Source organism: Pangasianodon hypophthalmus, chromosome 20, assembly GCF_027358585.1.
Source record: "Pangasianodon hypophthalmus isolate fPanHyp1 chromosome 20, fPanHyp1.pri, whole genome shotgun sequence".
In the NCBI taxonomy this organism is placed as follows: Eukaryota; Metazoa; Chordata; class Actinopteri; order Siluriformes; family Pangasiidae; genus Pangasianodon; species Pangasianodon hypophthalmus.
Genome location: NC_069729.1, coordinates 4,705,201 through 4,763,346, shown reverse-complemented (window position 1 = coordinate 4,763,346; position 58,146 = coordinate 4,705,201). Strand labels below are relative to the sequence as shown.

Here is a 58,146-nt window from a genome sequence, read left to right as displayed (position 1 = left end):
GCCTTAGTGCTGATGTTTGTACTCGAGGGAAAAATAAGTACATTCAAGGGTTTGAAATCAAAAAAGACATTCTTTTATGTAAAGTAAAGACAGGATTCACTGTGGACAGTGTGGTCATAGCACTGATCTATGGATAGCCAAGCTAAATCACTTGCAAAAGACTGCATAACTCTCCTGAGGGCCCGCGAGTATGCGCTTAATCAAAGGTTAGATTTCAGGATGTGGCTGAGGCACACTATTAAAATGTTACAGTCGGATACTTGGAACAAAGAGCTTGTTCCGCCAGCTTTTCCAGCAAAATTGCACTACTTCACCTGTTAAATCTTTTGTAACTACATCTCTGCTTGAGGAAAAATGTTCTGAATATCCGAATATTGTTAACCAGTGCCAAAGTTTACACCCTCTTACTTTGTAAGGGTGAACATTACATGACATGACATTTAATGTAAGTTAATGTAATGTTCCTTTATTATCACAAGTAATAAAATGGTTAAAAGGTAAACATTTTAATATCACTTTTAGAAAAAAAAAGTATAGTTCTGAATCAGATATAAATGTTCTCTTTTATTCTATTTGCATCCAAGGACATGCTTCTGTTTGTTTTAGAATATTCACTTATCGTTCTCTGTGTTTGTATTTCTTTTATTTATGAATGATGGGTTTCACTGTAACAAAGCCCCTAAACAATTTGATATTTTATACACTTCTTCAGCTTGGTGAAAGGTTATATATTTTGTTTTAGGATGTGTGATAGTCATTTTCCTAATTTTGTTGCTTCACAATTTGCTCACAACAAATTGAGAATTTGAGCCTGTTTTCATGAATTAACTGTTTTGGCTGTTTTAAGTGATTAGAAATCTTAATGAGGCACAAACATATGAATTATTTAGGGTATGTCAATGGGGACTGCAAACATTTTGAGTTTTTTGATAAAGCCAACTGCTTAGTTAGACTCTATTGCTTTAATATGTAGTATATGTTATAATAGGATATTATAATCAAGAATCTATAATCATAGAAAGAGAAACCAAGGGATATGCAAACGTTTGCACTTCAGTATAGTTACAACCTTTTTTAACTCTAAATACAAGTTTATGTTTGGCTTGTTGTGCCAGTGGGAAGTGAGGATCGTAACATAAATCAAACAGACCAGACACCAGATCTGATGCAAATGTTTTGAAAAATACAGAAAAAGAAGCTTATCATCAGGGAAGCTTACTGTTTAAACGCAACAAGCTTTGCTTTCATGTTGTTTTGTTTTGGCTTCATGTCATGTGGTTTTGTTTACATTGCCATGTGGTTGTGTTTACAGTACAATGTCCTTATGTCCTATGTTTCTGCTCTAGTCCTGTCTCCACCCCTGTCCATTCATTGCTGTGTTACCTGATTGTGTTCACCTGTACTGTGTCTTGCCCCTGGTGAGTTTGTCTATTTATTCTCTGTCATTTCTCAGTACCTTGCAAAGTCTTACCATGCATTTATTGTTACTTTATATCCATACTGAAGCTTTGAATATATACTGAAGTGCAAACGTTCTTTCTGAGTTTCGTATGTTTGTATTTCCTGGCTTTGACCTTCGTCTGTCCAATTTATTACCAATGACTCTAAAAACAATTGCCTGCTCATAAAGGAATCTCCTATAGGTATGCAGTGGTTTTATTTTTTTCACCATAGACAGGTTGTTATAAGAGTGCATTATACATTTGCCTTGGACTTAAGATTGCTAGTCTACTAGCTAGTCTATTAGCTTTGGAATAGTGCTTTAAAGTTTGAAACACCTTTTGGGAGGCTATAGGTAATACCAGAACTAGTACTCCCTCCAGGTGTGATTATTTCAGGGAGTGATCAGCGAATGCAGCCTTACAGCACAGACATGCTAAATCCAATCCCACCTTAAAAAAGACTCCAACAGAGGAGACTGTTAAATGTTTAAACACCTCCCATACACCCTTCTCAAATAAATCCAGCCTGCTTGTTTGTAAAGCAAATATCATAGCAAGGCCTTGGAGAAAGGATTTGAATGTTTGGGGCTAGTAAGCACTGCATGGAAGGTTTACACAATCAAAATGCCAATATGCACACCAGCAGTGTCTCAGTAATGGCTGTCAGCAAAGCTGGATTTGCTCCAGTTGACCTGCTTGAAAGATGGGACACAGACAGACTTGACAAAGGTGAAAGCTGTTCACTTTTTCATCTTCTGTGTGTAAAAATAAGCACTAATTTGGCTGGGCAGAGCTGGTGTCCTCCGTAGACTAATCAGGGTGAACTGTGGTGATGTGACAGCTAGAGACAGACTGCTATTAGCCGCTTTGCTGCATGGCATGCCTAAGTGACCAACATGGCCTCACCGTGACAAATTGGTAAGAGCACGCACAAGGCATCTCCTATAAAATAGGGTTTCACTGATAGCTTGAACAAATAAATAAAGAAATAACCAACCAGAAAATTAATTAATTAAACATAAACAGCTAACTAATAAATAAAAAGAAATGTGTCTGTTTAAATAAATAAATTAATGAACAAACAAACAAATAAATAAATAAATAAGGGTGATAGGTGGCTTTCTTAAATATGTATCACTCGTTAAATTTGTCTCAAATTTTTTAGAAAACGAGAAACTGCAAAGAGGAGAAAAGAAGAGAGCGTGGCGGTCCCCGTTGCGGTGCCTGACCCAGACTTGAACCGCCGCTTTGATTCAGTGCGATCTCAAAGGACACAGTGCACCACACTCGTTTCAGGCTAACAACTTCATGATGTGATAATTCTCCCTCGCAGGGTGAGAGATGTCACCTACGCAACTTTTCCCAATGACGAACGATCCTAATTCACGTCGAGTTGTTGTGCCTTGAAGAGAAACTACGACATTTCAATGAGGCCCTTCGACCCATATCGTACAGAAATAAGCCCTCAGCCTCACGGCCAAAATATACACCAGCTCACAGATAAAGGGATAATGTTCATGAGGAATAAAAACGGGTGCTCTTTCTTGCTTGTGGGCTGGCCTTCCCTTAAAGAATGCACGGTGTGAAATCCTCTGTGTGCACTTTTTAATTCTTTTCTTTGCTTGATGCAATTAAAATAAAGGACTTTGTGCATTCCCACAGGACTGAAGAAGAAAGAGAAAGAGAGGAACTTTGAAAGCTTCAAAGTACTTCAAAGCCTCGTTTTATCACTCTTTAGAGAAACGGGGCATGAAAAGACAAAAGAAACAACCAGCGATAGCTCAAAACATACAGACATGATCAGTACATGAAGCTTTTCATCATTAATTTAAAAACAGTCTACATATAATGTACACTGAGGTTCTCAAAGCTCCAGGGTGATGAAACATCTGCAAAGAGCCTGGAAACATAAACAGTTCTACTTTCTCACTTTCTCAGAAAGTCAAAGGACCAAGAACTGTGGTTATTTCATTATTTATTGAAATATAGTATATGCTGTTATATTATATTTCTCAACCCGTAATTCATTACTAATACAAGTCAATCACAGCTTTGATCAGTACTTTTATTAAGGGTGGTGTTCAGAGTTTGGTTTTGATCTTTGATTTAGAAAACTGAGTTTTGTTTTGATCTTTACTTTTGATTTTTGGGTTTGATCTTTGGTTTGGAGATTCGAATTAGGTTTTGCTCTTTGTTTTTGATATCTGAGTTTGGTTTTGATCTTTGTTTTTGAGATTTGAGTTAGGTTTTGATCTTTGCTTTTGATATCTGAGTTAGGTTTTGATCTTTGTTTTTGATATCTGAGTTTGGTTTTGATCTTTGTTTTTGAGATCTGAGTTTGGTTTGATCTTCGTTATTGAGATTTAAGTTTGGTTTGATCTTCGCTTTTGATTTTTGGTTTTGATCTTTGAGTATGGTTTTGATCTTTGAGTTTGGTTTTGATCTTTGTTTTTGATATCTGAGTTTGGTTTTGATCTTTGTTTTTGAGATTTGAGTTAGGTTTTGATCTTTGCTTTTGATATCTGAGTTAGGTTTTGATCTTTGTTTTTGATATCTGAGTTTGGTTTGATCTTCGTTATTGAGATTTAAGTTTGGTTTGATCTTCGCTTTTGATTTTTGGTTTTGATCTTTGGGTTTGATCTGTGAGTTTGGTTTTGATTTTTGTTTTTGTTCTTTCAATATGGCTTTGATCAGGGCTTTTGATCTTTGAGTTTCATTTTGATCTTTGGTTTTAATCTTTGTGTATGCTTTTTCATATTCGAGTTTGGTTTTGAGATTTGAGTTTGGTTTTGATCTTTGTTGAGGGCATATTATCAGTATGTGATTCTTACCTGCCCAAAGTATACTGCACTACGAAGTGAGTTGTCATGACGTTCAAGTACAAGTCAAACTCACCCGACTCCAGTGTCCAATAAAATTTTTTATTTTAAAATAAATGACTGCCAACTTGATCAATCAAAACTGACAACTTTTTAGCATTATGACAGCTGATACCATTTGGAATAAGCCTTTATAAATGCTTATGTAGACTCATGAGTTGGAGATTTATATAGGTCTCATGTTCTCAATTATAAATGATTTCTCAAACAGCTAAGAAGTTTTTTTCACTCAGTTTTAATGTATTATTCAAAAACAAGCTGAACAAAATTTTCTATTAGTATTTGAGGGGAAAAAAAGAAAAAACATTTTCTCCCTTATTAGAGCACTTTGACAAGAGCAGACCTCTGCTGAAATGGAAAAAAAACCAACCCTCTATAAGGAAACATTAAATAAGATTTGAAAGCTTTCAAATGATTTCCATCAAGCTTCCTAACACTCACTGAACATAGTTCATGAGAGCTAAGTGAATGCATACATTTATTGAAATCAAGTGCTTAGCCTTGGAGCTTTCTCCAATGACCATGCTCAGATAGGAGAATCACCATCAAAAAAAAGTCAGTTTAAGCTACACCTGTTTGTCTGGACAGTAAAACTGCCATCAATTCTCTAAACAAGCCCCGGGCTTTCAAATGAGAACTATAAAAGTTTGTAATGGACAACTGTTTTACAGCACCTTGGAGCTCCATAAAACTAGAAGCTGTCAAGTCCAGCAAATGTGTGAGCCAGCGGGAGGCCATAAAGACGCTGGAGGACTGGAGAGAAAAGCAAGACCAATACGTTTAATATTTTAATTCCTGCTTTCAAAAGGAAATCTATGCAATAAAGTCTCAGCAAAGCTAATTATTTGATGTCATAGCTTTGTATATATATCTGAAATAAATGCCTGTGTTGATAGAAATGCTCTTTTTAGTCTTTAATTAATGGTGTAGCAGAAGTAAAAGATATGAATGAGCACTAATTAAATTATTAATTAAAAAAAATTAATAAATCCCTTTACTTGTTTTTCTTGCTCTGTAATTCCTCTCTAACACATTTTACCTTTGAAGACACTTGAAGTCGGCGCTCATTACGTCGTTTTCGACCTCTGCGCATATGAGCTACAAACTAGGGAGAAAAAAACATGCATGTCTCCATGTGCTTCTTTTGTTAACAGCAAGCTAGCCAGCTAACTGTGATGTGTGATGTATATTTACCTCCTCCAATAAGCATACTGTATAGTAAATGCTACACATTTAACAAATTGCATGTTGATAGATCTAAAGCAAATACGTGAATATACAGTATAATTCAATTAAAGCTAAGAAGTGCAACTTTGTTTACTGCTGATGCTGTGAGCGGCCTATTTGTTTTTATGTCACTTGCTGAACTCAGAGTTGAGGAGACCATTCCAAGTTTACGAGTAGGAATTACGAGTTGAGGGGCATTTTCTTTGGTTTTTCCTAGTCGAGGTTATGCCGAGTTACAAGTTTTAGCATATTCTTAGACTCTAAACTATTTGCGCTAGCATGAGGATATGTTTTTTTAAGGAGACTACAGAGCACTTGTGTAAGGGCACTTCCACAAGTATACGGGTATTTTTGCAAGCATATTTTTTACCAAAAAAAAAATTAAATTAAAAGCATGTGTATTGAGTGAAATTCTCAAGAGAGAAGGCAAAAATGTGGAAAATCATCAACAAGGCCAAAATTTATTCTTTTAAAAAATGTTTGCCTTTTTTTTTTACCTAGAGTTTTAAATTTTCTCTACCTTGGAGGGATCTTGGTGGGTGTTTTCGAAAAGCTTCATTTTCAGTGAAACCAAATGCTGTTTTCATATGAATCGGAGACCAAAATGCAGAGAAAAAACTATCATTTGAAAAATATCCGTATACATGTGGAAGTTGCTGCGCATAAGGATGTTTGCTAAATACTGTAACTCCAAATGTATAGCTGTTAATTGTACACTAATGAGCTTTTAGCACACGTTATTTTACCACACTTAGCAAAGCATAAGGTTCTGGATGTTTGTGGGCGGAGATTTAGTTTAGGTGACTTGTATGCATTTTGTGCTAAACCCACCTGCTGAAAAATCCAACTTGCCAATATACAGGTTGGTAAACCATCTTAACAAGCTGGTAAATTATTTCCCAGCTTCCTTATTACTCGACTAAATCAATCAATACATGTGGAGTAGTTAGAGGCAGAGTGATATTTTTTTGGATGCTTTTTTTTTTCATTCATGGGAACTTGATTGTCTTGATTCTAATCACGTTCCCCTCGCTCTTCTAAATTAGTACTGATTTTTTATGAGCTCTGGATAGGAAGAAAGGATTGATACATGTCCTCCTTCTCCCATTCATTTGAAACCTTGCCTCTAGAACACACTCACCCCTTCCCCCTGCATCATTGTATTTATTTGGTCGATTAACACTTGGCCAGATGGAGTGTATTAGCTTTGACAGAGAAAGCGAGGTGCTCTTCGAAGGACAAATGAAATGAGTCACGGATCAGCCGGAGCATACCTGATGGATGGAAGAGGATGGTTATTTGCATAAGTATATTTGATAGCACTATTAAAAGTGCGGTGAGTTGGAGAGGAAATAAAGTAGGTGCTGAACTTCCTGGTGCTCTACAGTGTTGCTGTTCAATGTCTAAACTCTAAAAAAATGTCATAACAAAGATATTCCTTCATTTTGTTCATTTATAAGGCATATCACCAGCAGTAAATTAAAACAGAAACATGTATTCCTGTGTTCTGTTTTGCAAGTTGGCTTGCATTTTTCTTTGCATACCGTTCAAAAGTTTGGAATCACTCAGAAATTGCCTTGTTTTTGAAAGAAAATCACTTTTTTCAATTAAAATAACATTAAATTGATCAGAAATACAGTCTAGAGATTGTTAATGTTGTAAATGACTATTATAGCTGGAAGCATACAAAGGCCTATTTTCAGCAGCCATCACTTCCGTGTTCCAATGGCACTTTGTGTTAGCGAATCTTACGTTATCAGGTTAAAAGGCTAATTCAACATTAGAACACCCTTGTGCAATGATGTTAGCATAGCTGAGAATCACTATGCTGTTTAAGGACGCAAAAAAAACTGGCCTTCTTTGGGCTACTTGAGAATCTGGAGCAATAGCATTTATGGGTTCGATTATGGTTTCAAAATGGCCAGGAAGAAAGAGCTGTCTTTCACGTGATTGTGTTATTTTAGTATTCTATATCTAAGAATTAAAACACAATGTGGCGTGGTGTTATAGGAAATGAATCAATGATGATCAGTGATGGGGTGGTGTGATGCGGAGTTACTGTTTTCCAACACTAATATTTTTTTAGAACATCCGTGAAACTAGTTATCACTTACATTATAGCAGCTGTAAACAGAACCTCGCCTTCTCTTTAAGTTAATAAGACAAAATAACACAGCTTGACATGTTACAGAGAAAATCTTAAAGCTTAAAGTTACAGCTTTACCTTGCTGAAAAACCTTGTCAGTCTATAATGGTTTTGAGAAATGTAGACTATTCCATGTGAGAAATTGCCAAGAAACTGAAGAGATCTTGCAGAGGTGTGTATTACTCCCTTCACAGAACATCATAAACTGGCTCTAACCAGGACAGAAAGCAAAGTGGGAGGCTCCAGTGCACAACTTTGCAGGAGGATAAAAACATCAGAGTGTGTAGTTTGAGAAACAGACGCAGGTCCTCACAGGTCCTCAGCTAGCAGCTTTATTAAACAGTACCCACAAAACACCAGTGTCATCTTCAACAGTGAAGAGGCGACTCTGGGACGCTGGCCTTTTAGACAGAGTTTCAAAGAAAAAGCCATATCTCTGACTAGCCTATAAAAGGAAAATAAAATGGGCAAAAGAACACAGGCATTGGATGGAGGATGATTGGGAAAAAGTGTTCTGGACAGACGAAGCTAAGTTTGAGGTGTTTGTATCACAGAGGAGAACATTCGTGAGGTGCAGAACAAATGAAAAGATGCTGGAGGAGTGCTTGATGCCATCTGTCAAGCATGGTGGAGGACATGTGATGGTCTGGGGATGCTTTGGTGCTGGTAAAGTGGGAAATATGTACAGGGTAAAAGGAATCATAAACAAGGTAGGCTATCACTCCATTTTGCAACGCCATGCTGACGGTCTACAAGGCTGTAACAATTATTCCATCCTTGTAAATGTCTTGACTGTGTTTTCTATTCTTTTGCAATTAATTTGATGAATAAAACTGAGTTTTCATGGAAAATTATCAGTGCAAGTCCAAACTTTTGAACAGTACCATACTTTTATTACTTTTCGTGATTATCTTTGTGAAGCATCCTTGAACTTTTTTTGTCACTATGTAAATTAAATATTCATAATTCACATGTTGTACCCTTTAAAGCTTTTAAATCTTCTGGATGTACATAAGATATGCAGCGAGTGTGTGAACAATGACTCTCAGGTTGCCGCTGATGTTGCACATACACGCAAAATCATACGCCAATAAATCAGGCTGCTCTGATTTACTTCCCACTAGACTGGAAAAATCAGTGCAAGGAATATTCCTTCGTTTTTTTAATCGCTAACGTTACACATACCTATGTTACTGACATCATAAAATGTTCACGTTACAGTAGTCTTGTATTATAAATCTGGAGTTAAAAAAATGTAGAGTGATCCAGGCTTAGGGGTCACAGAAAATTCATAATGTCCATTTCTATAGTAACACTTTCCACAGGGACTTGTATCATTTCATGCTGTACATAAATAGATTAAAAAGTAAAATTGTTGCTATGGTGAAGGTTTCTGTGAGGAGACGTTTATTTGACATTTTTGGAAGGAGTCTCCAGTTTCAATGCTTTGTAACAGTCAGGCAACAAGGTAAAGCTGTAACTTTAAGCTTTTAGATTTTCTCTGTAACATGTCAAGCTGTGTTATTTTGTCTTATTAACTTCAAGAGAAGGTGAGATTCTGTTTACAGCTGCTATAATGTAAGTGATAACTAGTTTCACGGATGTTCTAAAAAACTATTAGTGTTGGAAAACAGTAACTCCGCATCACACCACCCCATCACTGATCATCATTGATTCATTTCCTATAACACCACACCAAATTGTGTTTTTTTCACACTCCACTTGTGAAAATAAATAAAACTGATTTGTGTCTATAAATTATAACTCAAAGGACAACACAGTGTATTTATAAGATGATAATATACATAACCATGGTTCTATCTCAGATACTGAATAACAGCAAGCTAAATTTATTCCACGCTAACCTCTTGTATGTTTTATTATTATTATTATTATCTTCCAAATTCTGCATTAAGTGAACAAATAGTACAAAACCAACAAATATATTAAAATCACTTGTAACACTCTAACACTTCAGCAATGTGTTATGCAGCTACAAAAAAGTCCAATTTTTTATTCGCTTTTGTCTATTTATACAAATTGCATAATTAAAAGCTAGGCGTAAGTGTCATGAGTAAATAAATGAGTACATGGCACCTGCTTGTTTTAATTGTGCCTTTTTAATTTGCTGCTGTATCTCCAGGTGACACGAGCTCTACGCCCTGCTGAAGAGAGAACACGGAAATAATTGATGGCGGCGTCATTTATTCTGATCTAATTAAAAAAAAGGCAAAGTGAATTCAAGCTGTGTTAATTGGATTTAGCTGCTGCACTGCATGTGCATATCTTTTTTTTTTATTCTTTTGAATACATTGCTTACTCTCCTCGTTATCGCTTCACTTTGAAAGCGACTTCATGGGTAACTTCTCAGGCACAGGAAGCACAATTATTTACTAAAGCGTTTCTTCGGAAAGGATTTAAAGAAAATGAAGTTGAGCAATGCAAGACAACCATTTTCTATCATGATAATTAAGCACGTCTACCTGCATGAATCTATCTATTTATCAAACTTCAGTACACTTTACCAGAAATTATACCGCAACACAGTCGAATTCTCTGATCTAATTGATCGGAAGGTGTTCATTAATTTTCTATAGCAGCAGCTTTGACAGTAGCTTTATACTAATGTACTCATTCTAATACGTTTTCGTTGCTATAGTAACAACTTATACAGGGATTTGTATGGTGGACGCTTCATATAAATGGATTAAAAACATCTCTAAGCGTTGACATGGTGACGTTTTCTGTAAGGACATGTTTGTTTATATATTTTTTGGAAGGAGTCTCCGGTGTCAGCGCTTTGTAACAGACAAATGTAAAGTCTTCAGGACAGAGGACATTGATCATGAGGACAGAGGACATCGATCATGATCATGAAAAAAACAACCTTGATACCAGAATGAACTCATTTTGCAGATGTTCCACTTCAATACATATAGCTATAAATGGATAACTAAAACTATTTAACTAATAAATTGCCATGGTATAAGAACATACTGTTAATGAAAAACAGATAATAAAACTTTGGGGTGGTAACAGTAACATATATAACTAAAATCTATAACAGCACATGCTCAAATGCTTTATTCCTCACATGTAGATTGGGAAAATTCTGGCACAGTACAAAAGTCTTCTTGAGAAAGAAGTTGTTTTGGCTAAAATACTCCATCAACTGTACACCCAAAAAGCTCCATCCATTCATCAGTCCATCCATCTATCCATCCATCCACCCACCCACCCACCCATCCATTACACATGTCCTACAGAAGCAAATTGCTATTTCTGCAATAGGAAGATAGATGAAATGGGTTAACATTCTGGCTTCACATTACATTCTGGCTCTCTGATGAGAGGAACATGTACTTGTGTTTTTTTTTAAGCTTGGTTTTAAAAGCCAAAACTCAGCAAATTGATCATAAATTTTCTTTCATACTGTATAAAGACAGCACCACCTGGGGTAAACATGTGTTGTTAAGGGCCATCTCCATGAGATGGCAGCACTCACACATTCACTCTTACTCAACTCAAACTGTTTACAACTTTCATCTGGCTGAATCTTAAAAAAAAAAAAAACATTACACCATACCTCTGACTTTTGTTGAGTGATTAAGCATACATGAGGTGATAACTATAAATACTGAACATTATTATTGTGTTAAAATATTATCCTGTACCCTGTACTCATAAAAATCTTATAAACTGAAATAAGAAACACACTTTTATTAAGAGACAGAGAAAATAGACAGAGAAATTGTGCATAATTTTGTTATTACAGTGTAATGATTTTGTGTGAAACCTGAGGTCAGGAGACAGCGCGGAGAGTATGCAGGTCTAATGACCACTATCACCCATTATTTTGAACAAAAGCCTTTATTTTTCGGATGACGTGAATGAGAATTTTCTAAATCTAGATCCACAAAGTCTGACCTGGAGCATGTGGTCAGGATTATCAGTGCATTAGTACTAATTTCATCCTATATGGTGTACGCAACATCAAAAGAGACTCAAATGTGCTTGTTTGGAAATAATATGATGAATAGACATCAAAGCAATTAGAGTACTGGGAATAAAATTCAGGTAAACCAAAAAAATTATCCAGTAAATACAAAATATACATGTGTATGTGGCATCAGAGGGGTGGTCGAGCACCGGCTGAGGACGGAGCGGAGGCAGACGGGTGGAAGTACGGTATCTAGATTAGGTCACTGGCAGGGACATCCCAAAATTGACAAGACAGCAGCAATTGCGGCCTGTCCAAGTTTCAAGACCCAGTAGGGGGTGAAGCGGTTCTTGGTGCTGGCTGGCTATTATCGTAGGTTTGTACTTAATTTTTCGGAAGTCACCAGCCTGTTGACTGGAGCACCAGATCCAGTCTAGTGGACCATATCCGGTGCCAGGAGACCTGCTATTGCATTTTGTTGCAAAACCAGCGGACTTAGCAGACCAGCGGATTGAACCATTATTGGGACCCTATACATATGCCATGGAATGAATTTACAACTGCTCCAACCAGAACAAAACAAGGCTGCTATAACACAAAAAAGTAGCTAGTAGCTAAAAGGAACAGACAGACTACCATGGCAAGCAAAAATTTAAAGAACAGGGTTACAACTGGTGCTATTTGCCCAAAGTAGCCACAGCACAAAAGAGATTCAAAAAGTGTGTAAATGTCTAAACGTGCACAGAGGTGAGGTGTGATATAATCTAGACGAGATGTACAATTTTGTAAAACTTGTTTTAGAGCAACTGTATAGAAAATATCATGGTGACATGGGATTAGCAGATCATTTCCGATATTATAGCAACTACTGAGCCACTCTTATACGTTACTTGTACCTGATTCATTTTTAGTGTTGTAGATAGTGTTGTAAAAGGTGCTTTGTTGTTGTTGACGTTGTTGTCATTGTTGTTGTTGTTGTTGTTGTACAACTAGTTTTGGAGCTACAGTTCTAATGACATTTTCTGATTATTTCCAACTGAATAATTCAACTAATGAATGAATGTTATGCATGTCATAGCTCTTATGCAGCAAGACCCTAATGTCAAACTTTTTCACACTTTCCTTGTTTGTTGCACTTTAGTGACGGTCCCTAAGTAACGATTCATCGATGCAGTTCTTCGAAGAGAGAAAACATTTAACTCTTAACTCTTTCCTGACATGCTTAAACAGGTGTTGTGGGTTCTCCTTTCAATGTCACGTTCAAATCATGTAGTTTTACAGTAGATTGGCGTGCTGTTCATGCGCTATTACCCAGAAATATCCGAATATCTGAATATTTTGAATAAAAGTAATATTTTACAGCAGTAAAAGAGACATGATGCCTCCATCTTAGTTCAAACCTCTACGCAGCCACACAACACTACTCTGGACTGTTAAAAGAAAGGTTGCATTACCTATTATAAGTTATATCATCGGGATGTAGCTGCAGCAAAGTCACTGAAATTGCATTTCACTAAAATCCATGTCAAATACACCCTCCCAAGGTTTTTCCCCTCTTTTTTTGCGTGTTTTACAGCCATATTTATTGTTGTAATTAGCTAGCTAATATCAAAATGTCACCTGCACCTGCGTTCCTGCCCATTGTCAAAACTTAAACCAATAAACACAAGCCAAATATGACTGACGTACAACTAAGCAAATCAAACGTAAATATTTAATTAATCAGGTTTTGATTAATTTGGGCCCCCCCTTTCACCTGCCTTATAGCTCAAATTAGCCTTTGCATGGCCATTTTGACTTCTTGTCAAACTTTGTGCGTGTGAAAACAAAAGACAACACTTGTGGTCGAGACCAAGACCATGTTTAGCAAGACCAATGACTGAGACAATTCCAAGTACAAGTCAATACAGAAAACATGCAGAGTCCAGAGACTGGACTCAATTCCTCCAGCCCTATAGCACGTAATACACAACTTACAAATGTAACACTGTGATCAAGGTTAAAACAAAGATAAATTAGAGGCGAAAAGGAAAATATTTAGCAACTGCACATTCATTTATGAAGGTGGCTGCCCTCATGAATCTCATATTGTGCACTGGGACCATATGGAATGAAGCTTTACCATCTAGGAGTTAAATAAATAAGAGTAAAGAAAATATATGACTTTATTTTAACCATATGTCTGATTCCTACAATTGATGTGCCATTTATTTCTCACATTTTAGTCCCACAACCGTCACTTAACCCTGTTACCCTTACAAACTCACCCCTATATAAGTTTTAAAATTTTGGTATATTTGCTATTTCTATGCTAGAAATCATTGTTAATTGTTAATAATATTGTTAATCATAGTTAAGCATTGTGCGTTGCTCAAGCTCTGGAACATCCAACAAATACTGCAAAGCCCTGGTCCATGTGCCCAAAGTCTTTCTGCAGCAATGAGACTTGAACAAATATACCAAAGAGACAAGTAAATAAAACTGACCATATTAATCTAAAAAGTCAGACTGTCATCACCCTGGGCCAGTCACCTAGATAGTATCTTGTGAAGCCCAAATCCCAAAAGAATTGAACTATTCCCTTTTTGATCCAGCTTTGGTGCCAATCAAAACCTCTAGAGGAGAGTCTTCAAGTCAAATCAAGTAACTTCACTGTCATTTCAACTATATAGAGCTAGTACAGTACACAGTGAAACGAAACAACGTTCCTCCAGGACCAGGGTACCACATAAAACAACACAGAACTACATGAGACTACACATTTACTACATAAAGTGCACGTACAATCATGTGCAAACAGCACAAGACAGTACAATAACTAAAAAACAGGACAATAGGCACAGTAAGAGATAGTGCAGCGCTGACCAGTACACAGTTCTAGTGTGATAGTGTCAGATATAACCGGTAGTGCAAAAGAATACCAATATAATAAAAATGCTGTGATGTAAACATACCATACTATGATATAGTATTCAGCAGATAAACTTATACCATATATGGCCATTCAGAGTCCTCCACGAGTCTCCCTAGTGCCCTGCTAATCACGGATGAGTGCAGACACCAAACCCCAGTGACTTTAGATCACCGGCAGTCACCTCGAGGCCACTCCACTATGCACACTCCCTAAGGCGTCATTTTCTGTCACTAGCAATTAGCATAATCTTCACAGGCTAGGTCCTTAAGGGAACAAGAGAGGAGTAAACTAGCAACAGGTGGCTCACAAGGGTCGGATTGGCTGTGCAGTTCTTTTTTCCTCTCCCTTTCCCTTTTTTTTTTATTTTAAATCTTGTATAAACAGTGCAATACAGGCTGCCCTGCTGGGGCGACAGAACCCTCCTACCAAGTTGGAACCGTTCCCTAATAGTCGTGATGTTGCTGCAAATATCCACCCGCTGGAATCCCCTGCTGCTGACAAGGTGCCAGGGGGCAGAGAGAAGAATCTATTCTCCTTTCGGTTCCCCCTTCCCTCCCTCCCTTATCTGATCTGTTCGTCCCAGAGCAGCGCAGGAATACACAAGGGAAAATCTGGGAGCTGGAGACCCAGCCAAGGAGCACCTGATCCAGGCGGCGAGCTCAGCATGGGGGCTTCTCATGGAAAGAAAGTAAGTGAGCGTGTGACTTAACGTAGTCTGTTTATGTAGTTGTTAATGGAAGAAGTTAGTCTGCTAACCATGGCCTGTATGCATGCATGACATGTAAACACACAAGGCAACCGATGTTTATGTAAGGATTATAAAAACGTATTGCATTTTAAATATAAACGCATCATTAAATAGCCAAGTGTTTACTATAAATGCAAATGTCTAATGTTTTAACATTAATAAGATCTACTACTCCTACTGTAATAATAATAATAATAATAATAATATGATACAAATTAAAATGAACATAAAAAATTAATGCATCATTAAATAGCCAAGAGTTTATTATAAATGTAATATAATATTAACAAGATCTACTACTACTACTACTACTTCTATAATAATAATAATAATAATAATAATAATGATAATAAAGGACTTTTTGGTGCAATACTTTATTTAATCAGTGCTTTTGATTTTTTTTAATTACTTTAAATAGTAAAGTAATTTATTATCAGTCACTATTTCTCCATATTCGACTCATCAGTTCCACACATGCACATTTGATAAAAGTGAATTTTTGTTATTGGATTGGAAATGCCCACCATGTCTATCAGAGTCCACAAATATTTGAGCAATGAGGAGGGCTGAGTGTGTAAGCAGGGTGTGACGTGCTCAGAGCATGATTCAGAGCTGAGGGCTGCATGTGACAGTTGACAGCTGCTATTGAGAGGGCTACTGAAGGATTATGGGACGTCTAAGCGGCTTCTTGTTACCTGGAAGAATTAGATCACGTTTGATTTTCCAGTTAGTATTGGCCAAAAATGCTTGTTCCATAGGTAGACAAAATAAATCTAGATCATTATCAGTATATCAGTTGAACACTTCTTGCTGTGAGACTCTCAGACTGTTGTTTTGCATTCTTAAAATCAGTCATGACTCAACAAGTGAATTTTGCTAGTAAAAGAACAATAGCAGTACTGATATCCTCTTACACATTCCTCCGGGATCGAGGCTGTTCCAGGCCACTGCAAATGAGGCATCTTGTAAAAAAAAAAAAAAAAAATCACTCACTCTGGGGGACAGCAGGACTGCCCAAGTGTATTTGGATATAGTGATATACAGATTAAATCATTTTAGTAAATCTGTAATGTACTGTAGCTGTCAAGCCTTTAAACCAAGGGTATTCAACTAAAATTTTTAAGTCCAGCAACATCCAATTCCTAGCTTACAAAGATCCAGATTAGCAACTAACATGACTGAATGGTGACAGCACCTAACATATAATGATATTAAATAGAGCATATAAAGAGGAAGTGTAAGATTTCAAAGCATGTTTATAGAGAAAGAAAGGGAATGTCTATTTGAACTAAGGTGTATTGAAACACTGGGAAAAATAGATACATACTTCATGAAACACTTCAGAAATGCACCATGTGTTGGCTGTTGATATAATGATTGCCATCAAATGCCAGAATGCATCACCCAAGGAAGCAATTTATAAAACATGTTTTTAAAAATGGGATTGATGGAGAGCCAATGACTGAGGTCATGTATGTTCTTAGTGAAGATAAGCCTGATAAGCCTGATTTCTTCTTTACTGCAACTGTAAAGAAACTGTGATATGAAAGAATGCAATTTTGTCATCTTTATAAAGTAAAAATTAAACTGACTCAAAACCATAATCAGCTTAGACAACAGATGCACTTCCAATGATATGATTAAAAAAAATATTAGGGTTTTTACTTTTTACTTGAACCCTGCATCATGATACAGACTTAATCATGTCATACACCTGTTATACCTGATGTCATATGCTATCATGGCTCATGGGACTTAGATATCTTGATGTCACATTAAAACTCTGTCTTGGTGCCGAACTGGGTTTTAATGTGTCTGAGTCAAGTTATGAGTTGTTCACTAAGTGTTGAGTCCAGAGTCCTAAGCCATAGAGTCAAGTCCCAACCTGTAGCATCAAGGCCAGAACCCCAAGCCACAAGAGTACAAGTTGAGTCCAGACTCCCAAGCTGTGGAGTCCAAATCAAGTCCCAACCCATAGAGTCCAAGTCAAGTCCAGAGTCCCAAAGAATAGATTTTTTATACACTTTTCTGGTCACAACCTTCAGAATGTCAAAGCATGCAATCTTATTGGATCTCTGCGCACATGTATACTGTATGTACATGCATATGCCGGTTCCACCGTGAGAACAAATTCTTTAACGCTGCAGCACAACGGGCTTATTAGAGCAACAAATAGTCATTGAATTAAAAAAATACACATTAAAGAGTTTTGTGGGAAACACTTAGCGGTCAGTAAACAAGATACTCTCATGTGATGGATCATCTGACATGTCAGTCAGACTGCCTCTTCTTGTGAAAGTAGGCAGTTCTTAGCCACATGAACCACAGTTATTAATGAAACATACCAGACTTCCTAGCAAAACTAGTGGTCTGGCTTGTAAAACTAGTTACCCTAATAATTAACTAGCAATCTGAACCATAACCTCAACTTGTCCTATTATCTAGCCAGTGTTACCACACTAACTTGCATTAACTTGTTAAAATGTGCTTAAGCCAACCATGAAATTAGAAAATTAAAGACTCAGTTCACAAGTCTGAGACTTGAGTTCCCATATCTAACTTCTACTACTGCAGAAATTACCATTCTGTGTGCAAAACTATTCAAATGTTTTTAGGATAGCTGTTTGTAGCCATTCAGATTGTGGGAGTGCAAGGTTTTCACTGATATGACAGACTGAGACAGAAAGAGTGATTTAATAGGCATCTAAGCAGCAGAAATAGAAGCAAGCATGCATATGAGAGACACAAATAGTGAAAGAACTTTAAAAAAGAAGTTAGTGAGTGAGTGAGTGAGTGAGTGATAGAGAGAGGCGAGAGGGAAAGAGAGCATGAGTAGTGCTACAGAGCTGAAATGTCAGTACTGTAATTTCATCTGTGTGCCAGCTTCCGGGCAGCTTGGCATGAGTTGAATAACTCAGCTACCCCTCACAGTGCTGGCACCCACCCCCACTCTCTGTGCCTCAATTACAGAGTCCAGAATAACAGCACAACAAACTATTCAACTATTCAGGAAAACTTTTCCATTTTCCAGCCATCTCTAAAAAGTAAGCGCTGAATCATCCATGTTTTGTTTGCAGGTACCATTCTACCATCAATAGAAGCTATAATGATCACTTATGTTTGTTTATATTTGTTTATGAATTTCAAGCCATCACCCGTTTCATGCATGAACTTGGGAGCATTTATAAACTGCACATTCATTAAATGTATATGTATACATAGTGTATAGCTTTCAAACAAAGTGTAACAGGTTTTCTGCTAGTAAGCCTGGTATATCCAAGTTGAGTTCAGAGACCCAAGCCATACAGTCCAAGTTGAGTTCACAGACCCAAGCCATTATTTCCAAGCTGAGTTCAGAGACCCAAGCCATACCGTCCAAGCTGAGTTCAGAGACCCAAGCCATACAGTCCAGGTTGAGTTCACAGACCCAAGCCATTAATTCCAAGTTGAATTCAGAGAGCCAAGCCATAGAATCCAAGTTGAGTTCAGAGACCCAAGCCATAGAATCCAAGTTGAGTTCAGAGACCCAAGCCATTAATTCCAAGGTGAGTTCAGAGACCCAAGCCATACATCCCAAGTTGAAATCAAAATATCTACCCAGAGAGTTTGAGCCCCAAGCTATAGAGTCTGGGTCGAGTCCAGCATCCCAAGTCATAGAGTCTGGATGAATTCCAGATTACCAAGACAGAGAGTTTGTGTCGAGTCCAGAGTATCACACCTTAGGGTCCTAGTTGAGTCCCGAGTCCCAAGACATAGAGTCTGGGTTGAGTACAGAGTACCAAGCCAGAAAGTTCAGGATGAGTGCAAGCTGGAGAGTTGGATTGAAACTAAACTCTGCAGGAACCTTTAGCTCTAGAACAACATTTCTCCTCTGTTTCTATTGTTTCAGGAACTGCATGCTGCACTTTAACCCAAACTTTAAGCAGCCTTTATTAACATTTATTTGGCTAATTCATTTATCCAAAGTGGATTACAAGTCAGACAGAATCCAATCCAAGTTCAGACCTGAGTAGTTACTGGCAGTGGCAGGGTGTACACTCACAATATTTTTGGTCACTAGCACAGTGAGCTGCTATTGAGCTACCAGTACTGGATGAGTAGAAATACCTATTCTTAAGTCAGTGTAAAATTGTAATGGTTGGATGATTAAATTGTTGGTGCAGTGATAAAAATGGTAGCATGTGACTGCCCTTCTATATTTAACATCAACTCAAAGCCTCCTGCACTCCAGATCAAGTGCACTGAAGCAGATTAGGCCAATCAAAATCCTTTCCAAACGATCCAAGCTAAAAAAAAATTACCTTTAACCCTAAAGGAACAAATGTTTACACTCCAAACTCTTAGAAAGAAGATAGAATTGCCACAGCCTTTTGCTGTCAGTTTACTCGAGTACTGAATATTGACTGATACGATTTATAGTAAGTCCTGTGTAAGCAAGAGTAACACAGTAAATTTGGTTGTTTCTTTCATTCCCAATATATTATTACACCTTTAGGTCTATTTTCATCACTTACCACTTACATAATCTGACAGTAAAGCTGGAAATCTGAGTCCACTAATGTGAACTTTTTCATTTCATACGTTATGAATATTTTACCAAGCTGAAATGTATTATTCAAAAATGCATGATTTAAAACTGAGCAAAAAATCCATTATTGTTTGATCAACCCTCATGAAATTTAAACATATCTGATTATCCAGTCTGAACATTAGTTGGAATATTGCTTCAGGATCCACTACCAAATCATTATTATTTAATCTTTTTTTTTTCTTCAAAAATGAATACTCAGTTATACATAATATTCAATAATACATTACTTAAAAGTGAGGTGTATTCATTGGTCTGGTTGCTTTTATATATATTTTATTAATATATTTTAACATCTTATTCATTTTACTTCATTTTTTTTTCCTTGTAAAAGCATTTCAACTGATGTAAAACCACATCTTTTCTGCAAATGGTTACAAATTTTAGTAGTCTCCTAAAATAGTGTTAAATGTTTCACTAAATAAACTTTGCTAAATTTATAATTTTGCTCTGTTCTATAAACAAATGTCATGAACTGAAAGACTTTTTTTTAATTACACCACAGTTAATGTGGTGTCAATCATTGCCAAATTGTTGTGTATAAGAGGAAAAAAATACTTCAGGATGTGTTGTTATTGGCAAAATAATTAACTTAGGGATGGTAATAGTAGCTCCGCTTCACATCAGGCCACATCACACAACCCTGTCATTGGTTATTTTTCTGTAACAGCACGCCCCCAAGTGTTTTATCACTTAATTATCCGACTCAGTGGATCATATTTATTGTAGGACATTCATGGAAGGTTAGGTAGCACCAGAGGCCTCCAGAAACGAAAAACATGTTATAACCTACTATAACCTGTTGGCACAATACCACTTTTTCTTCTCTGACACCGATAGTAAAACCTTGAGTATCAGCCAAACTCGAGACCCATTTGATATTTTTCTTCAAACATGACTATGCTTTAAAATTAGATTTTTTTTACTGGATCACTTATTAAACAGGAGAAAAAATATATAGATAAAAACATAACTTAGACAAAAACGAAGCTAATAAAATTAATACTAACAAAAAATACAATCAAGTCTCTTTATATGTAAAACTTTCCAGATCGAATACAGTTCTTTTCCAAATCCAGTCTTTTCTATTTTTTCCCCACCATATTTTTTTTTTTTTTTTTGCTAAAATCAGCCCAGTACAGACACTAGGTATCAGATCAGTGTGATCCCTATAACCTAGATAAATTATTGAACTTTTTCACTGAGCAAAGGGATCACTGCAATGACATATTAGGAAGAGTGGCAAAAGATTAGAAGTAAAAACGGTTTTTAAGATTAGAAATGTAAATATTCTAGCCCTGCATTGTATCCCTGTTAAAATGTAGTAACAGTAATCGAGTAGTATGCCTATGAGTCCAGTATAGGCTACTCATTGCAGCTATGAGGAAATGCATCATGAAAGATATACATATCATTTTATACAACAATTGGCTGGAAAGTGTTGGTTAATTTTCTACAACAACAGCTCTGACAGTATTTCCAGTTGCAAGGCAAATCACATGTTTACATTAATGCGAACTTTCTACTATGTCATCATTTCAACAATATAATCCTTGCCAAATTGCTGTAAGTGGAATAAACCACTCTGGGACATGGATGTGCTGGGACGTTGGTGTAACAGTAACTCTACCTGTCCACGTGTTTTGTTCCTTACTTACAATCCACTTAGATATAAGGGTCAGGTCCTGAAATCAGCAGGCAATCTAAACAGTTGCTCATGTTCAGCAGGAGCCTGAACATGCTGGCAAATTAACACACATTGATATTTACATAACAGTAGATAAGTGGCTTCAATATCTAGATAGGATTTTGTATTTAAACAGAGCTTTCTTCTAACTTACGGATCTCTGATGAATTCCTATACAAGACCATCATCAGAGATGTATTCACTGTTTCGTGTTGTTTAAACAAAGCATCTCTAATGAAAAATGCATTAACTATAATAGCAGCTGCTATCATTATCATGGTGTATACACAAAGACTAAAAGGATCGTTAAGAACCTTTTCATTCCGTCCAACAAAGCACTGCATTCTTCTGTTCTGTTATTTACAAAACGCAAGATTTCATTCAATTTTTTTGGTCGAACGCCTGATGTATTGTACACTGTATTTCAGAGACATGCATTTTTTTGAACAAACAAATACAAGCAGAGTTTAGAGAGCTCTGAACCAAACTTTAGAGAGCTAAATAACTTTAGAGAGCTATGATCAAGAATACACACGTCTAATATACTGTAGGTTTTAACACACTGGAGAATCCTTTACATTTTTTTTTCCCTGTCACCCTCACACACACTGCTACGAGCCAGCTGTACCCAACTAACACAGATGGTGTGTTATATCACCCACAAACACTTACACGCACGTGCACACATACAAACAATGGCAGTGTCATGAAAGCTTTTGAATAACAATACTGTATAATGATATACGAGCCTGATTGGTTAGAAGGTGTTGATTAATTTTCGACAACAGATGCTCTGAAAGTACTTCCTTCTGCAAGATTGTCACAGGTTTATTGCAATGCATTTGTTCTAATGCGTTATCATTTCACATTAAATGTAACTAAAAATGGATAAATAGCACATGACCTTCTTTAATAAATGAAAAATGTACATTTTTGGCAAATTGCTATGGTATAAGAATAAAACACCTCAGACATGCTGAGTATTTTTCTATAACATCGTGTTTTATTCATCACTAAACAGACATCTGAGCACTTACTAAAGGGCATAAAATAAAATGACAGTTAAATTAGTTAACAGTTAAAGGACAAAAGATACATCATGCGGTCTGGCAAATACAGTACTTCACATTCCTGCATATCATAGAGCAAAAATGATCATTAGTACAGCAGAAGGCAAGATTGTCCAAGATATTATGATTTTAAAGCATCCATCTTTGCTTTGCTTTGCTTTGCAAGGCATCATTTCTTCATTTCCTTTTTCTGTGATTTAGAAAAACCCAGCACTAATAATCGAAAGAATCAGATGCACAAATGTCGACTCAGAAAACAAGAAATGAACTTTGACAGCAGGGAGTGTATAACAGATAATACTGCACACTTACTATAAGCTTACTATAAACTTATTTTAACCCAACCATGATTCCTGATAATGACTAATTTAAGCCAAATATGTGGCATGAAAAGAAAAAAACTGAATCTTGCTTTACCCCTATTTGTTCCTTTACTTCTATTAACTTTTGTAATTCGCATTGAACAAATCTTCTGCCATTATCAGCTTGTCCCCTTTGTTTTGTAATGTAGCATTAGAGCAAACCACAAGGGGGCAGAGTTGGCCTAGGTAGCAAGGGAGCATCTCAGGACCAGCATGAACTGCTAAACTTCATGATATTCAAACCACGCCCTTAATGGTACTGTGTGGAAGTGCAGGATATGGACATATTTTTAGTAACTGAATCTCATAAATGAGTAGAAATACAAAAGAACAAGGTTCTATAGAAAATCCTTAAAAGGTTTGGTTCTGTAGAGTCCCCTTAGTCCACTTGTCTACTAAGCACCCTCTGAATACTTCACTTTCTTAATTTCTGCTTTTTTTTTAACGTCACTGCATCTTACTACAAACATGCATGAGATCACTTTGTATTTTACGAGTCAAGATCTGAAACGTGTAAATGTATAGTCCAAAATCCAGCACCAAGCCATGTTGTTCCCATAAACTTCACACTGGTCTGTATTAAACATACTCATACGACAGCGCAGGTGAATTCTTGAAACTGATTGGTCAGAAGGTGTGGATTAATTTTTTATAACAGTAGTCCCAGTTGTAACATATATTAATGCACTTGTTCTAATACGTTATTGTTTCTATAGTAACAGCTCATACACAGGACTTTTTTGACACTGATAGTTACTGAAAGTTATGTTAGTGAACTCGGTCCTTCGTGTGTTATTCCTTATTTACGGTACGATTTGAAATTTTCATGGTGTGAAAACCTTGTCTAAAAATATCACACCTTTACAATATCACTGTATAAACTGACCAGCTTCTTGGAAAGATATTTTTGTGAATGTCTTTTTCATACAATCAGTACAATACACTGTCAGCATTTATTACGTTGTTGTTGTTATTAGCTGAACGACATAGTAGCTGAGAGGAACTAGTGCCGCATTGTGGATCTCTGCTTATGCCAAAAATAAATAGTTGTTTCATTTAGTTCTGCTCAGTACCGTCCTGTTATTCTGTGCTTTGATAGCCACTATGTATGATTAAATTAGGAACGAGCTAGGAGTGGCAGCAGAGATAGGAATTTAACGTGTTTACAACAGAAGTGCGATACACGGCCAGTGCTGTCACGTGTAGTATGATTTGGCGAGAGTCCAGACGGAGGACGGAGATTGTGAAATCTAAATAAATACGTAGACAGTAAAGGATGGAAATGTATTTTGAAAAAGTCAACAATCGGTGAGGTAACCATCTAATCATACACCATGACTAACTATGACAACTCTAATGCTAACGCTGGTGGCAGCACAAAAGTCAACCATTAGTGGTTCTTTATACACAAACATACACCTACACACACATGCCCAAATCCACACATCTGCACATGAACTTCCTGCCTATACAAGAGCACACACACAACCCTCATTTGATGTCATGGCCTCAAGAGGTGCAGGAAAGTTACCACTTCTTTCATCTCATCAGGAGAGATCATTACCGACTCTGTCCTTCCTCTCCTGACCGAGACATTCCCCCACAGACAAGCTTTAAAACTCATTACACCCACCAGGGGACTGGGGGACTGTCTGCATCTGCTAGGGTGAGAGTCCTACCTTTCTATTTCATTAGAGCCTTGATATTTATATAGTGATCTTAGGATGGTCTAACTTGGTGAGGAACTAGGAATCCAATGCAGACATGAGTTATCGAACAGCTCTCTGCATGTATCATACATATCATCATTGCACTATATTCAGTACAGTTCAGGTTCAGGTGTGCTGCCCTAAACCACTGATCCATGCTTGTGTTCTCTGTTTGGATCCGTGAGTAATTAGCCAGCAGCGTTCTCCGCCTTTGCATGGCCTCTGCTAATTGTACATGTTGTCTGAGAAACCTGAGAACCTTCAGCTTGTGACCAGAGCGCTGGAGCATGGCTGAAATCTATAAAAAGCCTTTTTGTTTGCTACTTATTAGCAGGATGCAGTGTCGCCTGCGAATGCTGGTTTCCGAACAGAGTAAATAAAACATGGCCAAGATCACACAGGGACAGGAGAGGAAAGGTCAGGTGGCCACAGCATCTTGTAACTGGACCCTGGATGGTGGGCTGTAGCGTCTAGGTTGCCTTGAGGAACAATGAGGTGTTCTAGCTGCCGTCATGCTTCACTGTTTTTGGAGATGTGAGATTGCTTTGGCCGTGGTTTTCATTCTGCAGCTTCTGATAGCAGAGAGCAGCTTTGATTTCATATGAGCAGTGAGATCAAATGCTGTTTCCATATATATATAGATATATAGATATGAACAAATATCATGCTGATGTGATTCTATATTTCACCTCCCTCAAATGAGATATGACTGTATTCACACTTTCTGTTTTTTCCTCAACCTTCAAGCACACGATTTTTAAAGTAATCCTATGGAACCTGACAGCAAGCCTGACAGAATGCAGGTGCTTTTAAAAAGCACTGCCATCGGCAATTTTTTATTTACAGCTGACAAGAAATTCAGAAAAGCATAGGGTCACATAAAGCACTTTTTTATACTTTATGTCCAATCAAGTCACAGCAGGTGGGCTAATAAAAAACTATGATGTGTAGGAGTGACGGGCAGGATGCAAGTTTGTAAACTCAGCATGTACTTTATTATAAGGTCAAAGAACAGACAGGAAGCATCAAAAAATATCCAGGAGTGAAAAAACAAGGAAAAACCAGGCACCATGGAACACGGAAATTTGGAAAACAGCTCTGACTTAATGTCACTAATGCATGATAAGCCTTCACGAAGAGACAAAGAAACAGCAGAGTGTACATAGAGAGACTAGCTAACACAGAACAGGTGAACACAATCAGGTAACACACCAATGACAAGCCTAGAGCAGAAACAAAGGCACATGTAAATATAAACAAAAGCACATGTTGTGAACTGAAAACAAACAGAAAGAGGGGGAATTTGTGATGAAAACAAACATAGAACACAAATTTCCGGTGAAAAAATTAGCCTTGCTTCATATAAGAAGGTTTATGACACGTTGAATCAAAAATATGTCAAAGTATAACTAAAATTTACACCTATTTTTGGGACGTTCACTTGTACATGACATGACATCCCACTTTAACTGTTGCTGCATGCCATCAAGTCGCACAAGCAGCTTGAATTCTCCTTATTTAAATGCCTGTAAACTAATCCAAATCTAATCTAGATAGCAAGCTTTTATAACTATCTAAATTGAGCTTTTATATAGTATGTGTTTCTTAAAATAATGTGTTATCTAGCAGGGTCATGGTTAAGGTGTGTATATGTGTGTGTGTGTGTGTCACATAAGCCATTTTCATATCAGCACAAAAGGCCAGCATTTTTTTCTGAGGGGAAAAAAAACACCTAATGTGAAAGCAGTGTAGCATTGAAAAGTACATCATCAAAGCTGGCGGCGATATTTAAGTGCAATTTCAACTATTATGACTTACTGTTTCCATCTCTGCTCACTTCTTTGATGGAAGGCCTGCACCTAGACAACACATCTCGTACACTCTGCACCTACTGATATGTTTCCAAATGTAAATTATCTTCACTATGCCATACCATAATATTCCACACCATATTTAGCCATGCTGTAAATGTGGATTTATACTGTAAAGCCAATTACGGGATGCAAACCTAGCATACGGTGCATGCTCCAGCTCTAATTGAATCAGAGAAAATCAATCGGCTGTCGTTTTGCATCTGTCAGAGCGTACAGTAAATCTTCATTTGCACTGTGACAGCCTCGGCTCCTCTCAATTGAGCTACGCTTAGCTCTTCTAAATACAGATCGACTCTTGTTGCCTGTAAGCTCATTGAAATTCGACTGCCTGGTTATTAGAGCAGGCCTTGGATCTTACACCCTCGTAGCTAGCCTCCAATGCTCATAATGCTGCTCAAAGCCTTGAAAAAACATGCAAATCCTCTTTAAACACAAGAAAATGGAGTATGTTTCAATATAATGTGTTTGTTCATTTGAGAATCAGGGCCTGTTTAGAGGAAATAGGTTTTATTTGCCTGTTATATTTTGCAGGTGGTAAATATTTGCCAGGGACTCCAGTGTGATTATTGCTGTTTGAATAGGATGTACTTGCGTCAGGAAAAGAAAAAAAAAATGCTTGTGCTAATACTGAATTGTCATATCACTATAATTGCCTATTATAGCAGATTACAACATTATATTTAAAAACAGTGTGCTCAGTTCCTCAATTGGTGCAATTGGCTTGTCACATAATTGTCACATTTTCATAGAAAATCATTTGGTAAACATAAATCTGGGATTGTCTTTGACAAGAAGGAATTCACCCTTCACTATCCAGAAGCCAAGAAGAAGAAGCCAAGATGGACTTTCCAGGCATGGGTCTACAAGGTGCATAGCTCTCTATGCAGCTTGCTACCTCACTTTTGCAGCCTCATCAATACCTCTCATTTTGCATCATTGTATTATTATTTTTCATTTTTAAATACTCTCTTGCTTTTATATTACATCATACTGCACTTGAGAGCAAAAAAATTATTGATATTGTTCTTCAGTCCACATTTTCTATCTGTAGGCTTAATGGCAGGGGCTTGTGTTTAAAGATGGTGGTCTAGATAATATTGAAAAAAAAAAACATGTCTCAGGCACTACTACTAAGAAAAAAAATAAAAAATCTGGCAACCTTGGGGGCATGAATGACACACAGTGATCTGCATAATCTGAATGGACTTAAGCAGCTGCGTAAACCAATTCTGAATATGAGTAACTTTCCCAGCTTAAATAATGATGTAATCTTTAGACTTAAGTCACTCTGAATACAAGCTTAGGTTTGTTATCTTTCACTGGATGGCCACTGGTGTATGTCATTCTACATTTTAAATACTGTAAGTAAGAAAAGCAGAAATATGCTTATAACTACACATGACTACAGCATAAGAAAACCTGGGAAAATCACACACCAGCCACTCATCCTCCACTCAGCCACCCTTTCGCCATCTCATGGAACTCCTTCAAGATCTGCCACTACATGTAATATTACATGGGTGTTTTCATTCTAATATTTACTTCTAGCACACAACAACTGACTTCTATTACTTGCTAGAAGGCTTTATTCTAATATTACAATGTTGTAAACATGTCAGTGTCCTGATACGCCGCACCCCCAAACTTCTAGCTGTACTTTACAGAGAGCAAAGGAAGTAATCCAAGACAGTAGATGCCTTGTGTAGCAGAGGCACCAAGCATGAGCAGGTCTCCCATAGCAACCACTAAGCAGCACCAACAATATCCATTCACGCTGCCCATCTAAAGGAGTGTGTTCTGGGCTCCAGCTAAGGCCCTGAGGCCTTGAGCTTTATACTGCAAGAATTCCTGAGAAAAAGAGAGGCAGGGGGTGTTAGAGAAGGAGGAGAACATGCTTTGCATGCTTTGTTTGCTGGAATTCAAGACCAAACCTCAGTCTGAGGTAGCTTTTCCACTCACGGAGCTCTAAAAGTTACTATATTGTGATGAAAGTTATTAAGGTCACAGGATGGTCCGGAAATGAGAATATGAACTTATATGAGTATTATTTTGGTAAACTTTACAGATTTATAGATAGAATTTCTATGCACATGCTTTCCTTTTGTAACTGCCACCAACCTCTTCTGTATCCTTCAGGCAGAAACCAGGAGGGATGTAAACATAAACAAAGCACAAATGAAGTGCAGCTTCATTCAGCATATTAGCATGTCACATACTTTACAACATTAAAAGTGTGAATTACACACAAATATGCCTAGAAAATTCACTTGGTAGATCATGATTCAAAATTGTACTACAAATCCAGTCAGCTTGCCTTACTACTAGTAGACATGCAACAACCTGAATGAGTGAAAACCATCCTATTCACTTTGATATGTAAGGAAAAAATCACAAAATAATCCACCCAGAAGTTGATTATGGTCTAATATCAACATGTTCCAAAGTGTTTTCCTCTTATACCAAAGCAAATAAGCGATCCTAAGAATGATTTATTTATTAAAGAACTTTTTTCTGTTTATAGTTACATTTAATGTCCATGAAACAGGTTAGTTCCTGTTATCACTTATGTTAGAGCAGCTATAAACCTCACATCGTTCCCTCACTTTCACTCTTTTCTGTATTTGAATCTCAGAAATCTGTTTTAATCTGTTCACGTGGAGTGTCCACCATACTCCATGTGCAAGTTGTTACTATACAAATTATAACATAGTAGAACGAGGTCACTACTGTCAGAGCTGCTGTTACAAATTAATCAGCACCTTCTGACCAATCAGAATCAAGCATTCAGAAAGCAATGTGGTATAAAGTGTTGCTACAAAGTATGCTAACTTTTAGGTCTGACCTAGCAACAACTACGGTGTACTGGTGATCTGAGATTACAAACCACTTTTCAGAACTGGTCTTGTAACATCATGTTTCATATCTTCCACACATTTCAGGTCTTTGAAAATCAGTATCCACACAGGGAGCAACACACTGAGGCTTTAGTGGTGAAATGAGTCAACCGAGCATCTCTTTAATAAAATACCAGCTCCACCTTGGGGATCTATGATTTGTGGCTACACAGATTCATCACTTATTGGCTGAAAAATTTACTGTTCTACAGGGAACCTCTAACAGAGCCATAATGTCATGTAATGCCTTGATGTCATGTAATCTTTTCATTACAAATTGAGGATTAAAGTCTTGCACAATGACAGAGTACTGTGGAAGGGCAGCAAGATCCTATTATGGAGGTATTATGTAACAGTTAATTGAATTGAAGCATAAGAGAGGACCATTAAGTCCTAATGTAACAGCTGGTATCTATATATAAAGCCTGTGGTTATGGATAGGAGATATGTGAAGCTGTAGATCAAAGTGGGTATGTACCGATAATCAGTTACACAATATAGTATGATATTTTTCACACAGTATTGTTATTATGGTCCGTATGGCATATGAGAGAAGGTGCACATAGGTGAAATGTGCTGTGAGAGCGGGTAGGATATAATTTGCGTAAACTGATCATATGTTTTATTGTGGGCAATCCAAAAACCATCAAACTAAAATAATCTAGAATCATAAACAGAAGAAAAAGCAAGTCAAAACCAAGAAACGTGAAACAGAGAAGCAAGGAAAAACACAGGTTATACTTAAACATAGACTTAAACTAAAAAAGTATGATAAGACCTTTCAATGAAACACAAAAATTAAGGGATAAACACAGAACAGGTGCTCACATTAGGATAACAAACCAACGCAAGGACAGAAGCAGAGGCAGGACTAGAAACAAAACAAAGGCACGTAGCAAACTATAAACAAAAGCACATGTTCAACTAACAAGGGCAAGCAACACTTTCCACACTTGAAAATACACCACGCCCTCAGAGGGTGAATTTGTGACAATATGTACTAGGCAGCATGTCGGGGTAGAATTTGTGCCCCAGAGGTAAAGACTGTCACATACAAAAGAACCATGAGGACAAATGTTCACTTAAATATGATGATAATATTGTAAAGCGAAATGAAAGGTTTGACAATTACCGTGTGAGATGAACAGTTAAATATTGGCACACTGTCTTTTCAAAAAAAATCTTTGAAAGTTGAGGTTATAAAGCATGTTTGCAAGGCAAGGCATGTTTGAAAGGCAAACTGAATCCTGGGGAACTATTCAATTTTCTATTAAAATCTTCAACAGGAGCTAACGTGAACTTTTTAAAGAGTGTGATTTGACCAGAGTCTGCCTCTCTGTCTGTCTGTCTGTCTCTTTCTCTCTCTCTCTCTCTCTCTCTCTCCATCAGAAGGCATATAACATCGAGCAGCAGAGTGTGAAAAGTGAAAAGCACATGAATGGCAAGGGTAAGTCTGCACTCGTGTTTCTTCCAGAACAATGATAGCTCTGCGATGCAGTATACGTTGGGCCCACTGAACCACAATTCTCTGCTATCACAGCCTCTTTGCATGCAGGTTTCAGAGAACTGCCTGCCTTACATAAATAGCTACATACTGTAAGTACAAAAACATTTAGTTTTATGTTAAAAAAAATTAGCAGCTCAAACTCCTAGCGGGTCCAGATGTCCATGTTTTAAGTAGTTACTGATTAATATACTTTAAAAATAATAACTAGACTTTAAATACTCATATATTTGGACTGTAAGTATTCCTGCATAAGTTTAATATGGTTTAGTCTCACCACAGTGTTATAAAGTTCTTAGATAATCCCGTTCCACTGGAAATCTCATTATTTATGGTCAGTAGAATTTGGATTTTATACTAAATAATGCATTATGAGTAAACAAACAAACAAACAAATCAATAAGAAGGGAGAGTAACATGCCTATTAAGAAATCCAGATTCCAGAATCAATATTCAGATTTTGTACTCCTACAACAGAACACATTTGCATACTAGAACGTGATTGGCTCATGGGTGTTATGATGTAACAACTCAGATGTTTCCCATCTTTAGCTGCTCCTTGTTCCTTGAAAGAATGCAACAAAACTGTGATAATTGTTGGACAAAGTATAGGGTGATTATTAGTACAGCTTCAACCCTGATCCCATGAAATATTTTAACAAATTCGAACAAATGAGAGCAATGTGGTTGGACTTCAGTCGATGTCGTACAAATGACATCATAAGACAAGATACAAACACTATGTCTGTCTCCTAAACGTATCCTATGTAACTTTTCATATTAATTAAGATATGTGAATTGATATTTAAGTGTAAAAGCATGTTTATAGGTTCAGAGCATGCATTTAAAGCTTCATCCATAAATTCCTAAATCTTACATAATCTCTACAGCCAGCATAAGACAATTGCATGTGTACTGCATGTGCAAGTGTTTATGAGTGTGTGTGTGTGTGTGTGTGTGTGTGTGTGTGTAATGATGGAACGCTGATGGCCAACATAAGATTTCAGGGAGAAAGTCAGGGAGACAGTTTCAATCCTTCAGTAATCCCTTTCTGTATGAGACCCCACCGAGAAAGGAGGCTGAAAATAAAAGACTCGAGAGTGAGAAAGAGAGAGTCGGGGGAGTGAAAGAGTGTTTTGCTGTGTGAGTAAAAGGAGAGGGAGGGCCCTGGCTGTGGAATGCCCAGCGAGTCATGTGACTATTTACATCTGAGAGGAAACAGAAGAGAGGCACGAGTGTGTGAGCAGCGCAGGAGAAACGGCCCGTGCACGCCCACATACGCACTCACACGCAGACATGTAGGCTCTCCAAGCACCCCACACACACGCACACACACACACACCCACACCCACACATACACACGCGGGAAACAGAAACATAAGGATGGATCAGAAATTAGGAGCCGGTGTGTATCCCGACAGTCCGCCTAGCAGACCCAGAGATGTGCTGGTCAAATCAGGTAAGACGATTTACTGCAAAATAACAGCTTCACTATCCAGATTTACTGCGATTATACTAAAAGGTGGCAAATTGGGCAATTTTGTTTGTGTCTGAGATATAAAAGTTTACGCTGATGTTTATTGTGTGTTGGGTCTGTCAGTGTGAGAGGACTTTATGCACAACTCCAGCAAAGCCAATTAAAGCAGATTCCTCTTAAATCACTGTGGATTATACAAAAACTTATGAGTTATTTATAAATATACATAAGTATATTTGGATCATAAGCACTCGTTCATTCAAACATTCATTCAGATGCAACTTCTTCAGAGATTTTTCTCAGAAATCTGAACGTTTATGCAGTGTTCACTTTTGCAAATGATAATTTCCCCCTGGGCACAAGCAGGAAATGAGACTAACAACAAGGGCAGGATGCTGAAGTCCGTCTATCAAATGGTCTTAAGAGTATAACAGAACACAACAATTATGAGAATGAGTTAAAGACGAAATGCCATTGAATATGAGGCAAATATTAGCCTTTGGATTTTGTTGCTGGGGCGAAGAGTGAAGGGTGAAGAGTTAATCATTAAAATCCATGTAAAAACTTCACTGAAAGGTTTACAGAGGTCATGCATGCCTTACTGGAGCTATTACACACAAACAACATGCTTCACACAAAATACATGAGAGATGAGAAGATGCGTATGCATTGACATGGAGAGATTTTTATTTAGCACTACAGTTTGTTAAAGTGTAATTTTGATGTTGGTTATCTCTTTGCATTGACATGGGACCCTCTTCCACAGTTGCTGCTTTTCAAACACCAGGGCAGTGTTTGCTTTTGAAAAAGAAGCACAAGGTCCATGTAGTCCACTTTATGTGGCAATGGGTGGCCTTAATAAACTGCACTGAGCATATTTACACAGTTATCTGGAAGTGCTGTCAGTACTGACACACCTTGCAATAACATAAACTGCTCCCTGTCATTTTAAGCCATTATAAGATTATTTATTAATTTAGGATTTAAATATAAAATTTCATATCATGAAATTTCCTAACTGCCTAAACTTTTATCACAGTTTCATTTTATTATTAAATAATCAACTACTTTTAATGGTTGAACTGATTTTCTTACTTGTACTTTATTTGGATAGTCAAATGTAGAAATTTTACGAACCATCTATAGACATTGTCATCATATTTGTAACTACCTTTAGACCACAATGCAGCAAATTCTGGATTCTTATTTAAATGAATGCACTTGATCTAATAACACAGGGACTTGTGTAGTGGACACTCCACACAAACGAATTAGAAATGTTTGCGATGAAGTTTTCTATGAGGAGATATTTATTTCACTTTTTTTTGAAGGAGTCTCCAGGGTCAGCACTTTGTAACAGTCAGAAGTAAAGCTGTAACTTTTCCAACATGGGAACATCCTCAGGGTGGAAGAGCTTTTGTTAGCATGACAATGTGTGTTTTCTTTTGTTTTATTAACGTCATGACAGAGAAGAATAAAATGCTGGTGATGAAATGACTGTTTGTAGCTGCTATAAAGTAATTGATAACAGGAACTAACTTGTTTTATGGACATTCCACAAAAAAATGCTGTGGTTTAAGAGACAAAAAACAGTCCAGGATTTGCTGTTACAGGAAAAGAATCAACTTCTTGGTTGTAACAGTAACTCCGCTTGACGTTTGGCTGTATCACATCACATCGTTGATTATTTTAATATAAAAACATGTCCTAAAGTTTTTTCTCCTTACTTCAATAATGTCATAAAATCAATCAAAAGTGTCCACAGAAACGGAATGTGAAATATTCCTCGTACTAGGGATGAGCTGATAATCTATAATTGATCTACTAAACATCAGGATCTATAAACTGGTGAGCGCAAAGTGAAAAAAAAATGGGACAATTCGATAGTCTGATGATCATCTACTAAAGTTTAACATAAATAAACTTCACCCTCCAAATGAAGTAAAATAACACAGGTTGATAGTCTATAGAGTGTGTATAGAATATCTATTAAACATCAACAATAATAAAGTGTTAACATATTGTTTAAAATGGGCTGCTAGTTGCTAGTCACGTGACATGTTTTTGATTTTCTATCCAAAGGTTCTTTACATTTGTCCAGTACACGGAACCTTAGAAGAAAGCTGTCATTATGCTAGCTTTCCAGTGGGTTGGACTTCATCAAGGAGCACAAACTTTCCAAAAAAAAAAAAATGCTGCCTTCTTTTAAATGCGGGAGTTGTAGCAATGCAGTCTTATAGCAAGAATCTTTGGTTGCTAAGCAACATAAGACACAAAGATTAGAGTATTCTATGGAGAGAATAATGACTTAAGTATAATGATTTTAACGGTTTAATACTTTATTATTTAATTACTTTGATGTGATCAGAGGTGTGTGTGTGTGTGTGTGTGTGTGTTTGTGTGTACTGAGGATTTTACAATGAGGCTCAGCCAATCAGATTTTAGAACCAAAACTACTCATTTTATACATGGCATTTTCTGTCTCAACCTATTATGTGATAAGTTGGCGACATACTTCTGTAAGCCAGTTAAAAAAGTTAATATTAATATCTATTGATTTTTTAAAATGTTTGCAATTTTTTTGCTTTTTTTTTTACTAGCTGTGGATGGTGTTGCATCTTGCTCAGATCTTTTATAATGGTAATTTCCATTCTCATGGCCTGTGCTTGGCCAAAGGTCAGCATTCGGAGTGGATTATGGGAAACGAGCCCCCCATTGCCTTTGCTGCACTCCAAAAACACACACACACACACACATACACATACACACACACACACACACACTTCCCTACCTCATCATCCCCCCTCCCTTGGGAGGATGAATTCTGGGCATCCCCATGACAACAGCCAGTTGCCAACAGCCCAGTTTGTGTACAATCGTAGGAGGAAATAAAGTGCTTGGAAAGTCTTTAAAGAACCTCCTTGTGTCAGGCAGCAGTGATAAAACTCTGTGCTAAATAATGCTAAATCACCTCTCACAGCATGAACAGCACTCACAGTAAGTGACAGTAAAAGGGCAGAACAAGTTTAACCCCGAGAAGTCTGCCTGCGCCTACGGATTGCTTTTTCCTGAATAACAGATGACTCATATTCAGACAGACAATTTTCAGCGACACACGTCTGCAGTAGCTCTAGCTCTAGAGTCATACCTGTGTTTCATAGTCACAAAGATGTGGAATTGAATTAACGTTGGTCTGTTCCTGAAAGCAGACTCTTGGAAGCAGACTTCCTTTACTGGACAGGTTAACTGACTCCCAAGGTCTTGAGGGAGGCAGCTAAATGCATTACAGCCATAAAATGGAAGGATATTAACTTTCAGAACAGATGCAGAAATCTCACTGCCTCTGCCCTGCATGACATAGATATCTAATCAATGAGGAGCTAGATCCTGCCACGAAAGAGCAGTCGATACGCTGGGAGATCCTGTGACTCCATTCTCTTCCTGTTCCTTTTTATTTCCATAACTCCATCTTTCATGCTGTCTTACATGCTGTTTTTTTCTCACACACATACTCTCAACAACTCTTACTACAAGTATCGAACTCAGCAGAGAAATACCACGTTCCATTCATGTCCCTGCGACACACACTGACTTGAAATCCAATATTTTGCCGGGCATTTCAATTGACTTGCATGCTACTATATCTAAACACCTACTCTTAACCTCTACCTCAGTAACTCTGCAGGCACTTAAATAAAACTGGCAGTTTTTGTACAAAAAGCATTTTTGTACCCACATGGTCAAAACTGTTGCATATTCCCATCATTATTGGGACCAATGAGATAAAAATATGGTCACATACACATACATACACACACCACACCAACTGGTTTTATTACCACTGGGTTGACATTAGAAGAAGTACATTCTTTTTTACATCTAGTTTTTATAACCCTCATGAAAAACCACATTCTCATTAGTCATGACCTTTAATAAAAAGGAAATGACCACGCTCTTTTACGGGAAGGTTACAAGTTTCCTGTCAGTGACCTTAGCTCTAATACTGTTACTACGACTCCATCTGGACAAATAGGTAGATGTTATTCCACGTGTTTTACAGAAAGAGTTGAATTTGGCATGCTGGGTGATCTTTTCCTGCTCTTGGAAGATTATCACAGCGGTTCTCTGTCTCATTAATTTGGTAATAGTTCAGCTAAAAATGACATTTGCATAACTCACCTGGAAAAAAAAAAAATCCATGACCAACATGTAGCCAATTAGACAGGTTTGCAGTCCAGAGTTGTCTGAAATGTAGTCAATGAATAAAGATTGCAGTCCAAAGTTTGCTTCTTTAGTTTTGCACTGGAGCTCCAAAGGCTAGTGTTGCTAACTATAGCTAGCCGGCAGGCATTGTGCAAACTACTTCAACCCAAACTGAATCATCACAGGCAACTCAAACTGTTTTGAGATGTTATGTAATTTCAATTCTTCGTCTAACCATTATGTGGTTTTCAACATTGAATCAATTTTTTTTCTCAGGACATAATGCTAGCAAGAGACATACTGTATGTCAGAGAAGGGAAGATTTTAAAACTGGAGCTCTACCTTGAGTTTTAGACATACGTACATTTGTCAGCATGACATAGTAACTATAGGCTTTCCTTCCTTGTTAGCTACCTTAGCCTTGGTCCAGTGTAAACCTGAAGAAGCTAACATAGGACACCAAACATATCTTCACTAACTGACTACATCTGAGCTGAAATGATAAAATCTATCACTAAAATCACTAAAATCTATTGAATAGATTGTTTAGGTCCTTATACGTAATTAGCTGTACTTTTATATAAATATATGTCGTAAATTATGTCATCTGATTACGTTTAGTAGTTTAGCTTTGTCCTAGTTATCCCATTCGTAGAGGCAGCAACTATGGCTTACATGCTTTCCTCAGGAATGCACAATGAGTGGTTAACTGGAACAAAACGTGACCTCACGTGACCACAGCTAAGTTCTCAGGTCATTGGGTTACTGCTACGAACAGTTTACAAATGCTGCTATATGCATCTAATATACTAACCAAACTAGAATAACAATGATAACACTGCAAAGATTCAGTACAAGCCTTTACAGGATGCAGTACTTATGAGATGTCTGTTCAGATTTTCACATCCATCATCATTCTGCGCTTTGATTTATGTGTGCTGCTCCTGCGGAATCCATTGTGCTCTGGTTTTAATATTGAATAGCTCAGATCGTCTCTGGTTCCTCCTCAAAACCCTTGCCATTGTTCAGATCTGGCCTCAGAGCATATGACACCCGATCTTTTTCCACTGTCACTCGGCTAAGGATCAATTCGCCTTTAATATCTTCCATCCATTGAGGACTGAAGGAGTCTGTGGTGCTCTGCGGCCTGTAGGGCTCTCCTTAAATGAATTATGCTTAAGTTGAGCTGAATCAATACGTATCCCTGCGGTTGAAAAGGAACCATTCAGATCCGTAAATTTATCTAGCATGGCTTATGAGGAATGGGATATATTTTTATACATTCATTTATTATCTGTAAAAGCTTATCCAATTTCAATATCCAGGAGTTGTGGTGGATCCGGAACATATCCTGGAAAATACTGAGTGCAGGGCAGGAATACGGTAAATGCACAGTGTTAGTAGAGTATTGTTTTGTTAAGTACCTTAGGACCATTTTTGGCCCTTTAGAAAGTGAGAATTGGTCCTAGAATGTATAGTATGATATGTATAGGTATAACAGAGCAAGGACCAGGTCAGGATTCTGAAGCTTGTGACCAGATAAGTGTATAAATGGTACCAGACACTCGGTGAAGCTGTAAGTTGCAGGCGTGGCATCTGAGACTGAGACTAGTCTCAGTAAGCACAAATCACCAGTAAGCACAAGTGGTAGTCTCACATCTAAATGACTTCTTCTGCTCTCAACTTAAACCACATGGCTCTTATATTATTTTAGTTTCCTTCATCTTAAAATCAACACATCAGTCTATAATAACAGGTACTGTGGTGGCATGTTAGAGCCCTGCTGTTCTTGTTTGGATGTGTAAATTGCTGGGTTCAGCAGACAGGAAATGGATCTCAGGAATTTCTTCCAGAATCCAAAGAAATATAAACAGCCAAAAAAGGCTAAAATGTTCACCTGCTACTTCTGGAAACTACTTCTCTCAATCTTTCTCATATGGAATCACTCACAGTCTATAGTTATGTTTGGAAATGCCAAAGGCCACAACCAGTGTGTTTGAATCTGACAGGTCGGGTTTTGGCAGTGTAGTGTGAACTTTTTTTTCTACCAAGACAATTATTTCAAGGTGCATGTGCAGAACATACATACTGTATACAATATATGGGCAAGACCTGCCTATGCAGCAAGATCAAAAATGAAAAGATAGTGCATAGATTAATATCTTTAAATTGATGTCTTTTATTCTCGTAGAAATGCTAGGAGTTCCACAACAGTAATTAGTAATCATGGTCTTGCACATGGTCTTGCAAATTCATAATAATTCATAATAAATGACTTAGTTCATATGAAAAGTTAGAAAGGTTAGGGTTGGGGTGGGGTTAGTTTTCATGCACACATTGGTTTCACTCAGTAAAATATTTGTACTCACATTTCACACTTATTAGTCCATTTGCAGAAACCAAACAAAAAAAGCTTTGGCTGTGTCCTGAAAATATACTCATAAATCTCTTTCATTCATTGGTCAGAAATACAGCAACACATTGCCAAGTGTGCATAGAAGTGAAGATCATGGAGAACACAAAGCTGGTGCTCAATAAATTATTCAATAACTATATAAATAACTAGTTTAAAATGTTTTGTGTTTCACATCCACCTTTTTATCAATCCAGATAGCAAGAACACATGGCTCATCTTCTAATGCCTGTCTTTTTAAGATTAAAATTTAAATTTAATCCAACAGCCTTTTTTTTAGCATGAATGGTTTGGGTTACGTTATTGCATTATGTAATTAAGTATGTAATCTCTCTCTCTCTCCCTCTCTCTCCAGCCTCAGCATATGCAGATATCCAATGGGAACAGCCTCATCAACCTGAAATAACATATAATGACCCACTGCGATGCCCACGCAGGAATATCCTCCCTGTGGCCAGCTATGCCCCTCATCCTGATTATGCACAAGGGGACGATGATCTCATCAAGCCCAAAAAGCTGATTAATCCAGTCAAAGCTTCTAAAAGCCACCAGGAGCTTCACCGAGAGCTGCTCATGAACCACAAACGGTATAAGGACACACACACATCATACATGCATATACAGTACATATTTACAACTAGTAAGGGTGTCTAAATAATAAACTCATTAAATCTTATATAAATAATTCATAGGGTATTTGTGAATGCATAGATTAATATTCATATTTATATTATATTAACACAGCTACAAAATAAAAGTATGAATATTACCTTGAAACTCTGCATATTTGAATGACAACTTTCCCTGAACAGTGCAAGTGATGAAAACCACATTCACTTTAATGGATATTTATATTGAATTATTTAGACGTTTTAGATGAAAGTCAGAGTGAGGGGGTCCATGTGGTCACTCAGTATTTCCTGAGCATGGATATGAGTCTCATAACCATACTTGTGCAAGTTTGTTTTAATCAACCCTTAGTGCAATTTGCAGACATTTTCTCACCATGCCTTCTCAGTTTCGTACCAATAGTGTAACTCTCTGACATGACAGCTTGTGATTGGAATAGGGAGAAATGACATTTTTGAAGTACTAGTTTTTGATTAAAATGGTCTAGGACTTTCTAGTTTTGTCATAGCCTTCTATGAGTGATTGTCATCAGTCACATTTGTCACCAGTTTTAGTATCCTGTTTCAATTTAATGGAAACTGATAGCAAACTATTTTTGGAGTCATACTGGCCCTGAGCAAAATGGCTTCCTGGCACAGTAAATTTGGTAATAAAAAAGGACTGTGAAAAAATAAACGAAAAAAATGTCAGTACCACAATTATTCTACTTTTTTTTTTTTTAATCAAAGTATCTCCTGCTATTAAAGTTTTCCTATTTTCAGACAACAGACATTCCTTCTAATGCTTTCAGTACTGAACATATATCTCTAGGAAAATCTGAATGTTTTATTAAATATGTAAAAATTTCAAGTCTATCACAAAAATAATGTGAAAACAGCAGCGGATGGTCTCTATAGCTGCCTCATGGAGTTACAAAGATAGGAACCTAGACATAAAGATGAAGAAAAATAAGGAAGCTCGAAACTAGACTCGAATCTAAGGGTTAAAGCTAAATGTTGCATATTGCATATATAATACTGTATCTGTAAACACTGCATGAATCAATTATTAATGTTTGCATGGCATGTCAATTTACTATATGAACAGTAACAGCTTATGAATAATCAATGTTCTTTAATGAAGACAACCTTGCACAAGTATGCTTCTTGGTTCTGTTTTCTGCATTCAAGCACTGGAACTAAACTTGTGACAGTCCACTAAAGACAGTAAAATGCTCTGTAGCACTTCAGTACAGACTGGTATTAAGGCCTAATCCTTGACTAAATGATACCAAAGTAAAGACATGATACAGAGCTGATTAAATATCTGCACAGCTCAGTAGGGGAGCCTTGTTGAAACAGTCCTGCTCCTCCTAACAGCTGTATATACAACAGCAACACCCACAGACCCAGGGGACATGTTGCTACATACTTCACTACAGCTTCCCAAAGGAATGAACTTGTTCAGAATTTACACTACTCAGTAAGCTGTGGCTAAATTCCCTTAAAAAGAACAAGATACACAAATGTTTATCTTCACGTTTTATTTGAGATCAATTTTGACGAGTCTTAGACGTTTTATAAAGGAAACAAGATGTCATATGAAGCAAAAATAGCACTCCAAAGTCTGGAAGAGGGATTCTGAGACCCAAGGAAAAGCTGTTATTTTCTCTTTTTTGTGAATAAGCGTTCTCGACACGAGCTTCACAGTTGCCTGGGAACTGTGAGCTACAACGCCTACCCCCTTCCAAGCCTTAGCACATTCACAACACAGTCGTTCTCTGTGTGGAGACAAGGACAACTAAAGCGCCTCCAAACTGGCCAACATAGGCACCTTTATCTTGCCATTCTGTCCATCTCGGACACTTTAAAGAGCAATTTAAAAGAGTCCCAGTCAGCCAGACAAGAGCAAGCACAGTGGCTCTGTTCAGCTCCTACTTTCCCACTGTTTTGTACTATTGCAATTGGGTCGGAAGCCGTTATCTAAAACGGGCCCTGCAATGCTTATGTAGCATCACTGGAACAGCACTCGGCTACCGAAGCAGTCTCTTGGGTCTTATTTGCATTCCTGAGGCACAATTTAAAGGATACTTTTTGATGCACCGCAAAAGAGTGGAAAGATTCTCTTCTTTACTGTTTTATCAGCGTGGCAGGAGTAAATGGGGATGGTACTGTGTGTAGGTGTGTGTGTATATCCATATCCATGCTGCAAGAGGCGAGGACACATAAGACAAAGCTGGCAATGAGCCACCATTGCCATTAGGCAGGTATCTGGTTGGACACTTCTGGCACCTGAAGTCATTTTGGCCCTGGAAGACTTAAGAGAGCACAGTGAGGGCACTCCACAGGGAGGGGAAAAGAAAGCGGGAGATAACAGCAACAGGATATAGTCTTTTAGCCTAAGTGGCAGAAGAATTGGGTCACTACTAAACGGTGCCCATCTCTCCTTTTGAACCCTCCGAAGATAAGCTTTTATATGGGCTGGGTCTTAAGAGCGTATGGAGACAGAAGACAAAAACAGTGACAATGAAGCAGGGAATGCAGAGGACGGAGACAGAATAGAGCTCACTTTGTCAACAACTCGTCTTTTAGTTATACTCATGTTACTTGCTTTGGGAATAGAGTAATTTGTATCATTCATGATAACTGGGACGGGCAAAATTACATCAAAATGGTCCCCATGGATAAGGTTTGAGCTTCCCAAAACAGTTTTATCACCAAGTCTTTCTCTTTCACCTAAATAATGTAACTGCTACTGTAACTTGTGATTTGAAAATACACCAACACATTTTGAAAAGTAGACATGATGCTAGTAATGACACTGTAATGTTAGCATTCATGGTGAATGATTTTTAACACTAATGCTAAAGTTTCCATTAGAAAATACACCAATTTAGTGCACAGCCTGCACTAAATTGTGAAGGATCAGTCAATTATACTTTCTGGTGTTTGTTTTTTCAACTCAAATCTGTACTGCAAATCTACTGTTACATTCTTCTGTTAGATAAAGCTTGCACAGCTACAAGATCATCGTAGCCTGCTAACTAGCTTCCTTTTCTATAGCTAGCATCATACTTGCCAGCTAGAGAAAATTGTGCTCAATGTGGGACATTATTAATCATGTAAAATGTCATTTTTAATCATATTCACAGAAAGATTTCTTACGAACAACCCGAATGTCATATTCACCATTTTGGAAGTCAAAATTTTCTGATACAGTTTGCAAGTTGTAACAATGCTAGTGTCTCTCAATATGACAGAGCCAACCCATGAGAGATTGATTAGCAGTCAATGCTAAGTGTTACTACAGTGTAATTTTGGTCACACAAAGTCTTCTTCTAAAAATGTAGCAACATATCTGAGGAAAATATTGCTGCCCCCATACAATATCTTCTTTCCACCATCATTCTGCCTACACTCTTTGAATTAATGTTCCATCAATGTGTCTGTGTGAGCACGAGTTCGTCCTCGAGGTCTCAGGGAGCAGGTCTGGAGGCGGCTGTGTGTCTAACTTGCCTCATTACTTGCAGCTCTGTTTGTTTGTTGTTGCTGTTTCCATGTCTCCTTCGCCTGACGGACACTATATAAATTAGGAGGGATGCTAATTACAACACGCAAACTACTTTTCCACTTTTATGCACACACAAAGCCTCCTCCCTGCGGAGGAAACAGGCTCACACCTAATTTAATTAGCAATCAGTGAGGGAGTGTGTCTGTGTCCGCATATGTGTTCAGCAGATCCCTAACCATCTAAACATCTGGTTTTTATGTATTTTCTGAGATCGGTTGTCATGGGAACGATCGCTAATCTCACAGATCAGAAGAGTAAAAGACACTAAGTAACTCTAATCTGATTTAGTGACAGACAGTGCCGATCAATCCTAAAAGTCCTAAATTGAAACATTTTTCATTCATTTTCATTTATTTTGATTTCTGTGAGTTCTTCAGACATATTTATTTCTTAGTGTCAGACACATCAAGTAAACTTATACCTTAATCTCGCTCACAAATCTATGTTTGCTGACATCTTCAACACTCAGCCTTCGTAGAATATAACGTGAGTGCCATCTATTGGAGAAATAATAAAAGGTTAATAATTTCTCTTCAGCAGTACTAGATAATCTGTTATACTTGCATGCATTCACTTGGTGGACACTTTTATCTGAAGCTATTTTTAACTAAAACAAAAAAAGGCAGATATACTGAAAATGCCAAGGTGTACCCCATTTTCCTTAAACAAAACCCTTTAAGGTTGTGACAAGACATTTAGTGTTTATCTGTGTACAAGATAAATTTTATTTAATTCCTATGAGAGTAACTGATGCTAGCTTGTCTAGCATTACTTAAATTAGCTAAGTTAGCTAGCTTCCAACATTAGCTAGCAAATTTTCTCTGCTAAAATAAGCTAGCTATATTAGCCTCTAGATTGGACTACAAATTTTCAAATGTAAATATCTATGTAAAAGTGATATTTCATTGCTTTAAGTGTAACAAAAGTAACTGGAACTAGCTTATACATGGATTGTCTAGCATTACTAGTAATTTAGTAAGCTAGTTAGATTAGAATCGATTACTTATTTGACAATTTAAAGTTTTGTTTCATTGCTTTAACAGTTTTGAGAGCAACCATACTGTCTATCATTACTCAAATTTAGATAGCTATCTACCTTGTCAGGTTCTCTGCTAAAAAAAAAAAAAAAAGCTAGCTATGTTAGCCTGTAGATTAGACTACTTGTTTGACAAATTTCAGGCTCGTTTCATGAGTTAATTTCATGATAATTAGCTAATTAGCTACCTGCCAGACTTAGCTAACCAATGCCCTCTGTTAAAATAAGCTAGTTATGTTAGTCTCTAGATTAGACTACTTTTTTTATAATAAAAATATGCAACATAGTGCATTATATGCACAAAAAATTAATTCTTAATTCCGTCACATAAATTGGCGAAAAACAATTAAAGCTATAGCGGGCACTTAATTCTGGAGATTATGCTCTGCTGGTACAGTAGCTTTAGTAGTGCACCCTCTGTAGCCTATCTAGGTCACTTATCCAATATGTATATCTACTGATCAGTTCCAGATGTAATAGCACAGCAAAATGTAACATATTACACACTCACTCAAAGGGTGTGATGTTGAGTGTGTTTTTACATCACCATTAAGGCATTCCCGAAAGAGCTGAGGCTTTCCAGCTATTCTGTAATTCTGTATCTGTCTTTCACAGGGGTGTGGAGAATAAACCAGAACTCCAGCGTGTATTGGAGCAAAGGAAGAGAGAGCAGATGATCAAACAGAGAAAGCAGGAGGAGGAGGCTCGGAAGAAGATCTCACCTCTGGAGCAAGAGCTTCTCAAGAGGCACAAACAACTAGAGGAGGTGAAATTCCTGTGAAATTCTTCTTAAGGTTTCTTTTTATGCCATATCAAGAGAGTTTTCTTCCCTTATAAAAATTAATAATGGTATTAATAATGGTAGACAGTCTCCTCCAGAAGTATTGAAACGGCAAGGCCAGTTTTTTTTTTCTGTACACTGAAGACATTTTGGTTTGCGATCAAAAGAATATGAGAGAACAGATCAGAATTTTAGCTTATATTTCCTAATATTTACATCTAGATGTGTTAAACATGGCACCTTTTGTTTGAACCCACCCATTTTTCAAGTGATCAAAAATATTGGGACATTTGTCCGACAGGTGTTTCTTGTTGCTCAGGTGTGCCCTATTAGACTGATTGTTTAAACAGTTTATAGCTCTGGATGTCTACCCTTGGTTCGAGCCCTGGGTTTCGCCTGTGAAGACTGCATTTGTTGTTAAACAAATATAAAGGCTGGTGTAAGGCTGGATAAACCAAGATGAAGACCAGAGAGCTGTCTACAGGAGAAAACCAAGCCATTTTGAAGCTGAGAAAAGAGGAAAAATTGATCAGGGCTATTACACAAGCATTGGGCATAGCCAATGCAACAATTTGGAATGTCCTGAATAAGAAAGAAACCACTGGGGTACTAACAACCAGACATCGAACAGGTCAGCCAATTAACATTGTGAGAGCTGTGAAGAAAAACCCAAAGACAACAGTCAGTGGCATCACCAACAATCTCCCAAGGGCAGGGGTGAAGATACCACAATCCACTATTTTAAAAGGTCTTTGAGAGCAGAAATATAGAGGCCATACCACAAGATGCAAACCACTCATCAGTAGTAAGAAAGGGAAGTCCAGATTGGAAATCAAAAAGGAATTTGAGATGAGCCACAAACGTTCTGGAACCAAGATTAACCTCTACCAAAGTGTGAAAGGCCAAAGTGTGGAGAAAGAAAGGATCTGCTCATGATCCAAAGCAAACAAGCTCATGGCTCAAGCACTGTGAAGGTAATGTCATGGCTTAGGCTTGCAAGGCTTCTTCTGGAACAGCCTCATTAATCTTTATTGATGATGTAACTCATGATGGTAGCAGCAGAATGAATTCAGAAGTCTACACAAACATTCTGTCTGCCAATTTACAGAGAAATACATCCAGTCTAGTTGGGAGGAACTTCATCATGCAGCAAGACAATGAACCAAAACACACTGCCAACACAACAAAGGACTTCATCAGGGAAAAAAGTGGACGGTTTTAGACTTCCAAGTCAATCACCAGACCTTAACTCAATTGAGCATGAATTTCACCTCCTGAAGAGGAGTCTGATGGGGTCTGCCACCAAAGGTGCCATGTTCTAAGTTGTTTAACACATCTACATGTAAATATAGGAAATGAAAGCTGAAATTCTGTTCTATCGTCTCATATTCATCTTTTGATCTCAAACCCTAATGTCTTCAATGTATAGCAAAAACAAAAGAATTGGCCTTGCTGTTCCAATACTTTCAGAGGGGACTGTAAAACATTTCTGGAGAGTCTAGTGAGAGAAGGTCCTAAGTTGAACCAAATCAGAAAGAATCTCTACCTATCCAAAGAACCATTTATGAACATCATTTTATAAGAGTGTACCTATATGTGTTTCCTAGTTGGAGCAGGAGCAGGAACGTCAGGAGGAGTGCTCTCGCAGTGCTCCTGAATTCATCAAGGTCAAGGAGAACCTGCGCAGAACGTCGCTCATGAGCACTGGAGAGAAAGAGGTGTAGAGGACGAGACGAGAGCTTCTTTCTCACTCTTTCTGTCTTTCTCACTTTCTCTGTCTTACACAAATATATCTTCCTGCTGGACAAAACTTGTGTCTCCAGAACTGTAATGTCAACATGGAAGACAGAAGATGGAGTTCCAAAGCTGAAAAAAGGACATAATTTGAGATTGTCTTGATGGATTCAGACTTTTTCTGCAAGTCTTTTATTCTGAGACAGATGTGGTGGCTGGAGATGAACGTTCTGATTACGTTGTTTTTCTCTGCAGAGGCACCAGAGCATCTTTTAACTTCTAACTTCAGATCTTTATTAAGTATACAATCAGTATTAATGCATATCATTGGATTCCCAACTGCCAAGTGCACTGCACATCCCAGACATTTGAGGAATCGATGGCTGAAATACAATGTTTTTTTTTCCTGATGTATAACAATCAGCACAAGTCACTTTTGTTCATAAATGGAATGAATAACATTTCTCACTTCTGATGTGAATATATCTACAAGGCTGCATGTGCGTGCAAGACGTCTGCTAAAATCCGACTGTATCTTAATTATACTGTGAGACCACAAAGAATCAGTGACAGCAGACCTGCCTACCTGGAAGAGGAGTATTGCGTAGTCTCACAAAAGGAATGGGAAGTAAAAATGCAGTAAAAAAAATAATAACAGTACGTTTTAAATATAGTCGTTTATCCAAATTGCTTGTCTAATTTCCCTCAGAGAAACTGTGAAATGGTTCCATGGTTCCATCTGCTGATCAAACTGATAAATGTGTCTGAGCGCTGATCATTACCATTTAAATTATTTTAGAAATGTTAGGTTTGACATTTTTTTCTGACAAATTTTTTGCCCATTTTTCTCTTTCAACCAAAAACCAAAAGTGCCGTTTTTTGACCATTTTCCAAAGTCAGGTTGAGAAAAGCGAAGAGCACAGGCAAAAACATTACTAATGTGGGAAAGAGGCCGGGGCTTCCAAGGAGTGTCAGTTAATATTGGAGAGTTCAAAACACTTACGCAACTGTCTATCATAACAGACTCATATGTTGGTCTGCTCATCTATACTTCTCTTTTTGCATATTTTTGAGTGATAACTCATACTTTCGTACTATCGTATGATGTTACAATGTGAATCTCCTCCTCAAAATGCGTAAAGGTTGGCAGGTCTGTGATGGTCTTAACCCAGGATTTTTTTCGAGATAGGTGTGTTGTGATGCCTAAATGTCTCTGCTCTTTTTTCCGTGCCTTTGTGAGAGCTACAGAACAGACCTTGCAGGCAGAGCGCCTGACTGTTGCTGCATTTCAATATATCACTATATGTACTCTGCATCATCATAGTTATGTGACATATAAGTTAATGATGTATCACATAACAGCATGGAGTGTGTGTGCGTGTGTGTGTGTCTGTGTGAGAGAGGGGGAGTGCAAGAACTGTCTATTAAAATCACATAATAGGATAATCAGGAAGCAAATTCGCAATCTAGATTAAACTGACAACAACTTTATATTTACATATACAGAAATCATTCACTATAAAGATTTTATTTCTTTATTAATTTTTCCTGATTTTTAGTGACACCTGAGATCATTTAGAAAAGAAACACGGAAATTATATTTGGATATATTTTTGCTTTTACTAGTTTCTAAAGGCATATAGAATAACAAAAAAAATTACAGATCAATAACAATCAATATTAAAATCATGTTTTTTTCAAATTATACTTATTATGCTTTTATGTTGAAAATATTGGTTCATCAAACACCATACACTGACTTTTTTGTTCTGGACCATTTCAGTCCATTTAAATAATCAAATCAATGACAATTTGATTGTCAAATGAAGGCACATAGACTAATTCACAATCTTGTAATATAGTGACAAAAGTGTTATTACTTTATATAAAATAAACTAAAAGTAATACTATAACACAGGGTGTTCCCATTTTTATTCAATTTTTTAAAGATGAAAACTTGTTCCTCTAATAGCTGGAAGAAACTACACACTAAAGTGTTCCATTGAGTCACACCAGCTATTTCACAATGTGCTATCGAGTTCGGCTGCACTCTTAACTGCTCTCTTTAAAGACTGCCAGGCATCCAGACCTCAGTGCAAGACTTGAGAATCACAGCTTCCTGCACGGGGAATTTCACAAACCTCACAAGTGAAACCATAGAGAATAATGGGCTTGTAAGAGTCATCACAAGCAGCAGCCTCAGTAGACACTGCAAACAAACACCGGCAAGAGTGTTACGCCTGGCACATCCCAGATTCCTGTAGAGGGGTTATCATGGTCAGTTTCATCCTAATGGCTCTTCGATGGACTGTTTTTCTTCCATGGAATGCCTCCATCTTTGCCTCCTGTCCAGCTTCTCGATGACTTCTTAATTAGAGGTGCAGGTAACACTACACCCCGAAATCACAAGACCCTTTGTCCATGCAACCACTCTATCCACCTTCAATCTGTATAATCCCGAAAAATCTTCAGGATCTGATTTGTAGTGCTCTGGTGAACAAAGGAGAAATTGTTCAAGGTGGGACGCTGCTGAACCTGAACTGAATGATGGCACGGCTGAAGTAGTGGACCTGAACTGGAGCAGGTAACCGAACCGCATCGGGCTCCAGATACAGAACAGGTGTGTGATCTAAAGAGGAAAAGATACTTCTAGGTGTTTAGTCCGACTCATCTAACAGCTTCACTGACAGCTTCATTTTCTACCTGACTATGAAGTTTTTCAGTCATCCAGGTCATTTGAAATATGTCTCCTTGGCAATGTCGGCTATTAGCTTCAGCTGTTAACGAAAAGGTTGAGAGATTAAGTCTACCTTGGGATGATGTGAACATCTTTTAGGGCTTTGGGCCAGTAATTGGAAGAGTATGAAACCCACACTCTTAGAAAAAGGGTTCTTCAAAACGTTCAAGTTTATTTAAAAAAACATCACTGAATGGCACACGTGCATGAATTATGATGTTTTGTACATACAAGAGAGACAGTTTCACTTTGTAAAAAGGTTCTTGCTTGGAACTTGGAAGGGATCTACATTGAAGACAGAACGCTTAAACGTTATTGAGTTTACGTTATTTCCTAACTGCTAGAGAATAACCAAATGGGGCCCTTGAACATGGCCTTGAACCATTCATTTCCTGGATTTAATCATACCCGTTTTTCCTCTGGGTTCTCAGGTTTCCTCACATCTCCCAAAAAATGCCCTGTTGGTGGATTGGTGACTCTAAGTTGCCCCTAGTTGACAATGGACCGGTGTCCCTTCCTCTGTGTATTCCCACCTCACACCCAGTTCCTGGGATAGATTCCAGATCCACCAAGATGATGACCAGGATAAAATGGTTACCCAAGGTGAATGAAATAAATGAATCATTATATGGTTCTATCTGCCATTCACTCTTAATTCAGAAAGAACCTTATAATACTAAGGTCAGTGTTTTTCTAGATAAAAGCATCTCAAATGTAGTTGTACTAGGGCACTAGAAATATAGTCTTGAAGAGTCTTTCACTCTAATAAAGCTTCCTTGCCTTGAGGACTATAAGACCACCAAGAACCTGTAAATCCCTCTGTTCCTCTAGCATACAGGGCTTTGTTTTTTGGCATTTTACCTGCTGAAAACACTCAACCTTGCACACATCGCATATGGTTCCAAACCAAGCACAATGTCCAGCACCTATTGAATGTCCTTGGCTAGTGCTTGGTGTTCAATATCCCCTAGTCATTGTGTTAAATACCATACAAATCATCTTTCGAACCTCAAACCACATGACCTGATGGAAAGTGGGTGGGGTTATGGAAATGCATCACAGGTGCAGGTGTACCAGAGGAGTAGATGCTTGAGGACACACCCCTATAGGTAGTGGATGGGTGGGGCCTGGTGGATAGATACGCTACAAAGTTGTAGAGCTTGGACACTGTGTACGAGCACTCTGAGGAAAAAGGAAGAGATGGGAAGACAGAGAGAGCTGGCTGCATCTCTTCTTATCCTGGTACTCATGGCCTACATCTGTGAAGCAGGTAATGCAAGTTATAGTGGTCTCATGGACTTTAAAGTTTAAAAAATATAATCATTTTTGTTTTTCTAGGGAGTAAGTGTTAATGAGTTTCTGCTCAATTAAGCAGAACTGGATATGAACTTGCTAAAGTGGACTCTCGCCAGCCATTTTCTTAAGCAGTTATTACTTCCAGTAAATACTTAAGTGTCTGGAGGAGAGGAGCACTTTTTTTATTGCTATAGTACATAACAGTTATGAAAATACTGGAACAAAGACATTAGGTATTTGGTTAAGTATAATTAAGGATACCTCCTTTCTATTTCCTATTACTCCTATTAGACCAAGCAGCTGCACCCACATGTACTTTTTTTTTTTTTTTTTACCTTATATTTAACTTATTTTTACACTATATTTGACTGTTACTCTTATAGATTTTATTGCAGTAAATGTATATAATGTTCTTATTCTGGAACACAGGCATCAAATACCAGGAGACGGAAATAAAATTTCATTCTCATTCATTCACTTTGACGGTTACAATAAGCTGTAGTATTATCTTTTACTATCTGTAACACATATTTAAAAAGTTACAATGTGGTATACTAGCATACTGTAGAGTAATTATTACAATATTATTATATAATTAATATAATATTTTTATAGTATTATACACTTGTATTATGTAATTTGGGTGATTGAACAGCACATTTATAGGATTATTAGAAATATTATATAGCATGTTTTTAAATGTATTTTAGATTTTATTTTGGTGATGTTGACTAATACACTTAATTTCTATAATAATAGTAGTCCAGTGTCCAGTGTAACTGTATGTACAGTGTGATGAAATATGTTCAAAGTACAGATTAGTAGCAGTTCAATATAAATTCATATTGAAAAGTGCTGCAAAAATAACACAGCATTAAGTGTAAAACTATTTATGGTGACCTAAGGACACTTTTTCACAAAGCCTAGACAAAAATTGCAGAAGTAATGTTAATGAAAGATAAATTCTGGCCTTTGCTGTCAGATATCATATCAGATGTTCCCAAATCTAGTACTGGAGGTCCACACGATTGTTAAAAAAATTCAAATGTAACTTTCTACTCTTCAGATATTATCAAAGTTTTCATAGGATGAATTTGGGAAACCACAAATCTATGTAGAGCTCAACATGTTTGCTGTACTTTTTTACATAGGTTTAGACTTGCTCATTTAAACCACTCACTTTAAAGCCATACTAATAACGAAGTTGACATTTCTGCCCCAGCACTGCTCAGAAAGTCTTCGGCTGCTGATTTTCTGAGGTCAGGCAGAGAGAAGAGAGCTGCCCGGTGTGTGAACGGTGACTGCAGCTCAGAGAACAGTGAGTCCGAGGAGATCCTAGAGGCCAACTCCGATTACGTGAGTGTGTTTTGCAACACCGGGCACACACTTACAAGCTTTTACAAGCAGCCCTTTGGCAGTGTGGCTTACATCACTGGGCACAAAACCAACTCTAACCTGCTATGAGCCAGTGTAAAGTAGATCACTTCCTCAGGACTATATTTCAGTGCTAAGCATGAAGTCAGCACTTCAGAATTTGGCAGTCAACACTTTATGCCTTGGCTTATTGGGTTTTAATGTGAATATATCCACATCAGCACAGCGTTAGATGGATGAAAAATCATGCCTTGAAAGAAAATGAGCAGGATTTTGTACATTTTGATTGCTACTAATATTTTTATGTAATGTAAAAATGTTTGATATCAGTTTAAATGTCTGTTTTAGGAGCAAGAGAACTCAAAGATGCTCTTCCCAGGTGGATCACAAGTAGGGGTGCTCAAGGTAAGACACTGCATGCCTGAAGAAAAGTGCATAAAAAGCAGTAAGGTATAACACAAACGTGACCATCTTTTCTGAATTCATCGTTTTACAATATTTGCATGCATTTGTCCTAGAGTGTGGTCTACATTATGGCATACTGTGCTGTAAGTGTTAACGCTTTCACTCAGGAACTGAGAAGACTTGGTGTTGTATCTGAGAGGCGCAGAAGACTATTTGTTCACTTTCCTTCTGCTCACCTCTCGGCTGTGATTACGTGAAAAGTAGCCTGTAACTAAATCTGCCCTCAGGGAAATCCCTTGTTGCTCTCGCTTTCACCATCTCTTGCTGTCTTTCTCTTCTCTCTCACGCCACACACTCAGTAAGCTGCCTTTAGCATGGATGTGCTATCTAAAGCAATAAATTAATCATTGTGCATGTGAAAAGCTCTCACAATCTGATTTCCTTACTTCATGCTACATAATGTAAACCCAAACAACAACAACAATAAATCTGCTGTCCTGCTGAAGAAATGCAGTTTAGTCTTAGACTGCCAGGTTGACCAGCTCGGCTTACCAGTTCTTATGGGATGTGGAAACTTGGAAACAAGTTAGACTGTGAGTGACACTGGCCCTTTGTGGATAAGATTGGACACACTTATTCAAATGGTGCGTTCAAACGTGACCTGTGAATTTGTGCTTTCAACATCAGAGGATACGCTGACGTAGTTAAAGCAGAAGCACCAACAACTACAGTTTAGTGGCATTTATGATTTCTGACTCTTTCTTGTTGTGATACACCAGGGAGACATCATTCTAAGCCAAAATATCTGTCACAGACCAAACACAAATAAAATTCATCCTCCAGAATTCGCTTCATGCCCGTTTTATCTAAGTGAGCTTCATGAGCCTTAGTCTTGTGAGCCAATAGAAGTTTTCTTTTGCTGGTAAAAAAAAATGGAGAAGCTGTTAATTATTAAGTAGAAGTTATCGGGAGAATCCTGACATCGTGACAAGAGAGTTAAGTTGGCCATGCTCTCTGGTTGTAAGGGATAGTGTTACTCTCCACTGTCAATCAGCATAATACTAAACAGTCACGTCTGTGAACTCATGTATGCGAAAGAGTGCAGTTAGCGCTTTCCTCTGACTGTTTACAGCTGCCCTGTGACGTAGCAAGGGCAGAGGAAAGGGGACGTAGAAAGGGGAGAGCTAGCTAGTGGGAATGGGCAGGTGACTAAAATTAGGAGAAAATGAAGTATTAACAAAATAGTAGAGCTCACACCAGACTTTTACCTCAGTGTTTTCTTACGGATGCTTGCCACACAACTGGAAAAAGAAATAGCCATCTTGTCCACAGATATACACAAAGTTTTGTTTGTTTTTTTTGTGGTAAAATTATATTTTCTCACTCTGCAGCTAGGATTTTCTTGTTAGCAATATTGGCATCTCTGGTTATAAAGATAAAATATAAAAGACTTGAAGATATATACTTGTGCCTCCACAGTACAGATATGGTATTAAAGCTACATGAATGTAAAAACGATGAACGTTATTCACTTTTACAGTCTGGTAAAATTCTGTTTCTTCTCTCTGCCGGCTTGGATTTTCTTGTTAGCAATGTTGGCAGCTATTGGCAGCTATGGTTAAAGACAAGACAACATGAGATCTGTTGCTAGGCAACTGAGAAACGCAGAGACCAAGCATAAGCTGGCTAAATGAGGCTAAGGATTTGGCTAGCTAGCACAAAGCCATCGAGATTTTATTACAGACAATGTAAAAGCACAGTGACAGTGGAAACAAGAAAAAATCTAAAAGTCAGGAATATCAACATTTCTCTCAGTTTTGTTGGTAAATTACTTAGAAAGGGCTTCCTGTGGATGAAATGAGACTGTAATTACACTTAGCACCAACTGCTAACCACATTTTCAGTATTGTAAACTCAATCAGGAAATTTAAACTTTTTGTGTTTTTAAGTCATGAAGATTCAAGATAGAGTGGAATTTTCTCATAAACACAATAAACACAAATCTATTTGTATGTAGCATAAAGCGATTAGCTAAAATTAGTGTGTTTATCTCTAAAATGGCAGCCTAAAATGGAGCTTACATAAGAGCTCATTTACTTCCTGTCTATCGGGTAATCTTCAGTTAAACTAAAAATAGGGAAAGTGATAAACACCATTGAGTGTTTACCTCAGCCCTGCTACATTTCACTGAAACCTCACCTCATAACACACTTTAGCACCTTAGCCCTCCATCAAACTTAGCTCAAATTCAATTCAGTTGTGCCATTTTGGCACACATAGCTTATGTTACATGACTGCGTAATGTAATGTACTCTCTCTCTCTCTCTCTCTCTCTCTCTCTCTCTCTGTCTCTCTCGCACATTCTCTCTCAGGCCCCTTTCGGAGGTTCGAGGCAGGAAGGTTCAGGTATGTAGCCCTGAGGCAGAAATTGTGTGTGTAAAAGTTGAAAGCGAGCCTGAGGCGAACCTGGCCAGGAAAGCTCTGTGCTGCTGGACGGGATATGCAATACACAGCACACACTCCAACGGATCACACAGCGGGTTGAGAATATGTTATTATATGTTAAAAAAATCATAGCAAACCTAAAGTCTTTTATATCTATACATATATAAAACTAACATTTTGTTGGTTACTGACTCTAAACCTAATATGCCTAATTTTACGTTAGATATAATTAATATTATACATATTGGTTGGCATTATAGCCAGGATATGATTTTTTTCTGAAGTACATGGACAAGATTCTCGTAATAATAATGTTAATGTAGACAAGGTGCTGCCAACCTTGGTGCTTTTTGTATAAAATAATAATAATAAGAAGAATAATGCTGCTGATTTTTCTTTTCAGTTTCAGATTAACTCATTTCTCCACAGTAGATATATGGTGCTAAAGCTACATAAATGCAAAAACAACTGGCATTGTTCACTTTTATCCATTTACTCTCTTATACAGTCTCGTCTGGGTCTTGCACCATGGCATGAATTTTGATAAATGATCACAATACAATGTACAGTAACCAGATTTGTAACCATTTTACAAAACTAATATGGGTTCTGTATTTGTTATATTTTATTTTCTATTAATATAATCTAAGCTATTTCATTTATCTTCCTTATAATTAATGAAATATTAAAAGTGTTCAATAAAGATAGTAAATATTTCCTCTGGTTCTGATATTTTTTAGTGCGTCTGTGCAATATGTTCACACACCTTTCTAATTTTGCAAGGATACAGTGCCTTGCATAAGTATTCACCCCCTTAACCTTGATCACGCATTTAATGTTAGGAGCACATCATAAATACTCTTACAAACTTTTAAGCTTTCCAGTGCTATTCTGAATTATTTTTCATAACCTGTCATATAAAGATCATCAATTGTTGCATCCAGGGATCTGCAAAGCAGCATTAATTAAGATGTGACTGGAAAATTCTTCTGGGTAGTAACTGGCAGAAGACCAGAGTGCTCCTATTTATTAACTTTTATCTGGTGTCTGCTGCCATCTTCTGTCTGCTACACATCTTGCACAAATCTTGCTCAGTGCTTTCCAGAATGAATCCATTGACTACACAATGACCCGGTTCTGAGGCTGAGAAGTCAGTGTTTTGAGGTTTTGCATGTCATGCAGTTTTTCCTGCAGGATGAACACATCTGTGCTCTCGCACGGGTTGAGCGACAGAATGCTGAGCTCATTTAGAGGATCACCAGAGCAGGTTATGAGGCGATGCCAGGCCGAAGCGTGGGAGCCGACACACTTCAGCGGTCTGAGGAATGAGCCGAGCAAGGAGGCAGGACAGGAGCAGCCTATGGGAAACCAGGGCTGTGCAAGCGATACTGTGGAGGAAATAAAACACCTGCATTTTTTGTACATTGCTCTTTATGTCCGTGGCTCTCAGCGTGGGGCCCGGGGTCCCCCACCAGCCCATGAAGCATAGGTAGGGGTCTGGCACTAACAAATTATATAACTTAATATATAAATAAATTATGTTTATTATTGATATAGTAATTTACCAGCTGGGCCAATCAAGTAGTATGTTTTGTGAGTGGATAGTTCAGGAATAAAACATATAAAGAATAAATAATTAATAAATCTGTGATGAGAGGATATGTGGATTTTTTTTAACAGTTAAAGAGGTCTCTGGCTGCAGAAAGTTTAAGAACCCCTGCTCCGTGTCTCACAGGAAGAAAAAACGTACTATGCACACACTGGTTTGCACATTAGTTTGCTATGTAAGAAAGTTGATGTTGCACAGGAGGCTGCAATGTTTTCCTCCATAGATGCTTAAGTCATCCAGTTACCATTCTTCAAACTATTAATGTACATTCATTTAGCAAAACTGTGCATCGCATCACCCCTACACACACTACTTCAATCCACTGCCATGATTTTTTGTGTGTAGGCTCCTATTTTAAATATTACAAACTTCTAGTCAAGAAAACAATATACCATGCATACTAATGGCACGTCCACTTTTATACAGGGCTGTTGGAAGCCTAGACGACATCTTACTTTCTGCTCCCATCATACCTCTCACGTTGCAGACCACAAGGAGGCCCCCTGTGAAAGCCTAAACCATGGTAACATCCATGGGCTCAAAAGATATTATAACAATTATAATGAAACATACTGTTTCTCTGGGAACTTTGAGTAGTACACCTAATTTTTAAAACATCCACTATCTGTACTGAAGGACACTGCAGTTACACTGCATTCTTACAGCACCACCTAGTGGCGTGGGGGTCCTAAGCCACTGCTTACAACAAGAAACAGCCCTGCCTTAATACTATTCTGTACCTGATAAGGAAATAGTATTTGACTGCTAAGTCTACTACTTCTAGTTGATTTAGCTTTACTAAGCAATGCATATGCAATCCTATGGAACTGATTTATTAAGCATTCTCATAATGTTATACCTAAATAAATGGCATTTTAGGTTTTGAATCCATTAATAAACTAGACCTATATAGACACTTCCATCTAGTACATTTAATTAAATGGGGATAAATTCAACAAAGCACTCTCAGTAATAAAGGTACCAAACTGGACCCTTTCTTGTCACTGAAGTGGCACCATCAAGATGACATGTTGATACCTTTAACATGTACCTGGATTTTACTTGGAAACCTTTCATAATAATTTAAGTTACAGAACTGGACCTTAAGGATAACTTCTATAAAAGTGTATTAAAGGTACACCACATACATATTCCTAGATAAAAGACATATGCTAAAGGTACAAAGACTGTCCTCTTGATGGTACAATCCCAGTAACAAAGAAAATATATTTGACCTGATTAAACACCACTGGGTGGCAGTAAAATGTTTCACAAAACTTCTGCATAAGCTGCTGGCCATCCTGATTCATTTGTCTCAATAATTTCCCATCTTTAGTGAATGTCTTGGTTTGTTGTATGGAAAAGGAAAAAAAGAGGACTAATATTTAAATCATGGACACATCTATAATATGAATAACTCACATTTTTTCCACACATACAGATTTTTTTAACTAATATTACCTAATTCGCTTT

General features: G+C 37.5%; 1 protein-coding gene across 2 annotated transcripts; it reads left to right on the top strand.

The window, feature by feature from the left end:
• The first annotated feature begins 15,017 nt into the window (after positions 1 to 15,017).
• Positions 15,018 to 49,299, top strand: si:ch211-236d3.4 (actin-associated protein FAM107A). 2 transcript variants are annotated; one of them, XM_026935466.3, is made up of 5 exons: positions 15,018 to 15,236; positions 30,870 to 30,927; positions 39,433 to 39,664; positions 44,908 to 45,058; positions 46,681 to 49,299. In XM_026935466.3, exons 1-5 carry the CDS (start codon positions 15,213 to 15,215, stop codon positions 46,795 to 46,797), a joined length of 582 nt encoding a protein of 193 aa, XP_026791267.3. In that variant the 5' UTR covers positions 15,018 to 15,212; the 3' UTR covers positions 46,798 to 49,299. The 2 variants fall into 2 exon arrangements, with proteins under 2 accessions (XP_026791267.3, XP_053083008.1); XM_053227033.1 differs by lacking the exons at positions 15,018 to 15,236; positions 30,870 to 30,927 and adding an exon at positions 32,183 to 32,443 and having other exon boundaries at positions 46,681 to 49,293.
• The last annotated feature ends 8,847 nt before the right edge of the window (positions 49,300 to 58,146 follow it).

Excerpts from the sequence above, each read along its gene's own strand:
- si:ch211-236d3.4 (XM_026935466.3), top strand. The coding sequence starts at position 15,213 with ATGGGGGCTTCTCATGGAAAGAAA. Across the intron at positions 30,928-39,432 it reads AAAGCACATGAATGGCAAGG|CCTCAGCATATGCAGATATC; the intron begins GTAAGTCTGCAC and ends CTCTCTCTCCAG. Across the intron at positions 45,059-46,680 it reads GGCACAAACAACTAGAGGAG|TTGGAGCAGGAGCAGGAACG; the intron begins GTGAAATTCCTG and ends TGTGTTTCCTAG.